General features: G+C 33.1%; 1 protein-coding gene and 4 long non-coding RNA genes across 23 annotated transcripts; 1 reads left to right on the top strand and 4 right to left on the bottom strand.

Moving 5' to 3' along the window:
- Positions 1 to 17,625: 17,625 nt before the first annotated feature.
- On the bottom strand, positions 17,626 to 22,216 carry LOC112737577 (uncharacterized). Of its 4 annotated transcripts, XR_003169021.2 has the most exons (10): positions 21,791 to 22,202; positions 21,127 to 21,295; positions 20,677 to 20,730; positions 20,397 to 20,467; positions 19,897 to 19,946; positions 19,712 to 19,827; positions 19,415 to 19,515; positions 18,971 to 19,032; positions 18,161 to 18,227; positions 17,626 to 17,936 (listed from the first exon to the last, which is right to left on the bottom strand). It is a non-coding gene; the product is annotated as an uncharacterized lncRNA (long non-coding RNA). The 4 variants fall into 4 exon arrangements; XR_003169019.3 differs by lacking the exon at positions 19,712 to 19,827 and having other exon boundaries at positions 21,791 to 22,216; XR_011869424.1 differs by lacking the exon at positions 19,712 to 19,827 and having other exon boundaries at positions 21,795 to 22,208.
- A 1,909-nt stretch (positions 22,217 to 24,125) lies between these two features.
- On the top strand, positions 24,126 to 28,088 carry LOC112737576 (uncharacterized). The gene is made up of 4 exons (XR_003169014.3): positions 24,126 to 24,768; positions 25,108 to 25,199; positions 25,291 to 25,370; positions 27,868 to 28,088. It is a non-coding gene; the product is annotated as an uncharacterized lncRNA (long non-coding RNA).
- A 6,560-nt stretch (positions 28,089 to 34,648) lies between these two features.
- Positions 34,649 to 41,227, bottom strand: LOC112737575 (uncharacterized). Of its 16 annotated transcripts, none has more exons than XM_072211373.1 (13): positions 40,767 to 41,227; positions 40,310 to 40,481; positions 39,014 to 39,157; positions 38,302 to 38,901; positions 38,026 to 38,201; positions 37,773 to 37,921; positions 37,129 to 37,177; positions 36,947 to 37,021; positions 36,367 to 36,459; positions 36,141 to 36,275; positions 35,926 to 36,047; positions 35,181 to 35,250; positions 34,649 to 35,063 (listed from the first exon to the last, which is right to left on the bottom strand). In XM_072211373.1, exons 5-13 carry the CDS (start codon positions 38,047 to 38,049, stop codon positions 34,944 to 34,946), a joined length of 837 nt encoding a protein of 278 aa, XP_072067474.1. In that variant the 5' UTR covers positions 38,050 to 38,201; positions 38,302 to 38,901; positions 39,014 to 39,157; positions 40,310 to 40,481; positions 40,767 to 41,227; the 3' UTR covers positions 34,649 to 34,943. The 16 variants fall into 16 exon arrangements, with proteins under 16 accessions (XP_072067474.1, XP_072067468.1, XP_072067476.1 ...); XM_072211367.1 differs by having other exon boundaries at positions 38,295 to 38,901; positions 40,767 to 41,204; XM_072211375.1 differs by having other exon boundaries at positions 40,772 to 41,204.
- A 7,951-nt stretch (positions 41,228 to 49,178) lies between these two features.
- Positions 49,179 to 49,650, bottom strand: LOC140178113 (uncharacterized). Its single transcript, XR_011870355.1, has 2 exons — positions 49,538 to 49,650; positions 49,179 to 49,472 (listed from the first exon to the last, which is right to left on the bottom strand). It is a non-coding gene; the product is annotated as an uncharacterized lncRNA (long non-coding RNA).
- A 2,098-nt stretch (positions 49,651 to 51,748) lies between these two features.
- Positions 51,749 to 52,353, bottom strand: LOC112735795 (uncharacterized). The gene is made up of 3 exons (XR_003812841.2): positions 52,254 to 52,353; positions 52,096 to 52,160; positions 51,749 to 51,800 (listed from the first exon to the last, which is right to left on the bottom strand). It is a non-coding gene; the product is annotated as an uncharacterized lncRNA (long non-coding RNA).
- Between the last annotated feature and the right edge of the window lie 19,736 nt (positions 52,354 to 72,089).

Below are 72,089 nucleotides of genomic sequence, written 5' to 3'. Positions count from 1 at the left end.
AATACATTAAAAATACAAAATAAATTTATTTTTTTAATAATTTTTAATAAAATATTTTTTTATATTAATCTTAAAATATATCCTTAAGAAATAAGTTAAAAAAACCTTTATTAGAAGGAGGAATATTTAGAAACAAACATTTATTTAAAAATTGAAAAAGTAATAAATTCCCTTAAATGAAGTGGAGCCATGTTTTTGTTATGTTGAGACAGCAAGCAAGGTGAGCTAATTCATATGAAATTGTGCATGAAGGTATATGGTCGGTCGCAATGTTTTGATTTGTGAACTTTGATCGAACGGAGTTCCTAACAATCAGTGACCCCACAAGGACACATTATCCTTCAATGAATTATTAATAAATACTACTACGATGAAATAATAAATGATAGAGCTAAAAGTTTTGGACATTAAATGTTATGGAGAAGGAAAAGCCAACTGTAATTGAATGATAGTAAGGGTGTACTTAAATCTGTTTACAGCAATGTAACTGCTATAACAGAATCAGTTTGCTATTTTCTCTCTATTCTTGCATCTTCCAAGAACCGTAACAATAAATTTGCATGTATTTTCACCAGTTTGGTCATCTATTTGAATCCGTTTGAGATTAATTTTTAGAGTTGAACTCATATACTCTAAGCTGAGCATACATGTTATTAAGTAGATTATTAATCTAAAAAAATTATAATAAATATATAAGATTTAATTTGTTAATACATTTATTATTATACACTTTTAAAATAAAAAAATCTAAATTTATTGATGTATTTACAAAATACATGATAGTAAAGTTTTAATTTTTTTTATCTAACATAAAAAATTATAAGGATTAGGAAGGTTAGAGATATAATCATTCATATACTTTTTCGTATCAGTTTAAGTTTTAGAAAAAATAGTATCATAACATAATATTAGAACTTATATGATCGAAAAATTTAGAATTTGATTCTTGTTGAACTCCCAAAAAAAAAGTTAACATAAGACAAAAAAAAATTTATACAAAAAATTTAAACAAACTCAAAAAGAAACTCTTATTTAAAAAAACATATTAAAAATATAATCATTCTTATACCCCATCTTATTAGCTTAAACATTTAAAAAATTTAACTTAAACTTTTGAAAAAAAAGGTATAAAAATTTTTATTTTCAAATTACTTTTTTTTATCTAGTATTTTCAAATCAATAAAATCAGGTGTCTAAAATTCTAAACCAAGTACTCGACTAAGTCACAATGCACTTCTTCAAACGTATGTATATGTGCGTTGTTATTGCTTCTTCTCCTCCTCCTTTGTCATCATCGTCATCCTCCTTACTTCTTTTTTTATCGATATCGTGTCGTCTGTTTCTTCTCATTCTCTTTTATCATCATCATCGTTGTCATTATTATTGTTTTCTTCTTTTTCTTTTATATATATTCAAAAAATTAGAGCACATAAATTTTGATTTACTTCACAGAAATTTTAATATACGGCATATAAATTTTTAAAAGACGACACATATCCAAAATATTAACATCTGACCAACAAAATACGTACAAGACAAAAATTTTAGTACACAGCACATAAAATTTAGTGCATAACACATAAATTTTGATACGCGGCACAAAAATTCTTGAAAAACTACATATCCAAAACATTAGCACCAATCCAACAATTACATTAAGCACCGAAATTATTGTACATCACCAAAATTTTTAACGCACAACACATAAATCTTTTATGCACAATACAAAATTTTTTAAGAACCACGTATTTAAAAAATTGGCTTATCCAATCAATAAATTACATTTATGTAAAAAATTTGTGCTATTTACAAAAATTTCTGTATTATGAATAAAATTTTTTATATTATATGTAAAAAATTTTATATTATATCATACAATTTTTGCTGTGTAAAATTTTTTATATTATGTATAAAAATTTAAGTATTATATCAATAAATTTTTGTATTATTCAATAAAAAATTTGATTAAAAAAAAACAATAACACATACATACTATTTTTATTATTAAATTTGTGTCATCTTAATTGAAATTAACTACAAAAATACTTTAACGTCGTGTAGCATAGTGATTTTCAAATTACTTGTCATTTTGACCCCAATCACCTAATATATATATATATATATATATATATATATATATATATATATATATATATATATATATATATATATATATATGAGTTATGTTACATGTATATTAAAATTAACTACTAAAATCAGTCAATAATATAAAATATATATTAAAATATAAATATATATTAAAAATAAATTAAATCACACATATATTTATATACAAATACATTAGTAGTTAATTTTAATGATTAATTTTAATATACAAATAATATATATATATATATATATATGACAAGAGTAATTAATTATATAAAATTTGAAAGTCGGTAGTAATAAATGTTGACTGGCTTTGCACTTTTGCTTTGCATTTCTCGGGCTTCCCATAGAAATATGATGTAATCAAAGTATCAAACAACATGCACATCCAGATACACGCACTCTAAATTTCTTCAATTATTAGATAGAATATAGTAAATACTAAATAGAATAACCAAATAAAACATCTATATTATAACTAATCACTGAGATTTCATACATTGGGGGTCAACAACCATGCGCATGCTAGTGGGGATTAGTGTCCCTAGCGTTATCAATTATTCTTTTATCTCCATTCTTTAGATCCTTGAATCATGTGAAGGTCCAAAGATGGTGGTTGTATGTGATGTGAATGTTGATTCCATTATTAGAATAATACTTGTAAACTTAGCTGCTCCACATGTTAGGGGTTGTAAGTTGTAACACAAGCTGGAGACAGGTGCCCTCAAAATTGAAGTTTACTTTTATATATCGAGTGTCCGACTCTGTTATTTTAATTTTCACAATTAAATAGTCTTTGGATTCAATAGATTTGATCTTTCAACTCAGTCATCTGCAGAGCCCAGTCACAAGAATAAAAAACGATGACTAAAAAGAAGTTTTTTTTTTTTTTTTTTGTTTCTTTTATATTTGTTTTAAGACCTTATGTATATTTCTTCTATATATTTTTAATATTAAAAATGATTAATAATAAATGAAGGAAAATAAAAAATTACTTTTTATACTAAAAAATATATATATAATATATAGTGTAAATATTATTTCTCTAAATTAAAATATGAAAATACTAAATAATTAAGCGAGGTATCCAATTCCTTTAACTGATATTCAAAGGGACATATACCACAAGTTATATGTACATCTATATAATCAAACAACCTCTGAGACACTTCAAAAGCAAATTGCATGTGAGATATGGAGTTTGTAAGTGTCAATAAAAAGAAAATTATATATTTTTTAAGTTTGTTAAAAATATTTTTAAATTTTATTTTTTAAATATTTTTTAAAAATTTTTATTTATATCAAATGTATTCCTAATAACAACTAAATTTTTAAAAAATTTAGAACCAATTCAACAATAATACTTAACAATTAAAAGTTAATAAAAGACTTTTATATCTAATTTACTAATGTTAAAGGTTATCCTTATACGTGAAATTATTCTTAAATTAATTCTAAAATTAAATGTTAAAAGTATATTTGATGCATATAAAAAAATTTTAAAATAAAATTAATATTTAAAAATATTTTTAATAAATTTTAAAAAAAAAATATATATTTTATCTTTCTATGATTTTTCAAACAAACTTGTGCATGGACACAAATGACTTGCACTAAAACTGTTTCAAAAGTCAACATAATAACTAAAAAAAATCAAGTAACTAATGCTTTTTTTTTTTTTTTTTATATTTGAACTAATATTAGTCAATTCTCAATTTTCTTTTGCTAACAATATGCACGGACTCCTAACATTCATCAGAACTTAATTAGTAGTGAATGAGTAAGGATTGAGAGAAGAAATTTAAAGAAGAAAAAAAAATAATTGTTAGTTGATTGTTAACTAAAAAAAAAAATCAATATATTTTTGGTATACTTATATCCTATAACGAGTTACGTGTCTCTGTCCGTATCATCGGTAATTCATAGCTGGAGCCTATTGTTGTAGTTGTTTGAGAGCAACCTGAGGACTATGTGGTGTCTTTTGTGTTGCTTGGAATTGATGTCTCTCTTTGGTAGTTGAAGATATCATACTCGCTCTCTGGCTACCAGCTTGCTCGAGGGTATTAAGGAAAGAACATTATTATTAGTGGACTTGGAGCACAAACTAAACCCCATCTACTTATTATTATGACTTAAACCACATTTATATTGTTATAAAATTTATACAACTCATCAGTTTCAGTAAGTGTAGTTCATGGTAAATAATAAGAAAGTGAATAAAAAATTTGTCGTTTTCTTGAAAATTGCTAACAAGTAGTGCTAATTTACTTAAAAGAGTCACTATTTGAGAGTTCAAATAATATAATGGGTAGATAAGTAAAATCTAAGACCTAAGAAAGCAATTATTATAAGATGAGAATGAATGTACAAGTGTTGAAAGGTCAATTTAATGATGAGATTATGATCGAATTATTCTTAACTATAATCAAAGCTTAATTGATGGAGTGCAATGACTCTTTTATTAGATTAATCCAGGTGATAAAGAACTAAAATTTTTATCACAAGCAAATAATTCGTCCGCAAGCTATACTTTAGTTTATAACAACAATTTGTTTAGCTTATGCTAATTTTTGAACTTGCATTCATGAATCAGAAACATAGATCAATTTATAAGTTTATGAATCATAAAAAGAAAGTATTAGAAAACTAAATAATTATATAAATTCATAAAATAAAAAATAATAAAAAAAATAACCGGTTCTAAGAAAAATCTAAAAAACTACAATGTTCCTAATATCCTTTAAAAAAAAGTCTAAACAGCAGAAACAATATCCTCTCTCTCTCTCTCTCTCTCTCTCTCTCTCTCTCTCTCTCTCTCTCTCTCTCTCTCTCTCTCTCTCTCTCTCTCTCTCTCTCTCTCTCTCTCTCTCTCTCTCTCTCTCTCTCTCTCTCTCTCTCTCTCTCTCTCTCTCTCTCTCTCTCTCTCTCTATATATATATATATATATATATATATATATATATATATATATATATATTCCACTAGGTATCAAATAGGGAGTCTAGCTAACTTCTATTAGTTTTCCAAAAGGTTGGACCCAAAACTCATCTTAACGAAAAATTATCTACCCAATTACCTAGCTTTTACCCTAATTAATTCAAAATTCACGGTTACACCTATTGTCTTTTACTACCACCGCTTATCACCGTTCCACTTCCATCCCATCGGCAAGCATTGCTCCCACGGCGGCACATCCCTGCCCTTTCACTCGCGTCGCCTTTCACTGCCATCACCAACCACTATTAGCGTCGTCCAGTGCTCCGAACTCAAAGACACCGCCATCGCACGCGAGGTATCCATCTTTGTCGACCGTGATTGTTGTTGCTTCTGCCTCTGCTTCGAACCCCAATCAAAATCGCTGCCGCAGACTCGTCTTCTCTGTTAGCTCAGTCGAAGCTCCGCCTCCTTCATCATTCAACGCGGCAACGTGAAGGCCAGCATTGCCTCCAAGACGCATGGATTCGTGTCCTCCAATTCCGTCGCACATTGCTGCTCTACAACCACCTCATTTGTCTCCGAAAATTAAGTTGATGGTTAGGGTTTCATTTGACAGTGAATGTTGGTAATCTGTGCTAGGGTTCAAAAACTGTGGTTGTAGTTAATGTAATTTAATTTTGCTGAATTGCTGGATGTAGCTGAATTGCAGGTGATTAGAGATTAGATGTTACTGTTATTATTGATTTATAGTTTTTTTAAAAAGAAATTTTTGTTCTTTCCCATTTAAAAGTGGATTTTATTTGTTTTCTATACTGATATTTGTTTCTTGAATTGCTACGCACTGCACAAGTTTTTTGTTTTCTAAAGGTGGTTTAGGGAGTTCGATGCTAAAATTAGATTAAATTTAGGTTAATTTTGGTTGAATTTAAGTTTGGTCTTAAATATAGTGCAAGAGTCTTTTTATTTTTAGCATTGTTGGATTTTACTAATCAACAAACATGGATGTCAATTCTAACATGTATGCGGATGGTTTTCAAATTTATTATGAATAGTTGCAATTTAGTTTACTCTACTTGTACACGCTCAACTGGTTGTATGTTATATCTATTGTTTAAAATCTAACTACACAATCACAATTGATTCAGTTATTTAAACATGGTGAAATATGGCCCTTTTTTTCCTTCAATTTTTAGATGTTTATGATCACATCACACGGATGTTTGTTTTACTGTGTATGTAGATAGTTCTTTATTGATTTTGTGAATGTTGTAATTTATGGCAAAATGGCTAAAATTTATTTGATTCCGCCTGTACATGTTCATCTAGGGTGTGTTCTATAGGTGATTTAAGTTTGCTAAATTACTACATAATGTTGTTCTCTAAATTAAATTTAGATGTTTAAGTGTATGTTCTGAATATGCTCATTTAAAATTGTAGCATGGATAGAGATTGCATGTAACTAGAGATTGGATGTTGTTGTTATTAGATATTGGATGATTTTCTTTTTAAAAAAAAATTTAACTCTATCCCATTCAAAAAGTGTATGTCACTTGTTTTTAATACTACTGTTTCTTTCCTAAATTAGTGGATTCCCGTAAATTTTTTATGACGACAATGTATAGTTATTATATATATCGCCATGGAATTACATTGTAAGTTTCCCTTGTGTGAAGCCTTACCCAAAAACGAGTCTTTACATATTACAAAAAACTACCTGACTTGTGTTGCTGAAAAGCCAAATGACATGAGAAAAAGGTAATATGCTGTTATTTGTTATCAACTACTACTTCAACATGATCATATTTGCTTCTTACAGCTATTTTTGCTATTGACAAAAATTGTTAGAGACATGATGCTCGCTCAGATACATTCATAATATGATGAGCCATCTTACTAAAATCCAGGCAGATGCAAAGCTTGAGGAAATAAAGGCAATTGGTTTTGGATTCTTGAAGCACATCCCATATTGGGCTGTGAAGCAAGACACTATGGTTTATTTGGCTTGATCCAACTATTTTAGCACAAGAACCTTGATAGTAGATGTTGGCAACATCCGCCTCAATACCAAGTTAATTGGGCGGGTTTTCGGCATTCCTTCGATGTTTATATCCAATGTTTCTAGACTGACACACGTCCATGTTGACAACAAGAATCCGACGTACGTGGCCATCAAAAGGCGATTCCATAGATGAACAACCACTAAACTCTGCGATTTTGTATACAGCTGCACTATGGAAACCGAAGCAGACAAGATGGAGTTTAAACGACATTTCATACTAGTCGTCCTAAAAATGTTCTTGTTCCCAACAACACAACAAGTAATTTTGTTGTGACACATTTACCCTATCCTGAATGTTGCTGATCCAAGTAGATTCAGCTAACCGTTGAATACTTTAAAGTGGTTGGATAAGGAAGTCGACAAATATAAGCTTAAAAGGAACAAAACCTGTGAGGATTGCATGTTTGTCATGTTAGTAGGTTGCATTGTATAAGTATTAGTAAATTGAGCATATCATTTACGTTGCAGAGCATTTGTCTCCATCTTCTGTCTATGTACTATACTTTCAATGACTAAAACATGTTCTGCTAGATAATTGCCATGAATTGGAGCCATGGATCGCTGCATGGACTGCCGAAAAACTAGAAAATAAGGCGACATATATCCTTTCCAAGGTACTCAATTATACGAGTATTTCTTTTATATTGAAATGTGAAACTTTTTGCCTACATCAATAATATGATTCTGGTTATAAACATGTTTTGTCAAATATATCTTATGAATGGATGTTAATATAACTTACATTTGAGAAAGGTTTTTGTGAATAATTTGATTTTTATGTTGGGTTGGTACTGGTTGTTTCTTTCCGAATGCTATTTCTTACTTATAAGTTAGATTTTAGTTACCTGATTCATTGGATGTCTTAAATCAGTGACGCATCATAGCCAGATGGGAAAAAAGTAAGGCTTCAAGAAAACCACTTTCCAAAAAAGCACAGCCGATGCCCACAAGAAAAGCTTTAGTTGCTCCAATGGTAAGCACATATTTAAGTCTGAATATTTTAAGAGTATGATGCCATGTTCTATAGGTAAATTATTTGGTATGTGGCCTGTGGTTCTCTAATTGTACCAGTATTTCTTTATTCGCAGTATGAAATGGATGTTTCATTTGGTTACAATGTTGGTCCTCCTCTGTAAATAATTGCATTATTATTTTTCTAATTCATCTGGTGTTTACAAACAGGGAAGCTCTATCACTATGGAAAGCAAGTAGGAATCCATAAAAAGCCAGCCCCGTAAATGCACAACAAAACCACCTCTAGAACAAGAACGGTCGCTACGCGCAGAGAGATCGAAAGTGTCCCCGAATGTGTATATTTCTGAATGTGTATAGTTTCAGTTCTTTATAAGATAAGTCCTTTTTGAAAGCAACTGGATGTTTCTTTAAATGACATTTTCGATGTTTCCAAAATAGGAAAGCCTAGCCGCTACTAAGAGAAAGAGGAGAGTTACCAAAGACTGAGCACGTAAAGCCAACACAATACCATCCGCAAAGAAAGCTGCCTCACTGTGCCCAGAGGTAGATGAGGACAATGAGCCTCTTGCTAAGAGGATGTGCCGATTGTTTCAACACGCAGGTAAAAAATGGAGTCCACCGAGGGGAACCTCAATCAAGAAAAAATACCTTCAAAAACAACCGACTCCAAAGTTTACGATCCAATCACTCCATCAAAAGCACTAGTGCAACAAACAAAATAGGAATTTGACAAGCAAGTTCCTGATGCAAAACTCTATTTCCTGTGGCTATTTTGCTCATAATAAGAACTTTTTAAATTAAAAAAATACAAACTGTTTCCCGGTCTAACATCGGTTGATTTTGACACAGTAACCCTGACTTCTTGTCGATGCGAGACCCAGAGAGCGAAAAAATATAGCTATACCTTGAACAACTTTAGTACACAAAATCCCTCCAGACCGTGATTCCGAGGAGTCCGTCTTGCCACACACCTAGTCCACCAGGCCCCAGCATCTACCCCGAAATGATTCAGATGGAAAAGACCCATACTCAATCCACTCTTATATCAGTGCATCCGTCGCTAAAGGATCAAAAGATCGACGAGGATAATAAGCAACGAGTCCGACAATGGACTGTCAATGCGTCATTCAGCAAAGAGCATATCGTGGCATCGTACGAAGGTAGACCACATCTAGTACTACTCAGGAAAGACATATGCACGCTGCAAGTCGGTCGCTGGGTCAACAACAACATAAGTAAAACAGACCAACAATGCTCCAGAATGAGTGCATTTTTAATATATTTTATTTTTTAAAAAGGTGACATAATGATAAAATGAAATTGACCATGCAGATCATTCATTGGATGTGTTTCACATTTAACGACTCGGCATCATCACAATTTAGGCGTGACTTCTACTGCGTTTCTCCAGAAATTTTGGTATACACAATATAGTAGACTTTTAGTGTTTAAAATTCGTGTGAGCATACTCAATAGTGTTATTTTAACATAAAACAGTTATACACCAGAGGAATATACATTTCTTCAAGGATGGCCCAACCCCTAGTTATGTGGGTTTAGGTCTGCATTTCGGTGCTGATACTAGATATTTTGATAAGGTAGAAGCTTTCAAGAGATAATGGGTAAGTCAATCTGCTATATGATTAAAAATTGGATGTTTCTTTTCTCTTATTTTAGATTTTGATTACATGAATTGAATTGGTTCTTGCATGTTAGTGGTTCTGTCTATCTAATTCGTTGGATTTCTCACATTCATGTGAGTCGATATCTTTACTTCGTTTTGGGAGTTGTCATATTCTGTATGTTTTGATATGTGTGTACTTTATCATAGTGATTTTTTTCCTTCTATCCTCATAGTCATTAGTGGGTTTATGCATTTGAGGTCGCACGAAAAAGGCTGTTGGTACTAAATAGTCTACATCCTGAAGTGCATGATGCTCAACGGATGAAAATAGATGCATATACGGTAAGAATATATGACCCATATACCATGAAGATATCCTTAATTATTAAACTTGTAACATACAATAGCGATCCAACTGTACCTGCTTTTTAAGAGAGACTTATTGAAGACATCACTAAAGTGTCAATACGAGCCCACAGAGAATGGCCTGCCTCGTGCATATGCCAGCATTCCCAAACAACCAAACCAGTGAGTTGCATCGAAACCTATCAATAAATGTACTTGTAATTCACTTGATATCCATACTTAGTCTCCTGATAAAACCTAATCTTTCCATACATGTAGTTTTGATTGTGGGGTCTATGTCATAAAATTTATGGAGTGTTGGAGTGAAGCCAGTCAGCCAGTGATCTACTATATTGTGACCAAGTCAATTTAACAATCTTATTATAATTAACTTACACTTCTTTCAAACTAATTACTTTGTCACTTTTAAATCTCTCACTAACAACCAATTTTGCCATTCAGGACATCTTAAAGGAGTTTTTAAAGGAAATAATGCTTGAAATAGTTATGGGTCCTAAGAATTCACTCATTGAAAAAGCTCTGATGGCGTTGGACGACCATCCTGTACGCCGCAACCAGCCCAGAAACAAACGTAAAGAGGTTAGAACCCCGCTTCACAACACCGAGCACAAAGACCATGTTGCAGCGGGCGAGGTTACCTACGAAAAAGCCTTGCAAGGGAGGAAGACAACAAATGAAGAAAGATGCCTAGAAAATTTATGATAATGTATACATGTGATGTCGTCACCGTTTGAGACACTTTTGATACTGTTTCAAGAATTTCCTTGTGTTACAGTTGTGGATGTTTATAAGTCTTTAAGACTTTGATGTCTTTTCTATTTTAAGTCCTACACAACATGTTTTTGTGCAGGTACCTGATTATTTTTGTCAAAATCTACATAGATGTGCTTCTGTTAGACATCAGTATTTTTCTTTTTTCATACTAAATAGTTATTTTTTTATATATTTTTCAAGTTTTTCTGTGTTGCAGTTGTGGATGTCTCTATTTTTTAATAATTGCATAGCTTTTCTTTTCTTAAATATACCTCGGCATGTTTTTTGATGTAGGTACATGTGTGTTTTTGCCAATATCTAAGTGAATTTTTCTTCTCTTAAGCAGTAGCATTTTTCGTTTTCATATTAAATGAAAATTTCTTTATATATTTTCTGAATTTTCTTGTGTTGCAGTTGTGGATGTCTCTATTTCTTTAAGAATTGTATGGATTTTCTTTTATTAAATATTCCTTGATAGGCATGTTTCTTAGTGTAGGTACCTGTTTGTTTTTGCCAAGATCTAAGTGAATTTTTCTTCTGTTAAGTAGCAGCATATTTTGTTTTCATACTAAATGAAAATTTCTTTATATATTTTTTGAGTTTTCTTATGTTACAATTGTGGATGTCTTTATTTCTTTAAGAATTGCATGACTTTTTTTCTTAAATATTTCTCGACATGTTTCTTGGTGTAGGTACCTGTTTGTTTTTGCCAATATCTAAGTGGATTTTTCTTCTGTTAAGCAGCATCATGTTTCGTTTTCATAAAAAATGAAAGTTTCTTTATATATTTTTTGAGTTTTCTTGTGTTGCAATTGTGGATGTCTCTATTTCTTTAAGAATTACATGCCTTTTTTTTTTAAATCCTACTCGACAGGTTCCTTGGTGTAGGTACCAGATTGTTTTTGCTAAGATCTACGTGGATGTTGCTTAATTCAATTGATTGAGTCGAACCGAATTTGATAACTATGCTACAAAGCGTTCAATGTGGTGTTAGCAAGTTGCAGTTGATTAAAAAATATAATTAAGCTATTTTTTAGATAAAGTATTATTTGATCTCTAACATTTGTGCTAAACCCTAATTTCATTTCTAATATTTGAAACGTAATATTTTTATCTCAAACATCTTATATGTTTTTTTTTTTTTTTTGTAGTCTCTAGTCAAAATTATTTCTCTATTATTTTCTTTTTATTTTTTTATTTTTTGTTATTTTCTCTCTCAAATCACTAAAATTACTATTATGACTACTATAAATAAGATTTTTATTGCTAACTAAAAAAATCATAACGGGAAAAAAATATTTTTGGAAGAAAAAATGTTAATTTCAACTAGTGGGCCTTTTAGAGATTAAAACAGTAATTTATGTAATACTTGAATTATTATTTAAGATATGGGCCTTTTTTGAATTGGCTTTTGTTTGGAACAATAATTCATTGTACTCACTTCTTTTGTTGCGGGTTTTTATTAGGCTCAAACATGAAGCCCTATTAATTAATATGTCCATTTGGGATCTTAGGTTAAAATTTTGTAAACACACAATATTTGGTATTTCTTTTTCTATTTAAATGATTTGTAATTTACTTGTGTTTGACTTTGAATATTAAATTAAGTAATTTTGTATTGGCTTATTAACTTAATGTGCTACTTAATATTGAATGTGATTATATCTAATATGAAATACTTGTCTAAAAAATATAAATTTGTTTTCTGTTTTTTTAGAATTAAAATTTGATTATATTAAAATAAGTTTAGTATAAAAATGTATTAAAACATTTTATTATTGGTAATAATTAGTGCTTGTAGCATAATAATACACGCTTGATGAAAGAAATAAAATTGTTGCTAACAAATCTAAAATAATATACTTATTGTCATCTATTTTAATCCAAAAGAAAAAGGTAAAATTTATTGATGATGATGTAAGAAAAATAAATAATCAAATGATATTTTGAAAAAAACAACCTTACATAAAATTTTATAAATAAACTCGCTTTTAGGTTGTATTTAGAATAAAGATAAAAATTGATAGAGATTAGAATAAATTTTTGTATTGTATTTAGTATAAAATATATTAGATTGAATTATGTCTCAGTAGTTAGTATTATATTTAATTTAAAATAAATATAAAAAATAAAAAAAAATTTAAAAAATAAAAATAAAAATATTTTTAAAAAATATTATTAAAATTTCAGTCTTTATGTTTAAAAATTTTAGTACTTTCTAAAGATATTGAAAAAACTGAAATTTTGTATTTTAAAATTAAAATTTTAATTCCAATATCCATTATCAAATATACTACTCAATTCTAGTCCTCGAGTCTCAATTTACTCTCATTCAAATTTGTTTTAAATCTTTTATCCCTAATAAAACTGATATTAAAAAAATGAAAAAAAAAAAAACAAGAAAAGGAGCAAACTAACACTAACCTCTATAATATTCCCATCCCATCCAATCCCATAATCTGATATAATTAGAAATGCTGGCAAAGTTATATAAACGCACAAATCACACAGGACGAGTGGCATGGGCAATGAATGAATGAACAATGATCTAAGAAAGTCGGGTACATTTGCAACGAGTTGTTTGGTTTCTTTTGGAATTTGCAGTGGAATCGTGCCACCTGCGACGATGACAAATGCTTCGCCACGTGGCTATGCTTTTTTGCTTAGATTAATTAAGAACGTGATTAATTCATGCTATCAGCTTTATATCTCTTAGTCTTTTCATTATTACAATATTTTCGTCGGTAATCTATGACAGATTAACAGTCATTATTATTAAACAGTTTATATTGAATTTGTATACTTGTAGTATTATTTTATGGTAGTTTCTATGGTGCCTTTCATTATGGTGTCTAAATTATCTAACTTGTTTTTATAAGTAAAAAATAAAATGTGTAAAGTAAAAGTAAAATATTTAAAATTTATTAAATATTACTTCTTTACTTTTTTTAGTAAGTTAGACACCATATTTTTAACACCATAGCATTCACCTTATTTTATAGCACTATTTTACTGCTTAAAAATTAAAATTATACCGATATAATTTTGTTCCAATCTCATACAAACGCACAGTCTTTTTACTTCTTTTCCTTTTCGAAACAAAAAAAGGTACATTGTAACTTTTTGTCCTTATTCGTAATTGACAACTTAATGTTAATTAACAACTAACTAATAATAAAAAAAATACTCAATAGCAGGTTTGTTTCAATTTTTTAGTTTAGTTCATTAGTTACATCGTCCGTTGTCCATTCATTATTTTCATAATTTGTTTCATAGTACTTTGTTTGGATTAAATAATACATGTGATTGAATTGATGAAGGAAATTTAAGTTGTCCTGTTATAGAGATGATTTTTATGACGTCTATGATTAATTGATTATATAGCTAGTGTCTAAGGTCACATTGCTTGTTTATAAAAAAAAATATTATATATACATGAAAATTAATTATTAAATTAGTTATTATATATTTAAATTTAAATATATGTATTATTTTATTTATTTTTAATAAATATTTTATATTTTAATATATATTTTAATATAAATAACTAATTTAGTGACTAATTTTTAATGTACAATAATATGATTAATTTTTCATTATTTAAAATATATATAACACCACATCACCTTTTAATTTAATCACACTTTTCATAATGTTACTTTTTTGAAATTTTAGCGGTAAAAGTTCATAACTACGACAAATATTATAATTATAGACATCATAAAATTTATAATAGATAGAAATCAAAATCATACTTTAAGTAATTAAAATCTCTTATAAAAATTTCTAAAAATTTAAAAATTTTTCTATTAAAATCTACATATATTATTTTATCATAGTGTATTTTAAAACTCCTATAAATTGCATCCGATCTCTCCTGAAATAACTCATTCATAAAATAAGTTGTTGTCCAACTTTACCTATGAAAATTATTTGCGCGATTAGTCATTCATCAATAAAAAATCACCTCTCCACAAACAAAAATAACCACAAAAAATAAATTTATAAAATAACTTTTACAATGTCATTTTTATATAATTTTTTTTGTTTTTGTTTTTTGTAATCGAAGTATAATTTCATCATTTTGTCTACATAACCACTATTTTATTGTTAACTTTCGTCATTTTCACCACTCTCTTTTTTTATTTTTGATTGTTTTTTATAAGTAAAGGAAAATCAAAACAAAGATTATTAATTGACCATCATTATTTGAATAATAAATAATTATATTTTCTATTCATTCATGAACGACTAACAATAGTGAACTGAGTAAAACCGCCAAAACGTCTACCTGCGAAAAATTATCTGTCAAGAGAACAAAAAATAATTCTTGATTCTATATATACAAAAAATTAAAATTAGAAGTTTAGTTATTATTGGTATTATTAATACTAGCAGCTCTGTTCAGCCACTTTTTATTATTTTTAAGAAATTAATTTTATTTTTTTATTAATATATTATTTACCTTTCAAATTTATTAGCTAAGTATTTTTTTATTTTAATATTGATGTGATCTTATTTATATCATATTTTATTGAAATTAAAATTACTATAAAAAAACTTTTAAAATGTTAAATTATAAAAGCACACAATAAATAGGTAATATAAAATTGTCATAGTTTAAAGTTTTAGGTAATATATGAGGTGAGATATTCGATAGAATAGATTTTTATTCTCAACTATGCTGAAATATACAAAGAATATTTTCAAAATGATAATGCTTTTATTGTATTTCTTTAACAATTTTGAATGTCGTCTATTAATTTATAATATTTTTAATTTAATTTTTAAAATTTATTATGACAAATTAACGATATAACGAGGATTTTGTCCATTAAAATTGCAGAAATATTTTTAAAAATTAGTTTATTCATTGTAATTTATTTTGTTTTTTTTTTTTGGTGTTTATGTTATATTTTATACATTATTAAATTTTAATTTGATAAAAAAATTTTATCATCAAAAGTTTATTATCTAGTTACTGTAATTTAATTAAAATTTGTTTCTTATCACTAAATGATGTTATGTATATCACGGTTATTGCAATTGGATAATATTTGTAGTAATATTTTTTTAGTTCGTACTTAAATTAGTTATTCAATAAAAAATTGTCCGGTAACTCATTAAAATAAATACGTTATCTATGTTTTAAATTTGAGAATTTTTAATTTAGTTACCTATTGAATTTGTAATATTTAATATAGTATTTGGATATTTGTTAAGAAATTAGAACACATTTTACCATGACCAAATTTTACCATTTATTAAATTTTTAATTGGATAAAGATTCTACAATAAAAAGGATCCATATAATTTATACAATACATTAATTAATACATGAGATAAAACGCTACAAGAAAAATTATTTTTAGTGGTAATTTATTTTGTTTTTAGTGACAATTAGACATTAGCCGTCTTATACTTCGCCGCTAAAAGGTTTTAGCGGCAATTATAACATTTGCCGGTAAAGACCTTTTTAATAGCCGCAAAAAGTATATAACTATTAGCAGCCATTTTCTTGGCAATTTATATGGCCACCAAAAGTAATTCTAAAATTGCAATGTTATTCATTTTTAGCGGCCATTACTATTGCCGCCAAAACCCATTTTACCGACAATTTATATGGCCACTAAAAATAATTCTAAAATTGTAATGTTATTTACTTTTAGTTGCCATTAGTATTGCCCCTAAAATCTTAAAATTTTTTTTATTTATATTATACTCATTTTTTAGAAACAACGAACTACCTTTTTTTTCTAGAATCTCAATTATTTCTATCACCAATTATTATTATTATTAGGGGTAAGTATGGTTTTGGTCCCTAAAGTTTTGGTCCAGAATCGAAATCGTCCCTCTTGTAATTTTCGAATTAAAATCGTCATTAACTTTTTTTTTGTATTAAAATCGTCCTTTTTAATAAAAAAATAAAATTTAAAAAAATAATAAAAAACACGTTTTGGGGGGGGGGCAAAGGAAACCCGTTGGGGGCGGGGGAAAAAGAACCGCCGCCGCCACCATCACTGGTCCGCCCACGAGCCGCCGCCGGAACCACGACCAGAGGAAGACGTCGCCGTTCATGCATGCTCCTGCCACCGCGTTGGGGGTGGGGGAAAGGAACCACCCAGCCGCCGCCGCCATTCACCTTCTGCATCTGCTTCTTTGTGCTTGAATTTGTTAATTTGGCTTTGTGTTGGATTTGTTGATTTGTTGCTTTCTGTTTCTGCTTATGTTAAATTTGTGTTGGATTTGTTGATTTTCTGCTTTCTGTTTCTGCTTCTTTGGTGGAGGTGGAGGTGGAGGTGGAGGTGAGGGGTTGGGGGAAGGGGAGACGGGGAGGGGGTGGGGACGCGGGGTGGGGGTGCGGGTGCGGGGAAGGGAAAACGGGGAGGGGGAGGGGGAGGGGACGTGGGGTGGGGGTGGGGGTGGGGGTGGGGAGTGGGGGGAAGGGGAGGCAGGGAGGGGGACGGCGGCGGCGTTGGTGGTGGTGTTGGTGGTGCTGGTGGTGTTGGTGGAGGTTGTGGCAGTGGTGTTGGTGGTGGTGGTGGAGGAAGTAATTATGTTGGTAGTGGTGAGGGTATTTTTGTCCAAAAAAAATAAAAAGGACAATTTTAATACGAAAAAAAACGTTAAGGACGATTCTAAATCGAAAATTAGATGAGGGACGGTTTCGATTTTTATGCTCAATCTTAGGGACCAAAACAGTACTTATCCCTTCTTCTTCTTCTTCTTCTTCTTCTTCTTATTATTATTATTATTATTATTATTATTATTATTATTATTATTATTATTATACTGAAATTAATTACTACAAAATGAGATATTTCATTAAACTCAAAATATTGATATACAAATTTCTCTTAAGTATACACTTGTGAGCAAGTTGCAATAAATCATAAATACAACCATGTCCTGGATCACAACATAATCAAACAAAATGAAACCCAACATAAAAATGTATTGACCATAGTAACCTAGACCATGAACAAGCTTATAAATATAATCCATACTTGTGCTTCCTGGATCTTCATAGGATTTTCACTGGCCTTGGCTTCTGACAGTTTTCCCTTCCAAACCTTATTAAGGCCTTTATATTCATATCTTCTATCTCGGAAACTTGAACCATGAACCAGATAGCACAAAACCAAGGCTTAGAAGTTATAACAGAAAGCAACCAACTAATGGAGCAAGAAAAATTGAGGAGATTATGTTTGAAGTTAAAGTTTAATGTGACAATATTAAATTTATGAACTTATATAATAAATATGTTTTGCAGATTAAAAGAGAGCGGCTCAGAAAAATGCACTAATGAAATAAAGATGTAAGACAACAGTCCTTACTTCTTCCTTGGAGAATCCTGTACAATTTGGACTCATACAACTGAGGATGTCTTGTGTTGACATTTTCCTGATTTAGAAGGGCATAGAGCAACAAGTAACAGACAATAAAGACCAAGAAAAACATATCGGCAGCACTCATATATATTCAATATAAACATGACAACAGTGCCAAGCGTGTTCGAGTGAGAGAGGAGTATTACAGATTACAGAACAGAGAAGAAAAGGAGAAAATGCCTTTATAGAGACTACTAAAAGAATCACATCCTGACACCACCTAAGACTCTATAAGAATAGAGATTGAAAGGCAAAGTAAAAAAAAAAACTATGTAGAGCGAGTTTAAAAGATGTTGGGAGACTCAAGTAGTAAACCTTCCAAATTAAATTCTACAAAAATAATCCATGTACATAAATTCTATCCAAATTTATTGTGAAAGGACCTAAACTTTTGACCAGAGTATAGCTATGCTTTTGGTTTGAAACTTTGACTAAGTGTAACAACAAACATTTATTAACACTCCTAACTCCACTAGATTAGTCACAAGTTTCAGGCAATTAAACATTTTCAATCTTAAAACAGTTTTCAAAAAAAATTCTGAATACTACAAACACATTGATGTGCCTATGATAAAATCTAGCATGCATTTTGGTGTTTTGTACATGCTAAATTATAATCAGTATATACATGTTTGGACTGTAACACATCAATGTAGTCCTCTTTACAATTTTAAGACAATAGAACATGAACAATATAGTACAAACACTGATTGCATATACAATTAGAATTAAGTCTCAAGAGAAACAGAAGAGTACCAAATCTTTGGCACGTATGATACGGCATACGACGGTGAAAAAGAAGAAGGCAATGGTGACCTCTGTGAGAAGAACACTAGAAGATATTATAATCAAGCTTGTAGTAATAAATTCAAAAATTCTAATTAAATTTTCAAACACAGTACTTAAATATTTTGTTACTTTGACCCAAAGTAAATTTTCTAGAAGTACCATACTACTGCAGCTAATTATGGCATGGCAAAGATTTGCAACCTACTAAAATACTACTATTACAATAAACAAATCTTGGAGCTTGGCACCACTCTTGGTTTCTTGGATATTCACAACAGTCAATGCCCCTTTTCAAGCAAAAAATTAAAATACTTGATACAAATCTTGGAACATGGCTTCACTCCTTGTCTCATTTTAATAGCCAGATTAGTAGCTAATCATATATATATATATATATATATATATACAAACCTGTTGATATAGGTACACACACTTTGAGTTTAGTGCATTTTTTGAACAAGTTTATGATGTGCTTAACTCCAAAGGTATTTAGGCCCAACGATATATCATACCTGTAATATAATATTAATTTATTAATTTTATATTAAAAGAAAATTAAAAAGATCATCAGAATGAATATATATATATATATATATATATATATATGTACTATGTAGCTTTCATCAACGTTGATAGTTGCAGCTAAATTAATAATAGCATGTGTTTGGTTATAAATTTGTTGCTTGAAAATAGAATGAGAGTCTAAACCCAAATCTTGGCGAGAAATATCCCTTGGACGAGTGTCAATTTTTGTGCTATAAAGGAATTGAAGTTTGGACCTAAGTTTTCCTTTAGCAATCTAAACAAGTCCTTGCCTATGATATCTGCAACAATTAATAGTATTACTTGGAAAAGCAAGCAAGTGTAACAGACTAAGTAAGTATTAATAGTACCTCGTTTTGCAAAATTTGTATCTTTTCCACCGGTATCTTCTCTACCTTAACTATTTTTATGTTACAAAACCAAACACATAAATACATTTAGTAATATGAATGAATTATACATTGAAAGGGAGAATAATATATGTACTTTTGGCAAGGAAGCCAGTGACTCCAGTGATGAGAATGGTCTTATCCTCAACGAAGTGGAGTATGCTTCCCAATTCGATTATTGAAACAGAACAGAGAGAGCGAGAAAAATGTATAACATGTCATGAAATTATGACATTGTTTTTTCTGTTATATGCACTTATGTTTGATTAAATAGGTTTTAGCCTCAAATTTAAATATGAAAATTGAAAATGCAGTTCATAATCTTCTACTAATAAATTGATTAGCTTCAAAAAGAGAACAATTTTTTATGTAAGTGTTCTAAAAAACCCCGAGAATTAATAACAATCCAAGATATGAAATATCAGAAATACAGAGAATTTAGCTGGGTCTTGGTAACTTACCTTTTATCACATTGGATGTGCTGGGAATTGGCCGGGTAAGCGAATGAATTGATTTAGGTTGAATTTCAGTGCTAAGAAAATAAAAATAATAATAAATGAAATGGAAAAATCACATTGACTTTATTAGCTATACTTGTCTTGCAAAAAATATTAAGAATGAAACAAGAACATACAAATTAAGTGCACGTCAGCCTAATGAAGATGATATATCAAATGAATTGAATGGATTTATGATGGTGATTTTGGAATTGACTCGAGTAAGAAGTTGTGTTGTGCTCACCTGTGCACAATATCCTAGTTTCATATCCATTCCCCATCCATGGACAAGATCATTCTGGAGAAAACCCAAACAATAACTATGAGTTGCCAATATTGAAAGCCGAAAACATGAAATATAGTATTAGTAACCAGGAGAAAACATTGAACTACAAAAATTTTTGCATAAAGAAACATGGCTATATGAAGGCAGAAAACCCATACATAGCCTCATCTCTAAACCTATAGCAAACTAGCAATCATTTTTTGGTATCCTGGAGAACTAAAATTTTGAAACGACAAAGATGATTTTCAGATAAAAATTATAATACAAAAAAGACACATTTATTTTGCAGCGATATTGTGAAAAATTTATGAGAATATTTAACAAGTTTAGGATGCTATATCACAATTTAATTTGTGTTATATAAAACACTGAAAACATCCAAAACTTGATGAACTGCTAATTAATTACCTGTTTTTCCAGCTCGTAGAAGCTATTGCAAAGGACCCAATCAGCTTTTTTCAATGTTAGAAAACTGATCCCTTAGCATTTGAAGAAAATCAGGATCTTCCTCATGGTTAAAGAAAAAAGAAGGCATTTCACTATATTGAAGCTGTGGCAACATGGAAAGTAACAAAACCTATAGCAAATTAAAGCAATTCCTAATCAATGAATTATATTGATAAAAAAAAAATAATGGAATATCTATACAAAATGATATCAAATAAATATCATTCTTACTATATCACATTCCAGATTTACAAATATTTATCAACCCATTTTCTCTTTCTCATCAAAATTAGCATAGCAACACCATATCTCCTAATTTACAGAGGAGGTCAAACACAAAATTGTAGAAGAGAAGATGAATTTGAAGGAATGAATATTATTAGTACATGACAACATAATTTACCAGATTTTTGGCAAGAAAGACCGAATATTCAAACCAAATAATTAATTGATTAAAAAGAAAATTCAACAATTGCAAATAGAATTACAGGAATCGACAATGTATAAATTACAAACAAAATGCAGTTAATTGCAATTACAGTAAGCAATAAATTATGAATTAGTTACAATTACCAGTACAAATAAAAAGAAAAAGAAGCCCAGAGGGAGAATTGGCGATCGTTACCTACTTCAAAGTTCAAATGGCGGCGACGGAGAGCAAGCTGAGCAACGAGTTTGGCCACCAAAGAGAAACAGAAGAGCAGCAACAATTGTTCGCAGAGAGGAAGCGAATGCAGCGACAACGTCGTTCTCGGAGGAAATGTGTTGACAGAAAAGGCTTGGAAATTGCTACCTGATTTGGAATGCATTGGCAGAGGAGGTGCCTTCGCTTGATCCCGGAAGCTTTATGGCAACAGCAAAAAGGAGATGACCTAAGGTGGCGACGGCGGTGATAACGGCGACATCGAGCTTAGGGTTTTGGCGAGGAGCTCTCCCTTCCCTCTAAATCTCTATTTCTCGCACTCATTGCCTCTAAGCTTTGGTGACTTTTCGTGTTTTTTTGGTGACATTTCTTCTCTATTTGCCAATTGACCAACTGATGTGAAAAAAAACTATTTTAATAAAAATAATACTGGCTATAATACTATTGCCACTAAAATTTTTTTATTAAAAATATTTTTTTTATATTTTTAGTGGCAATAATAATAATTACCATTATAATATATAATATTGATGGCAAATATATAATAGCCACAAAAACATAAATTAAATTAAAAAAATTGTTGCTATTGTATTATTGCCGCTAAAATTTTGTCGCTAAAACTAAATATTGTCTTCTATTTTAATCCAAAAGAAAAAGGTAAAATTTATTGATGATGATGAAAGAAAAATAAATAATCAAATGATATTTTGAAAATAACAACCTTACATAAAATTTTATAAATAAACTCGCTTTTAGGTTGCATTTAGAATAAAGATAAAAATTGATAGAGACTAGATTAAATTTTTATATTGTATTTGGTATAAAATATATTAGATTGAATTATGTCTTAGTAGTTAGTATTATATTTAATTTAAAATAAATATAAAAAATTTAAGAAAAAAATTTGAAAATTAAAAAATATAAATAAAAATATTTTTAAAAAAATATTATTAAAATTTCAGTCTTCATCTTTATAAATTTTAGCACTTTCTAAAGATATTGAAAGAACTGAAATTTTGTGTTTTAAAATTGAAATTTTAATTCCAATATCTGATTATCAAATATAATACTACTCAATTCTAGTCCTCCAGTCTCAATTTACTCTCATTAAATTTGTTTTAAATCTTTTATCCCTAATAAAACTGATATTAAAAAAATGAAAAAAAAAACAAGAAAAGGAGTAAACTAACACTAACCTCTATAATATTCCCATCCCATCCCATCCCATAATCTAATATAATTAGAAAGGGTCGATCTACTGTAAAGATGCATCTTTATACAGATTTACAGATTTTTATTTTTATTGAATCTGCTGTGAACACGTGTTGTCTCTGTATGGCTGAAAGCAGGTAGCTCTCAGGAAGTTGGGGAGGCTCATTCAAGGGCTGGGTGAGCCGGCTGTATAGCGCCATTTAGAACGGGGTTCTCGCTGTACAGTATCCTGTTAGTGCCGTTGTTGGGCCTTCAGGTTTTTTCCCAAGAAGAGTGGGTGTAACCAAGGGAGTTGTTGCTGTGGGTTAGTCCACTACAACATTTTGGGTCTATGGCCACGGTTTTTTTGGTTACGGTAAAAAACCGTGACCATAGAGGGTCTATGGTCACAGTTTTTGACCGTGACAAAAAAAAAAAGCTATGGTCACGGTTTTTACAGAAAGGGTGACCATAGGGTACCTATGGTCACGGTTTTCTAAAAAAGGGTGGCCTAAAAGGGTCTATGGTCACGGTTTTGAGGGGTGACCTAAAGGGGTCTATGGTCACGGTTTTTTACAGTGACCAAAAATGGTCTATGGTCAGGGTTTTCACAAAAAGGGTGACCATAGGGTACCTATGGTCACGGTTTTGGGGGTGACCTAAAGTAGTCTATGGTCACGGTTTTGTGGGGTGACCTAAAAGGGTCTATGGTCACGGTTTTAGGGGTGACCTAAAAGCGTCTATGGCCACGGTTTTTTACGGTGACCAAAAAGGGTCTATGATCACGGTTTTTCAAAAAAGGGTGATTTAAAGGGGTCTATGGTCACGGTTTTGGGAGGTGGCCTAAAGTGGTCTATGGTCACGGTTTTGTTGGGTGGCCTAAAAGGGTCTATGGTCACGGTTTTAGAAGTGACCTAAAGGGATCTATGGTCACGGTTTTTTACAATGACCAAAAAGGATCTATGGTCACGATTTTTCGAAAGGGTGACCTAAAAGTGTCTATGGTCACGGTTTTAGAAAGTGGCCTAAAGATATCTATGGTCACGGTTTTTGGAGGTGACCATAGATACTCTTCCCTCCATAAACGCCGTCGTTTTAGCCCCCCCCCCCCCCCCCCCCCCCCCCCAAATCCCAAAATTCCCCTCCCTCCCAACCAAATCCCCATTCCCTCCTAATTAGTAACTTAGAAAAAAAAAAAACCCTATCATCACTTCGTGACAGCCCCCCCACCCCACCCTATTCTCACCGTTTTCCTTCAAGCCAGCCCCCACCTTCGCCGAGCTCCTCCCAACCCTCTCCATCGTACGTCGTTACCCTTCCTCCCAGCCCCTACCATTGTCGTTCACCTTCCTCCCAACCCCTACTTCATCACAGCCCCCATGATCGAAGAAGGTAGAAACCCTAGCGTCACTGAGCTCCTCTAGCGCGTCTCACCGCGAGCTTCTTGTCACCACGAGGAAGAAGAGTAGGTGTCGCGCTCCTCCGCTATCCAGCCACCATGGAACTTCGAAGAGAGAGAGAGAAAGTGCACGAAGATGAGAGAGAGAGGGGTCAATAGCTGAGCTCGTGTCCATCCGTCACCGCCTCCAGTGCCGTCACCGCCACCGTTGAAGCTCTGCTACGGCTGCTGCTGCCGTCTGAGCCACCGCCAGGGGAAGCCCCTGCCGCCGTTACGACGGGTGGAGTCCGCCGTTGAGCTGTGCCCCGTTCAGTTTCACCGCGAGCTTCCTGTCACAAGAGCAAGTCTGATTCACAGCAAAATCCTCTAGGTAACATTCAATCTTCTACTTTAGGTTGAAGTATCTTCTAAGTAACGATTGGACAAAATAAAATAGGTTTTTATCTGAAAGGGAATGAAGTGTAAGTTTATAATTTAAAAGGAAAAAAAAGAAGAAGTAGTGTTTCCATTATTCTAATTTTGCAAAACTCTGCCATGTCCCTTTTGCTCAAAGTTCCCTGTAATGTGTATTGCATTATATTCTGTCATACTTTACAGTTATGCCATGCCTACATCTTGAGATAGTATCAAATGTTACTTTACAAAATTTACAGAGAATTTTCACCTTTAAAGATTGCTTTGTTTTCTGATTTATTCTTTCACTTTATAGTAGGGATAACTTAATATTCTTGCAAAACTGGTTTGTAAAGTTCCCACACTACAGAAACAGAAGTTTGTTCATAATAGGAGAAAGCTATGCTGGTAAATTTTCCTCCCATTTGTTCTTTATGTAAATTGGTTCCTGCATAATTGATTATATTTATATTAAAACATGTTTGCAATTTATCTTCAGGACACTATGTTCCTCAACTTGCTGAGCTTATGCTAGAATTCAACAAAAAAGAGAAGTTGTTCAATTTAAAAGGCATTGCTGTGAGTTTCTAAAAGCACAAACTTCCAATTATTCTTCTTTCCTTTGATTCCAGCTTTTTCTGTTTAATTGTTTCCCCCTTCTAATGTTCTTGTACCAAAAAACTTAATTTTAGTTAACTCAAAATTTGGTTTAAACTCCATGTTAGTATTAGTTGATTAGGTTGCTGTTTGATTAGGTTAGCTTAGTTGAATTAGGTGGTTAGGTAGTCAATTGATTTCGTAGTGAATTTAGGTTTGAACTCTTTCTATCTGAAAGGTTTTTGGAGATTGATGGGTATATATAATGGAAAAAAGGGTAGCTGAAAGAGGCAGTAAAAAACAATGAAATTAAAGAAAAGAAAGGTTTTTGGAGCTCAGGTTTCTATGGTTTGGTGTTGGGTGCAATTATGTGTGTTTCCTATACACTCGGTGGAAGATATCATTGGGATATCTCTTTGTTTTTATTGTGAAATGGGCACAAAAATATGCAAACATCAAAACAAAAACTCATAACTTTATTATTATTATTATTATTATTATTATTATTATTATTATAATAATAATAATAATAATAATAAAATGAATTATTATTCTTTTTACTCTCTATTACTGCTTAGTGCTTAACATGAAAACAACATAACATATGCAGTTTTTGTTTCCCTTTTGAATTTTTCTGACAAGGAAGGATGTTTAAATATGATATATGTTAGATTGTGTTTGTTTACTTGTTTGTTTGCCTTGGCTGGTGTTAAAGGAAAGGCTTTGTTTTGTTGCCTTTGATATATGACTACTTTATTTGACTAAGATTCTGGCTTCTCATTCTTCCCATTTTGATTTGGTCTGTGTGAGTAATATTAATTTACAGCATGGACAACATGCATACATTGAGTTTGGACATTCAAAAGTTAAAAAGTATTCACCTTTAGATTCTAACTCACATGCAATACATACATATATTTGTTTTAAATAGCTAATTAATATGACTTTATTAGAATATATTTTAATGGATGAAATTTGTTTATAACTAACTAAAATTCTGTTTCACACCTGTCCTTCTAACCAACATTGATGATGGGCTAGATCCCAGCAATAACCCTTCCAAATATGTAATTATGGATTATCAAAAATACTAACCATTTTGACTATGGTCAGAGTATATTAGAGAGCATAATAGAGTATATTAGAGAGCATAATAGAAACTACTATTGCATCTGGATTATAAAAGTTGACACTATTTGTTTCTGGCCCAGATATTAGTTGGGTAAGATGAGAATTCTCCACACAAAATAAAATATTTTAAATTAACCTGGTCTTTTTTATTTGTTTATTTTGTTGTGTGTGAGATTTGTCGTCTAGTTATTTGAAAGTAATGCGACATTATCCAACAACAAAAAAAACTAATCAATTAAGTATTGTTATCAGCTATTGGCTCAAAGTACTTGGGACTTGGGAACTTGGTTTCATGTAATCTAAGGTTGTATTCCCTTATACAGACACGTGATTCTAAGAGAGAGATATAAAAAAATAAAATTATATTTAACAGATAATATATGAATAAAAATAATATATTTAAAAATATTAAATTAATATATTATATATTTTTTGATAAAAAATAATAAAAAATAAAAAATATATATTTTATTAATTTTTATCAAATTTTTATTATAAAAAATATAATAATAATATGGATTTGATTTGTCAACTTATGGATTTAATAATATATATTTTAAGAGCAGCTAAGTGTTTAGGTCACAGGAACCTAATATAAGGGCATATTTTTTTTTAAGTATGGATTTGATTTGTCAACTTATGGAGGCGCCGAGTGTGTTCTAGAGTAGCTTGCATTAAATTAAAACTTTCTCTTTAGGTGTGGTTTATTGCGCGCATAATAAAAAGATTATACTCCAACTCCAACTAATAACACAAGGGCGTGTATAATATATAAGTGTAAATATCCCTCCACTGCATGTATGTGTGTATGTATAATACAAAATTATGAGTTTTATTTTGCTTGGTCTGTGTGAGCATGTATTGAGATGTACTTCCTTCAATTATTCATTATTACTTTCCTTTACAAATTTACATTTCCTTCTAATTTAGCTTCCTGCTGCTGCTTCATTGATCTGCCCTATGCTAAATTAGTTTCTTTGGTGCTATTGATTAGGTTTAAACTGTTATTGATCCTATGTTGCTGTTTCATTGTTTTACTTTTGTGCTAAACTGGTTTATATGATGCTGCTGCATAGTATTATTGCTACCTTATTTTTGTGTTGGCTGCTGCTGGAATGAACAGATTCTGAATTATTTGTGCAGTAGTGATAACTTTGATGAATTTCTGAGTCTAAGCTATCACTACTGCTGCATTCTTGCAATAGCTGCTATTTGAAGTGAATGATGGTTGTGAATAATTCTTGAGTGTTGCTGTGGATGAATGTTTCCCTTCTTTTGCTGCATATGTATTGCATCATCAAAAGCATTTTTGCAAGATATCTAACATGTTTATTTCTTTTACGTGCAGGAAGACATGATGTGATGAAGAAAATATGTTCCATACAAATATCACATGAGATGGGTCTTACTACCTTAGTTATGTAAATGTAATATTTTGATGTGTTATGTACTTTTTGAGGAATTACATGTAATTGGAAAAATTCCACTCTATTTTGATTTGTGTTGTTTAGACTAAAAATTAAACATATGTATCTTATAATGAAACTTTTGTGATTTAGATTTCTTGAATTTCTTATTTTTAGATTTATTTTGTTATTATTATCATTTTGAGATATGTGATTATAATTTAAAAAAATTGAATCTCATAAACAACAACAGGCTATAGTCACCGTTTTAAAAAATCGTGACCATAGAGGCTATAGCCATTGTGAAAAACTGTGACCATAGATAGGGCTACGGTCACGGTTTTAAGGAGGGTGACCATAGAGTCTATGGCTACGGTGAAAAACCGTGACCATAGATAGGGCTATGGTCACGATTTTAAGGAGGGGTGACCATAGAGGCTTTGGCCACGGTGAAAAACCGTGACCATAGATAGGCTATGGTCATGGTTTTTCATAGGGTGACCATAGAATCTATGGCCACGGTGAAAAACCGTGATCATAGATAGGGCTATGGTCACGGTTTTAGGTGGGGTGACCATAGAGTCTATGGCCACGGTGAAAAACCGTGACCATAGATAGGGCTATGGTCACGGTTTTAGGTGGGGTGACCATAGAGTCTATGGCCACGGTGAAAACCGTGACCATAGATAGGGCTATGGTCACGGTTTTAAGGAAGGGTGACCATAGCCTTATCTATAGTCACGGTTTTAAGGAGGGGTGACCATAGTGGCTATGGCCACGGTGAAAACCGTGACCATAGATAAGGCTATGGTCACGGTTTTTTACCGTGACCACAGATTAACCTATGGTCACGGTAAAAAAACGTGGCCTAAAGTGTCAGATTTTAAAAATTAAAACCGTGACCATAAAAACCGTGACCATAGCCCAAAAAACCGTGACCATAGACCTATGGCCACGAGAGAATAGGTCACGGTAAAAAACCGTGACCATAGGTCCAAAACCGTGACCATAGATCTATGGTCACCCTTTTTACTAGCTATGATCACAGTTTTTTACCGTGGCCATAGGCCTTTTTTTTTGTAGTGGTCTTTCCCTGTCATCCAAAAAAACCCTAGCAGCATTCACCAAGATAGCCGCCGCGGGTCTCGTGACTTTCCCTGTCTCCGGCGCTTGGCTTCTTCGTTTGTTCCGGCTGCTCCCTCCGGGTCAAAGACCTCTCCACGGACGCCATTGTCAAGAGCATGTGTGGTACCCAAGGAGCGGTGGTAGACAAGGAGCGGTGGTGATCACAGACGCCATGCCTCTGAGGTGCGCTTGTCCTGTAGTCAGTGTTGTTGCTCGTCATCCACAGTGCTTCTTAGTCGAAGGTAGGAGCTGGTCTGCCCAGTGAAGGATCAGCTTTGAGTGCATGTCTCGAAACACCATCAGGTTAGGTTAGATCTGAGTATTGCGTCTGAAACTTGTTTTGTGAATTTATATATTCTGGTATTGGCTTGGAGGTGGAAATCTGAAATGTCGCTGATCTTGTGGATAAAGGATTAAGGTAGTTGGTAAAATAGTAAGTTAAATTAGATCATTCTTAGCATTTGAGGAAGTCTTGTATGAACAAATTGGTAGATTCTTTAGAAATAGGTTATAGTGAGAAATTAGTAAGTTCAATATATTGTGGGTTTGGAAAATTGTTAATGCAATGGGTACTGCTAGCAATCTAGGCAACATAATGTATACATGGCTGTTGAGAGGTCAGTTCCTGTTACCGCCCCATAGGTAGTTGTCGTGGTTTAGTAATAAGTTTGATGGCTCGGATTTTTGCTAGGGTGATTTTGTGAAACCGGCATTTGGATGTACCATTATCGTAAAGTAGTTTGTTTTTTCCGAATGGAATGTTGTTTACCTGTTTGCGGCTAAATATGGGTGGTGTTGTGAAATTAAGGAGTTGTATCAATCTACTAAGGAAGGACACCTTTATAGACACTAGAGACATGGACATGGTAATTTCAATGTTTTCTTTCGTAGCGGGAAAGCATGGACTATATCATGAAAAGATGATTGTAACCGATTTCTAATTAGATCTTGATATGTTTTTGATGTTATATGACCGGTTGCTGTTTTTTGGTTTTTTAATTCCCGGCGATAAAATTTGGATAGGGGTTTTGTCCTTTTGGCTACAATTCTGCCAGGAATCTTGCTGAACTTATGGTGCCAGGTAGGTTCTTAATTTTTTGTTTTTAACTTATTTAAGATGCACTAAAGCTGGTGAGGTATGTTTAGACCCATTGGTTTTGTCTTATTTGTGGAGTAAGTTATAGTCCCTTTATGATAGCTATGGTTGATGTTTAGACTGTACCAACGGCGTGGTTGTGAGCATGATTTGTCTATTTTGTATGTGATCAGGCTAGAAGGTTGCCAAGATGTTTCCAATGAATTTCAGTCATTTGTTTAACAGTGAGGGTGAAGACTCGGTTGGGAGTGCCTCCGATGATAGTTGCAGACATTATTGTGCGAGTGGTGATACATACGACGACGACGAAAACCTCGAATGCAGTGCGGGCGGCACTAGCGGGGAAAATAGTGAAGGTGGTGCCGATGATGGTAATGGGTCGGGTGATGCAGATGATGTGGCAGAGGGTTGTCTCCGCCGGCCAGTCGATGCGAAGGACTTCTTGGGAAAAGAGTTTGCAACTGAGGAGGATGCTTACGCTGCCTACAAGGAATTCGCTAAATTAAGGGGTTTCGGAGTTCGGAAGGGAGATGTAGCTCGTGTAAATGGGGTGTTGCTTAGGAGAGACTTTTTCTATCATCGACAAGGTACAAGACATCCTAAGCACTACGACCGTCTTGAGCGAGTAAGGGAGGAGAGGTTGGAGAGTCGGACGGACTGTAAGGCAAAGTTGAAGATTTACTATGATATACAGCATAGCGTGTGGAGGGTCAGAACCATCGTGGACGAACACAACCATGAGCTTGCCCCAGCAGTGTTTGCACGTCTCCTTCCTAGTCATCGGAGGATGAGTGAGGGTGGCAAGGCACATGTGGATAGTTTGAAGTAGTTTGGGATCGCCACGTCGAAAATAATGGCTTACATGGCGGGGCAATCTGGTGGGTATGGCATGCTTCGATTTACAAAATGGGATGTGTATAATTATGTTCACTGGCAAAGGGTCGTGCAAAAACTCAACGACGACGCTGCGGCGACTATCAGTTATTTAGAGGGAAAGGCAAATGCTGACATGAGGACCATGGCCCGATACACACGAACCCCGGACAATTGTTTGGGTAGCCTATTTTGGGCTGACGGTGAGATGATGATGGATTATCAGCTATTTGGTGACGTCTTGGCTTTTGATTCAACGTACCGATCTAACAAGTACAAGAAACCACTGGTGGTTTTCTCTGGGTTAAATCACCACAAACAGACATCTATATTTGGGTTCGCGTTGTTGGAGGATGAGGAGATTCGCACTTATAGGTGGGTGTTGCTAAACCTGCTCGATGTAATGGGGCAGAAGAAGCCGTGTGTAGTGGTGACCGACGGGGACAAGGCGATGCGTACTGCAATTGCGGAGGTGATGCCGACGGTGACACATAGACTATGTGGTTGGCACTTGGAGAAGAATTGCGTCCAACGAGTGAAAGAAGCAGAATTTTGCAAGGTGTTTAGGAAAGCCATTTATGCAAACTTTGAAATCAGTGAGTTTGATGAGTACTGGAAGGCATCCGTGGAGTCGCTTGGCCTAGATGATAACAATTGGGTTAAGTGCACGTATGAATGCAGAGAAAGTTGGGCAATGGCGTACCTTAGGGAAACCTTTTGTGCGGGTTACAGGACGACCTCAAGATGTGAAGGGATCAATGCTTTCATTAAGGGCTTCCTTAAATCGACCGACAGCATTTTGGAACTTATGCATAGTTTAGATTGGGTTGTAAAGGACTATCGTAATAATGAAGTAACAGCCTAATTCTACTCCACGTACTATAGTCCGGTGCTGACCACTGGCCTTGATTCGATCGAGCGGTTTGCATCGAAGTTGTATACAAGAGCAGTGTTTAGAGAAGTGAAGAAACAAATTAAGGGTGTGGCTACGCTATTGTTTCGGGGTAAGGACAGCATCGGCATGACAACTGTGTACACATTCTCGCGAATGGGAAAACCAAACAAAACACACAAGGTATTGATTGACCCGAACGAGGAAAAAATAGAGTGTGAGTGTTCTATGTGGAACAGTGAAGGGATTCCCTGTAGTCATATCTTCTGTGCGATGAAATACGAGGGTTTGGAAGAAATACCGCCCGGTCTTATTTTGAGAAGATGGTGCAAGGAAGCAAAGGATCGTAGATCGACCCCGGTTGATAGTAAAGACGGCCCTGAAGGCCATTTGCTTCGATATGGTGCCTTATGTGGGGCAATGAGCTTAGTTGCACAACTTGGGGCTGAAGATGCTGCAGAGTTTGTTGTGGCTAGGGATCGGATGAGATTGCCAGTCTCACCGAAGCGCTTCAGCGGAGAAGGCTTCACAGGGTTGGGAGCAAACTCAGTCTATCACCGTTGGCCGGGATCAAGGACCCCGTGGTATCAAAGACAAAGGGGGCACCCAGGAAGGGAAAGGAGTCCGAACCGGCTAGTCAGGGTGACAGGGTGCCGAAGAGATGATGTTGTACCAACTGTGAGGTTGCGGGTCACACGAAGAGGACTTGCACGTGGCACCGGGGAGAGGGTGCTGCAGGGTTTGATGGTGCAGGCAGTCCAAGTTACGTGGAGCATGGTTCACATTATTCAGCTGCCCCTTACGCAACGCCACAGACCCGTCATTGTCACACAAACGAGGTAAGTAAGCAGTTTCATGTAGATTCGAAACAAATGGGTTATGTTGTTTGGTTACTTGCCGGAATGTGACGCCACAAAACAAAGGATTGATTGCACCCCTAAAAATAATAGTTGATACGATATGGCTATGTCAGTTGGAGTAGTACAACTCTCCGATACAATTTGGATTGCTTTTTAACTGCCTACAAATATTGTGTGATTTTGGTAGAAGAGAATTCAACGAAGTTGGTAAAGTTTTTGGTATAGTGTTGTTGCTTTTTGTTATAAAAGTCTGGTGTTACCTCTTGCTGACCTTAGCAAGCCTTTTGTAACTCATATAGCAGCTATGTTTGCATTATAATGTTTGAGTCGTGTTGATTGGCAGATCCTTCAATGTTACAGTTAGGTAGATAAAATAGGTGTCATTGTGAAAAAAAAACCTTGTCTGTATCTATATTGATAAGCGTCTTGACATTAAGCTACCTTGAGTGTGCATTTTATAGTAGGCTAGGCCAAAATAACTTGTTACGTATCATATTTCTTAAGAATCTATGAAATTGATGAATTGATGAATTGATGAAAATATCATTTACAAATTTATTGTTAGAACAATCATTTGGCCGTGCATAAGATGACCTAAAATCATTGAGAATTGATCATTTTTGTGAAAATTTTTTGCTTCATCAGGAGGGACTACAACCGGATAACGGGAACCCTGGTGACACTCCCCCGGCGCAACCAGATGGGACGACTCCGTCTATCGCTCACGGGTGTAGCAGTCCATTTTGCCGCAACCCCGTCGGTGTTGGGGGTGCGAGGGCTAACTTCTTCCTCGGTGGGCAACACATCGAGCAATTTTACACGACAAAAAGTTGCTCCGGGCACATTGCTCAGCCATCCACACAGGCTGCCAACCCCAGCTTCGGGAACCTCAATGCGTGGACAAATAAGGATTTGTTTGAGAGGTGGTTGAGGCAGGTACAATTGGGAGAACCCTCTTTCAATACTGCTTATTTTGTGCTTTTATTCTCCTGCCATGTGGTTATAATTGTTTGATAGCGAACTCTTTTTGGCCTTACATAGACTGCCGTAGGTAGAATGGCCGGCACCCGAAAACCTGGAAGTGTCCCCAAGCAATGAGGGTGACGATTGCTGCCAATGAAGCACTAGTTTCAGTGTCGCTATGTGTTAGGATTCAACCCCCCAGGAGCAACTTGTATTCTATTTCTTTCAATAATTTTTTACGGGAGAAATTTCAGTTATGTGCATGTGTGTCGTGCTCATGTCAAGTTTGTATCTTGTCTTATGTATACTGCGGTCGAATATCTTCTTCCTTCATGAGTTCGATGAGTATTTGGAAAAACTAAGGAAATATGATAGCTGTGTATTTGACTGGCAACATGTAAACATGTATCACATACAAAACATGCATTAGTAGTTTGATTGAAAGAATTTTGGCTTGTTTTACTTTTAACTTTCTTGGTGAATTAGTTGTCTCATTTTTTTCTTTCCAGATGCCCATGAACCATAGGACCATGTGTAGCGGGCCAACATTTACTAATACTAGCCCACATTATTAAGAGAAAGTGCATAATGCATGTCGATCATGACCAAACGAGATACAAGAAATTATATAGCTGAACTGCAGGTAAAACGTGGAAGTAGGGATAGTGGTGAATGAAGTGCGGTTTTAATGTGTCATGCGCCGCCTATCCCAACTAATGTGTCATGGAAGGTGGTTGCTGGGGTTTCTTTATTCGTGGTAGGTGTATCCGATCCAAGGCCTCAACATGTTTCCCTAACAAGTGATAAGTCATGATGCTGCTAACATGTATTGCGTTCAGAATTGGTGGAAAAAAAAAATTGGTTGCCTTTTAATGTGCAAGGATGATGAAGATGAAGCTTTTAGGCACGGATCATTTTCATGCAAACTCCTGCTTATCATTTCTAATTAAAACAGCCCTTTCGGTATACAATACATTATTTCATACAAGCCCAAAAAATTTGAAGTCTATGCAACAAGTTTACTATGTACACATATTAACAAGAGGGTGGCAGTGATGTTTCACACTTTAGAAACAAAAAACAAATTCGAGACGTCATCTCAACTTTGTCCCGAAACATTGAGGGCTGGAGCAAAAAATTAAGGACCCTGATTGGCGCCACTGCAAAATTAGTAACCACTGGTCGGATCCAAAGACAGTTTTCAATCAGCTAGGTTGACTTCATCTCCCAGTGTGCAAATGCCTTTGCGACTACCTCCTGTGCGATTTCGTTGTGTGATTTCAGCACTAAATCCGCAGCTAACCGCATTCGCGTCGCACTATTCACATGCTGAAACAAATGGATAAACATGCAGCTCAAAATTGTTACCAACCAAAAATATTTTACTAGTAAAATTCACGCAAGGTACCATAAAAAAGTTTCACTAAATCACACACGTCAGCATACCTGTACTCCATAATCTTTCCATAAGTGTTCTCGAATCATCCATTGGGCCACCCATACGCCACAGTCCATGCTGTTTAGGCACACAGTTAATTATCGGAATTTTGGCATTAATGAAAGTAACTATGCAATAAATGACAGGAAACAATACAATACACATCATTGTACATGCAAGAAAATGAGAGATCACTATCACGTTGATTATCACATTCATTCACAGTAATCTGCATTCTCAAGACCGCTCCTCGTAGACCATTAGATTACAAACAAAAAAATTAAACTTATATCTGCTAAGTAAATTGTTACACAGTGTAGACACACTAGTGCATTACATGCAAATGCATCTGAGTAAATTTTGCAACTGGGTAAACACTCATCCAAGAGAATAAAGACGTTAGGTTGGTGAATCAAGATCTTGAATTTCAAACTTTAGGACTCTGAATGAAAATTTTCCCTCAGTAACTTAATTCCAGATTTCATAACAAGAGAATAGTTGTCAGCGGTATTAAAATTTACACCATTTTCCTGTTTGATTATTATAAGCTAATCTCCGATCAATCAGAAATTGCATAGGTGTTGAAAGATCAGATGCCACTTTTCTCACGTGCGAGTAATCAGCAAGGTTAACCAAAACCATGCAAAGTTTGTCACATTTGGTTGTAGTCTTTAGTATTTTCCATTATAGGATGGTAACATGTACAAGAGATTGGACTAGGAACACATGATATATAAAATGCCATCTACTTACGAGTTCCCCTTTTGTTGAGGGACATCTGGCTCTTCGAAATCAAATGCCGAAAACCTAGGACGCAGCGCCCCCTCGCCCGACAACCATGGCTTTCCTAACGTGAGTCCCTCGAGATACAGCGCCTACAAAAAACAGGTATACTTCATAATCATACTCATGCGCATGAAACATCAGATTGCAAGACGTCACATTTTAACAGCCAAATGGTTGCTTACCACTCGCATCATCCCTGTTTTCCTTGCATCAGCTTGATGCGGGTCTCGAAGTGAGTCAAGATAGATCAACTTCTTCCTTGGAACATCAATAATCATTAGGTACCAGTGCCGGTCACACCACATCGGCTGATAAATCTACAGATACCTCGCAGCCAACATCAGCCACGCAATAAAGTTATCCATCAATGTGATCAACATAAAAGAAAATATAGACCTGTGTACGTACCCTCGTGACACGATCCACCTTGCTCCGCATGTACTTATTATGGAGGGATGTCATGTTCCCGAACGTCATGGAACGATCGTCGATTGCAGCTTGCTAACAATTACAAACACGCACATCGTTAGAGAATTTGGTATTCAAGGGGCGGGTCAAATCCATAAATAATTTATCGACAAGAAACCTCTACTAATCGTTAAATCGACCTAAAAAAGATGAACAACGCACTGAAATCACGAAAGTTAGCCCTCGGAATGCACAAGTGGAATCACTATTCATCGAAACTCCTAACGAAACGTACAGATATCGTATGTCAAATGCATCTCTCGGGACTCGGGAGTCACTTCTTAATACTGATGCTGCATATAGTCAGATTAATGTGCTATAACTCAGACTTGCTGATTTATATGGTAGTGTCTCTAATTTCGAGTTGGAAACATTTTCTGTCAGGGGTTAGCAAAAAACTCTCGGCATTCTATATGTAAATCCTACTTAATTAAACAGCTCCTACTTAGGGTAAGGGGTACAGCTAGTGCTGAACATCACCGCATTCATTTTTGGTACGCAGTGACGTTGCCGGTCTTACCATAATACTTGTGGGTAGGAACCAACGTTGTCTTTCGGAGGTAGTTGTGAGCATGCGAACCACTACATTAAGGACCTGCAGTATTAAAAAAATAGAAAACCTCGTCAGCAGGATTTACAGAGCTAACATAGTCGGCTTGGCAATCGTTGGAATAGTTTGTGTGTTTAGTACTATTTACTCACATCATCGACAACCTCACATTGTGGCACCAGGGTAAGAAGCGCTCCCCTACTAGAGATACAGTCGCCAACGTCGATCAGAATTTCGTTGTCGTGATATTGAGGTATATAAACGTAAGTATGTAACCAAAAACTTTCATAATTTAATTAATACATCAATCAGGAAATAGATTACTAAGTATTTCTTTGTTATCTCAATATGCTGACATGGATACCTTTAATTTTTTACTACTAGTGCCTTCCTAAAAGATTTCGTAACTATCATATTATTTATCATCGACGAATAAAAAACTACATCAGCATATATGTGTGTGTCAGATAAGTTAATTACTCTGAGTAACAGTAAAATTAAATTCATTAAATTAAAAAAAAAAACACAAACACACAAACATACACAGAAATACCTTTTTTACATATGTGTGTGTGTGTGTGTGTGTGTGTGTGTGTGTGTGCATCAATTTCATGAAAACTATAAAATACTTGTAACAACTTCTATATTTGGGATATCAAACTTGGATTTCTCTAATCACCTGATTCGCTAGAGGGGGGACACTTGTTATTGGTTGTTCATCTGTTTGTTTCATTTTTATTATGAGTAAGTTTGACTTCTCGAACTCTAGCACATTAAATTCATATCATGACCTTGCCTATGCACAAGTCGCGTAGGAAATCGTGCACCAGTGGGTAGTGTTATGTACATATGTGGAAGGTCTCTGCTAAAGATGTACGTTGCTACGGCTAACTCCAGCTTGGACAAATTCATCCCATCCTTCGGATGGAAGACCAGGTCCATAATCTGAAAGATATAGTTCACGTTACTGATAACTTACACATCAGAGGACGTTATTCGATAAGAAGATTCGGCATGTTGTATTGAAAAAATCGAATGTAAATCTTAACCTGTGGGATTCGCTCAACCTTCATACTCAGCAGACTGCCTAAGTGGACCACGTCGTCAGGAGCAGGGGGCCGGGCGTTGCACCTATGCCGTCCAACAACTCCATAACCCACACATTCTACGTTAGCCTCCGTGTTCAATGCAGGCGTGTCTCCGTCGGTGTCGGCGGTTAAATCCACTTGAAAAATGCCACCAGATTGTGTCAGGGCGGCAACGTAAGTTTTAATTGAGTAAGAAGTTTTGGCAATTGAACAAAGAACAACTGGAATACTTTATACCACTTCAGGTGAGGGCTTTGCGGGTGATGTCGTAGGACTTGAGAGGAATCGCAACATCGGCTTCTTCTTTCTCCTCGTGCTACACGGAATGTGGTCAACACTGAAGGTGGTGTCGATAACTGGTCAGTTTGTTGCGGCGTGCGGTTTCTGGATTTTGACCGTTCGAGGTCGCTTTGCGGGTTTCTGACTTCTCACTAACGTTACGCCAGTTTCTGACCGGTTTCTCATTTGGCAACACTTGCAACTGTCGCAAGTGCCCTTAGAAGGTGCAGTTACCTACATAAAGGGTTTGTCGGCCGCCAGTTCTCTGATCGCATCTCTGATCTCCAAAACCACCTCATCGTGTCGGGAGAGGGCATCTGACAACCTTTTGATATCGTACTTCATACCGGAGACAGTGGTAACAACGGTCTCCGCAACGGGACTGCAATCCTACACGACACAAACAATAGTAGATTTCACATAATCTCTTGCGATTGTCTTGATAACAGAATCAATTAGAGTAACAAGTTGAGGATTTTTATGTGGTGGTATGCTCCACAGGATGAGCCACAACTTGCGGCTGAGAAGAGAGAACCATCGTCGCCCGCATATGGACCCCTGCAAGAACATTTTTGAAGACTCACAAAGCTGGTCCCAACATGGGTGGAGATGGAACACCCCCACTAAATAGCAAAATGTGACAAAGCCAGGCAGATAGGCACCGGCTTACCTAACAGGGGTTTCTTTCGTGCTTTTTCGGGCACACGACACAGAGCATGTTGAACTGGGATGGACCTGACATGGAATAACAACATTACACGGCTGGAAATGGCTCTCGCCTGGGTGCTGGCCAACGGAAACACCGGGGGAACTACTGAAACAAGCACATCGGAAGACGTCAGCATGCGATTGCAAAATACAAAAACCTAATATAAGGATATCAACAGGAACTCCTGTGGATTATGAGATTACATTCAAGCCGGTCATAACGAATGATAGGAGTCAAGCAGCTATGCAGCCATATACCGATGATGAGATTCAAAAATTAATGAATCGGTAAAATGTCGCAGCAAAGACTCAAGTACATAACAGCAACCAACCGATCGTTTCATTGTTTACAGGGTATGGCTAAACAGGTGGGGATTTCCGCTCCCGAGATGAAATAACAATGAAAAAGCAAAGAAAATTAATATATCGACGCACACGACTAGTTACTTTCTTGAAGTTAAAGGGTATCTCCAACTATCGTACTATAATATATGGACACACACTGGTACAGAGATCCAAACGGTTTGACCGGGGTCGAACCAGAAAAACTGTATTATTTTAAACGAAAAATAAAAAACAAATAAACACATTAAAAGTTAATCATTTACTCCATGAATGCTTCAAAAGTTAATCATGCTTCACCGGTTGTTACAACAAAAAATAAAACCATGAAAACATGTACTATCTTCTACATTCCAATCAAAGACAATAGCTAGTATGTTATTTTTTCAAAGGAAAACAAAGAAAATAAATGAGAGCAAGACCACTACTAAATTCCATGCCGTTGTTTTGCAGTAACTTTGCAACTATTTAATTTGCAAAACAAAGTCATTCCCAACATGAACTAATACCAGAATGAAATTGATAACCTTTGTGGCCCAGTAGATACAAGTGCTTGCATATGTTGAAAACGGTGATCACAAAAATTTTGGTTCAACAGACACAATTTGGTTTTAAAAAGCATGTACATTGTTCCATCCGAGGAATCTCTTTTAGAAGTTAAAAGAACAAACAACTCTACTTACTAGTTACTACCATATGTCACAAAATTTCACACTTGCATATCCACCAATATGGAACAATACAGAATCTACGGGAGGAAAGGCATGTATATCAGTGGGACTTAATCAGGAATATTTACAGAATATATTCACACATAAACAAACAAAATTACTAATATCAACAAATAAAATTGCCACACCCCATTTTCGAAAACAAAGTAAAAGGTTAAAAACCTAAAGTGGGCCACAAGACATACATGCTTAATCATCCCAGGACCAACCACAGCGAGAAGCTCCAATCATCGTGGTTGAATCTCTTTGGAAGCATGGATTCAGCCATAGTAAACCAATAGGAGCAGTTATGACATGGTAGAAGTAGGTTTTCCATCGCAAGTTTTTATCTTCCACTCAATGGGAAATTCATGAAAGCTACGACAGGAAAACACACTCTATCAATCAATAGGTAGAGAACAACAAAGAAAGAATAATTTATCCATTTAACAACTAAACACCATCATTTAGAACTCAAAATGAGAATAACAAGAACAATTAAAATTGTAAACTACAGCAAACCGACAGCAAAATATGAACTAGAAAACATACTAACCAGGCAAACAAAAATAATGAAAAACAATAAGTGAATGAATAATACAAGAAAGATCATGAACAGCGAAAATAAAAAACCCTAGAATGGAGTGGGTTTGAAATTCATACAGTACATAGAGAGGGAGTAGCTTCAGATCGTGACGGATCCCTGGGGACAAGGGTTGGCCAGAAAACAGGGGCAGAAGATAGGAACAACACGAGGCAGATCCCAGCATAATAAGGGCGACGCCGTGCCGCCGGTGTTGCAACGCGGACAGCGGTGGTGGCTTCACGAAGACCACCGGCGACGATAGAGGGCTGCTACGATGCTTCATCCAAGCCGCGTTCGAGTACTCTTCTCCGCGCTGGTCATCAATTTCGTACAGATGCCGGACAGAGGGAAGGGGCGGAGTGAGGAGGAGCTCCATGAGAGTAAGGACGAGCGTGGCTGGGTGCCACTGTGAGAGATGAGAGGTGAACAAGGTGCGGCGCGTTTTGGTTACCGGTTAGGGCTCCTGTTACACACGGCACCCTATGGAGGAAATCTCACAAAATGGGTCCGGTGTTGAAAAAAAATGAGGGATAGGCCTAATCACGTTATGGATAAGGCTCCCTGAATAAAATAATTCGCTGCAAGTCCAGTGTGTAAACCCAATCATTATCGGGCTCGCTTTTAACCAACAGAGACAACTAAAGGCCCATTGCAAACAAAAAAAAAATCCCAACTAATTTATTTACAAACAAAGTATCCGTTGTGCAAGTTATCGCAGTTCAACAATACTTGGATCGGGCGTAACGGGAAAAAAACAACTGGGCCCACACGAAGTAGCAACTGTCCCAGCTAGGCTCTCATAGTCAACTAGGGTCTGGGTCTTAAATTGGGCCTCTAGGCCCAGCATGACAAACCCAAAAAAAACAAGGGCTAACAGGCTGCATTAGCAACAAGAGAGCTCAACACCCCTACAAAGCACGAATGAAACTGTCTAGAATAACCGTCCCTTTTGGCCTTCCTGAAAGCGCCCCTCGATAACCGTGAGGTCAAACTAGTGTTCATGGTGGTATAAGATTTGGACAATCCTAAAGCCAGTACGGTAATTTCTGCAGGCCTGATATGCCACCATGGAGAGAACCATCTCGATATCGCCACCTAAAGAAAGAAAAAAAATACCTACTGGCCGACAAGGGATATGACATATCATCTAGGCCTTACCATGGAATATGGAACGCCACAGACTTTCCCCCTGCGAATGAAGAGACCGATGCAGGAATAAAGCTATAACATGGATGGCTATAACATCTTACAGGCTCCTACTTACATAGGTATCCAACCACGCGTGGCTTTGGTGAGAAGACGTCCCGCCAAAGCATGGAGAACGTGTCCCGCATTAGCAAGCCCTCACCAGAAAGGCATACACCTCCACCCGACGCATTTTGTCATTTCCCTTGGTTAGATTCCCTTGTGATGAATACTTATTCGTTGCATTGCTATAGGATTTCAGAGGTTACCCCAACTTTTCCGCACAGTGGGAGTGTTTGAGAGAATAAAGTCACGTGCTCTTGTTCGGGAAGAGGACCAAGGCACAATGCATCCCTTCTTATCAACCACCTAAGATTCCCGCTTCATCACTATAACACCGTTTACGCCATATGACTGAAATGCCCTTGTTAGATTGAGCAAGGAGCAACACGAAGACGTATCTCACCAATCCCCACGCCACGTGTTGATACAACCCCAGGATTTGGATGTCCAAGATCGTCATTTTCGTGTTGCACGTCTCCCGAAGAACACAATATGGAAAACCTTGCCTTGTCAATCACCTTGTCCCATCAACCATGCTCACGTCATGGACGATTGGGAGTTGGCGGGAAAGTGAAGAGCCACCAAGGAACGTGCAAACGACGTCGCAGTTTACTAATCTATTTTTCAAGCAAACATTGCAAGAATGGGTCAAGGCCAAGTCACCCTTTCTTCTATAAATACCAGGGTTCTCCTTTAAACAAACTGGAAATATGACCAAGGGTTAGACCCGGCTCACCTCACAATAAATACACCAACTCAAGAAGGCAATGCATTAGATAGCAATGAAATTGGCTAGATCCAACCCACCCCAACCCCCGCCATGCACACCAAAATTCCCAAACGTGTATGGTTGTAAGCGAATCCAGTCATGGGATTGGGTGAAATCGGCAAACATTTCGTCAACTTTCTAAGACTCCAACTACGAGCAATCTCTCCCTTGTTGCACTCCATGGCCAATTTCACATTTAAGAGGGCCATGGTGACTTGCAAGATTGCCGCTCTACCAATGTGTTTAGCAACAATCCATGCAAGCTACGCAACCGGTTTTCGATGACCTTCACTGTCCTCGGTCGACTCCGTGCACAAGCAACAAGTCTTCCTTGGTGGTGAATGGCACAGTTAGTCCTTTTCATTTTGTATCATGCTTTGTCTTAGTATACTTTTGCTTCTACTACTATTTCTTGTACAAGGGAAAAAACTGTATCTCAAAGTAATGTAACAAGTTTTTAATTCCCCTGTATATCAACATGGTTTGTGCCTAACATATCTCTTGTAGTTTCACTCCGAGCTCGAATTGCTTTAGAGTTCAATCATATAGTAACTAGGGCTATGCATGCATGGAGGTTTCCGAGCACCATGCCATGAAGTTTACGTGTTTATTAATTTACACGTGTTGCATGCGCATTGACGTGACTCAAGCTTCCCATGCATAACGACCAACTCATTCGCTGGTGCATCTAGATGAGTGCATAACTTAATACCTCAAACATCATTTTCCCATGAATCACGGCAATGACCTTAAGCTTTATTCCCCATGTGAACTATCCATGAATGGTTATGTCAACGTAGGCCACAAAATAATGAAGCCTATTGTACGTAAAATAAATCTATTTGCCACAAACTTATAAAAAAAACAAAAAAGGCATCAAGTTACATTCCGGGGATCAGGAAAAATAAATAGAGCGACATTTATTGACACACAAAGTTATCAGATCCGAACTGGTCATCGAACCAGTAAAACTATTGGGTCATTACATTATTGGTTCAAATCGGTGGGTCATTGGTTAAACAGATTGACCCGATCCTATATAAATAAAAAATAAATAATACAAAAAAGTTTAAAACTAAAATTTAAAATAAATATTTTCACTAATATTTTAAGAATATATAGATACTCTAAAATAATATGGAATAGGAACAATAAGTATTTTGTTAATTTTATTCTATCACGAGTATGTTTATTTTCTTTTTATATTAAAAAACCTATTATTTTTAAATTTTAATAGTTTATCATTCAGTTTATCTCTAACAAACTATTATATACTTCAAGTATTTATTAAAAAATAATATTCATATATTATACAACTATGAAAAGAACAAATAACTGAGTTTATGATTATTGTTAAATAAAAATATAAATAATTTAACAACGAGTGATATTATAATTAAAATTAAAATAAATTAAATAGAAGAAAACAATTTGATGAACGACGAGTATATATATTATAGTTTGCATATACGTTATTGAGAAATAAGACAGCTCAGTGGCAAAGAAAGGTTTTTATGTGACAGAAGACATGGGTACGAACCCCAGTTCACACATTTCGGGTAAGTTTGAGTGTTTGACTTTCAAGCGATTTGGTCAGACCGGGCTTACCTAGTTTGACTGTTTTTGACCGGAGCACTCCGAAATTGACCGGTTAGTTCCGGTTCTGTACCTTATGGGATCCAAAAACAGGACCGAACCAATTTTAGGTTCGGTTCACCTGTTTTTCGGTCAAACCAGTCGGTCCAGTCCGATTTTACTAACTATGGTGACACATCAACAAAGTTATTGCTAAAGGGTCTGGCTGTAAGGAAACCATAGTTATTTGAACCGGACTGGACCAGCCGGTTCAAGCAAAAAACCGATGAACCAGAGCCATTTTGATATGACCCGATATTTAGACCGCATAAGGTTACCAACCGAAACGAAACGGTTAGGCCCAGATTTAACCGGTCAAACTAGCTGAAGACTGCTCTGACCGTACCGCTTGAAATTAAAATTTCACGAAATGTATGATGTGAGGTTCCACCCCCTGTCTTCATGGAAAAAGACCATCTTTCATAACCACTGAGCTAGCATGCACCTTACTAACATATATACAATTTATAATACATATAAGTATGTTTCATCAAATAGTTTACTTCTATTTAACTTATTTTAATCTTAGTCGTAAACTCACTCATTCTTAAATTAATTATAGTTTTATTTAACAATACTTATAAAGTCACTTATTTTTTCTTTTCATAATAATAAATTATTCATTAACATTAATTTTTAAGTAAATACTTATAATATATAATAGTATAATATATATAAACTAATTAACAAATTATTAAAATTTTAAAATAATAGTTATTTTAATGTAAAAACAAATTAAAAAAATTTACGATGGAATAAACTTCACAAAATACTTATTGTTCATGTTCTATATTATTTTAGAATAGCTAGATATTAAAAAAATATTAGTAAAAATAAGTATTTTAAATTTTAATTTTAAATTTTTTAGTATTTTTTATTTTTTATTCATATAGTGTCGGGCCAATCGGTTCAACCAGTAACCCACCGGTTGAACCAATAACCCAGTGACCCGGTGGTTTGACCGATTCGATCACCGGTTCGGTTCTAATAACTATGAAAGAAACAATTACTTACTACTAACACAATAATATTTTGATGTGACGCAACAAGAATGCCACTCCATTATATTAATAAAATTCAATACTAGTTTGAAAACAGATAAGTTTAATCACAATACTAGCATTAAACTAGAAAAACATTAATAAAATTTCGACAAACTTTCTATTTCCATTAGTAAATAACAATGCCATTCCATAATATTAATAAAGTTCAATTCTAGTATCAGAATAGATAACTTTAATCACATTAGTAACATTTGCATAGAAAATGATTAATAAATCCTCAGTGAAGTTTATATTCCTATTAATAACAGTACATAACTAAAAAGATCAGAACTTTGAAAAACAGACAGGTGGGAATGCCGTCCCACGAAACACCATAGAGACCACCGTGGGCAAACCGGTTGTGGCCCGATTTACCGAATTGAACCGGTCTTTGCCGGTTCTACCCGGTTCATGCCCTTTACCATCCTTAAACGGTCCAACGCACAAGCCTATCCGGTTCATAGTCCGCTTTACAGGTTTTCCAGTTCTACCAACCAGTCCGCTCCGGTTATGACAAATATGGGTAATGATTCTCCTTTACCGCACACGATCGTTAATGATAACAACATGACTTATAAATTTATATGCCTGCCCTTCTTCTCCGTATTCATTAAACTAATCTATATGTACTTAAACCTATCGTAACACATGCACTACTCTTTAATTTCATGTTTGTTATCTTCATGTCGGCCGTTACGGGTGTAAGTAAGCAAACCGTCCCGAAATGTACTGCAAAATTATACCGACATTTACCCAGCTACGTGGTAAACAGGAAAAAAAGGGTTTATCTGGTCTTTTTCGGCTTAACCCGATCGGGTCGGTTCGGTTTTCCCATGTCTCCCTCAACACCAAATCGAGCAGAACCGAATCCAACGTGTGTTCCAAATTGTCTTGGTTGTTTTCGTTTGTTAGTCATTTTTTACTATCCTCGTTCGTATGTTTAAGCGTTCGGTCAAGTTGAAGTTGTATTGAATTCGGACGACATTTACTCAACTTAGTTTAAGTCATTTACGATTTTATACTTCCTTTTATGCTGATTTAAATTACGATTATCAGCCTTTAAATAACCGAGAAAACTGACCGAGCCGATCCGCTGTCGGTTCTATTTGGTTCGGTTGTCCATAAAGCAGCAACCGAAATGGTTGCCATTAGCTCAGGACCGTACAGGCCGGTTCAATTTTTCATAGGTTCAAAATCGACGCAAACCGAATCGATAACACCGCTAGAACTAATATCCATCTTCTTCAACGAGCAATCCTCAGACCCCATAGTTATCATAAACGGCCGGGCACTCAACCCGGCCAGGTCATTGCGTCACGGGTTCAACCGGTGGGTCACAGATTCAACCAATAGACCCAGTCATAATTAACTAACTATATAAAATTTAACTTCCTATATCAACTTATTCTCTAATTTATTAATTAATTAGTATCTATGACATTATTCAAGTATATATATGTTAAAAAATATTAATATTAATAGATGTCATACAGTTATCAATAACAAAAATATGTCACCAATTAATAAACATTTTTTGGCTTATCTTGTTTAATTTAAAGATATCTAACAAAGTCTAGTTCTCATTTTAGTAAATACACATAACTCAAAAATAATTCAATTTTAAAAAAAGTAACCATAAACAAAAATTAAATTAAATTAATATAAAAATTATCCATTGGAATACACATAACTCACAGCATTCAGGCACACTTTTAATTTTTCTATTTTATCTCCATTGGATTATATTTTATTCTATTGTATTTTCCGTTTAATTTAGTAACTTTATCATAACCCCATTGAGGTTGCAATTTCACTCTATGGATAGTTACCCTTTTGGCCCGTCTCCCTCCAGCGTTTTTTTCATTCCTTCATTTTTTTTTTACTCCATTTATTTTCACTACAAAAATTCATTTTTCAGTTCACTACTTACAGGGAGCAAACAATGACAAGAAAGTAGGGGTGTCAAAAATCTCCAGGAGGCGGGGATCCCCACGGGGACCGCCCCGAATGGGGCCCCGTTAGTGGAGAATTTTCCTCGTGGGGATGGGGATGGGGAGCAAAATTTCTCCGAGACAAGTGCGGGGACCCGAGCGGGGATCCCCGTCCCATCCCCGATAATTCTCCGAATGTTTGAAATTTCTCAAATAACCTTACTTTATTTCTAACATAGGTGGGTTTTTTAGTAATTTTACCAATTAAAAAAACTCTAACCCTATTATTCCGTCTTCCTACTCACTGTGTTGTATAATTTTGATTTTCTCTCCTTTTATTATCTAAAGCAATTAGACATATAGGTTTATAATTTTGAAATAGTTAGGGTTTGATTTTGAAATAGTTGCTTGATTTTCTCTCCTTCTATGTATCTAAAGCAATTATGATTTCTCTTACTGAGTATGCTAACCATCAAAGAATACTTGATGTTAAAGACTATATCTTATTGCATTTTTTTAGAATGGAAGTTGTATTTTAAGATTTTATTTTATGGATTATAATTTGCTATGTTGTATTTCTGGACTTATAATCTTGGATAAGATATGTTTGTGTGTTTGTAATAGTATGTAGTTTGTTTTTTATTTTTTTGATATTTTTTACTATAATTTTCATATGAATATTAAATATAAGGGGATGGGGAATGGAGCCCGCGGAAAATATGAGGAACGCGGGGAATGGAGATGAGGACAATTATTCTCCCATGGCAGGAATCGGGGCGGGAATGGGGATTAATTCTGGGGGGCGGGGACGGGGAGCAGGGAGGCATCTTCCGCTCCCGCCCCGCCCCATTGACATCCCTACAAGAAAGCGTATGAGTGGGCCCATTTTACGGGGATTACAAGGTCCAGCCCAAAGATCCATTACGTTTGCACGGTCTTTATGGTGGCGCCGTTACAACTGCTGCAAGCCAGCCATCACGCTTAAAGAGCCCCCTATTCGCCAGCCCTGTCAGCCCGCATCCCATGCCTCCACACTATAACCACGTGTCGATCAGGAACTTAAGCAGAAAGAATAAACGAATCTCTGTATGCTTTATGTATGCTTATTGATCTGTATACTATAATTTTCCAATTAGAAATGCTGGCAAAGTTATATAAACGCACAAATCACACAGGACGAGTGGCATGGGCAATGAATGAATGAACAATGATCTAAGAAAGTCGGGTACATTTGCAACGAGTTGTTTGGTTTCTTTTGGAATTTGCAGTGGAATCGTGCCACCTGCGACGATCACTACAAGAAAAACACCCATTCAGGTACACTTGAAAAGTGTAGCCAAAAGTGAAAAAAAATGATGCCTTAGGCTACGGCTACGCTTTTTGGGCTACGGCTACGCTTTTTGGAGTGATTTCTATTCGGCCGTTGCCTATTCTCAAAGGCTACGCTTTTCTGCACCAAGGGCTACGCTTTTGACTTTTGAGAATAGGCTACGCTTTTCAAGTGATGCTGTCCAGGACCAAAGGCTACGCTTTTTAACTTTTATTTTTCTAGAATAGGCTACGCTTTTTAACACTACTGCATCACTTGTAAAGCGTAGTCATATTGTATACCATAGCTACTTTTTATAAGCGTAGCCTTAGGTCCCTCTTTTTTTTTTGTATATTATAGCTACTCTATATAAGTGTAGCCTTAGGTCCCTCATTGTTTTTTTTTATTTTCTATATATATATATATAATTCTAATAATTTTTTGTACAACATAATATTTAATAATATGATTATATATATAATTATGTATTTTTAATTAAATAAATTAAATATTATAAAATAAAAATAAATACACAATTATATTAAACTAAAAAATATTCTAGCAAAAGACAGCAAATACATTCTAAAGATTCACAAGCACTGTAATGTTACAATATATTAGTACATAAAACAATGGATCCAACTATCCAATTGAACAATCACTCAACAATAGAGTAAAAAAAATGAAACATGTCTAAACTACTACTTTCCATGTATCAATGAATATAAAGAGGATTACAAATTATTGTTGTATTTTGATATACTGGATTCGCACAATGCTTGCTCCTCTATTTCAGGATATCTCAAATCTTTCTTGGCGGTACTTTTATTTGATGCTGCTGCAGCCATCTGTCAAAAGAATCACTAGTTGAGTTCTACAACAACAATATCAGAAAAGTTAGTTTAGTTCATACCTCTTCAGATCGCGCTATCATGCTTGGAGGACTAACAGCTAAATAAGCATAAGCCATTAAGTCCAATGGCCAACCAGTAATCTGTATTGGAAAACATTGAGATCTGACCAAAAATAGAACAAAATAAGTTGGTAACAATTAAAGTTAAAAGTATTCATCGGAATGATATCTTAAAGGCATATCAGATAATATAAAGTCATCAAGAGAGAGTAAGAAACGAAAGGTTATGGGCTTATGGCCATTATGAAAACAGAAGCTATATCAGTAAATAAATAAAATTCTAAAAAATAACGAATTTACTTAAAAAAATGGTAGTACATTTAGTTATTTTTCATTAGTGTTCCACAGTTCAAAAATGGAACTTGTTTGGAACTTGTTTGCTTTGTGCTAACTTTATCCTAGATAACAAATTCTAATCTTTCAATCTATGTTTACCTGCTCACCTGGTTGATATGGCCGATCTGTAGTAAAGACAATTCCCTTTGATAAATTATCATAATCCAAAAAGGTATCCACCTAAACCAGTGAAAAGAAACTGGAGTTAGAAAATTTCATGGGCAAAATCATAATAAGGAAATTTCTTTGGAATAGACCGTACATACTCCTAATATTATAAACCATACCCTCAAAACAGTTAAACAGAGCAGGTAGAACAACCCTCAATACTAAACCACCAAGCAACCCCATTTATTAGGATGACCAACCAAAAGACAGATCCAAGCTAACACTTGTGCATTTTAAGTAATTCAGAAAAAATGGAAAAAAGCCACACACACACACATATCCTTCAGAAGACCAGAAAATCAGAACCCAGATTTCATAACCATAATAAAAAAAACTATATGAGAATTATATGGGAGCATAACAGCAATAAAAAATGTCTATGTATAGATTCTGTTTACCCTGGTTGATTGGCTTGTTTCTGAAATGCTACATATATCTCAGTTAATAAAATATATCACGTTCTAAATAATCATCACCCTAATCAAAAGAAAGTACAGACCTCAATGAGAAAATAAAGATAGGTACCTAATGGTAACTTCATCCCAGCCTTAGTGATTTCATAAGGGATAGTAGATGGATTTTTTGTTACAAACAATTGCCGGGGAACTCCAACCTTGCCTAAAATCAAAAGCCACACACACACACACACACACACACACATATCCTTCGGAATCAAAAGTGATCAGAAGCACTAATAAAAATTAAATAAGCAAGAGTAATCAAAAGCACTAATAATATGCCTTATAATAAAAAATAATATGCATAATAAACTAAATTCACTAATGAAACCAGCAAGAGTGATCAGAAGCACTAATGAAGCAGAGCAGTTTTTTTAAGTTAGAATATTGAATTTAAAAATACCATGTTAAAAAGACTACTCTAACCACCACATTTAGAATGAATTAGCTCAAGAAAGTATCCTGAAACGATTAAAACGGATCATCAAGGGACACCACATTTAGTATGTAATTTCTCATTGTGTAACTGAATGCCTTCCTTTATTTAAACCTAGGAATTCTAATGATGCGCCATCTTCCAATCTAATTGGTTATTACAATAGTTGACAAATTGCAATGAGCCACGAAAATACTGCAGCATATATAATCCATATGAAACAAAAATAATTAACATGAAATCAGTAAACTACTCTAGACAAATGAATAATAGTCCCCATTAGTACTTGATTTTTGTTTATTAGAACATTACCATTTACCACTACAAAGTAAACTGTGCTGATTAAGAAAGCAACAATCATTCACATACAGATCCAAGAATCAAGCAGCTGACTGGTCAATAAGCATACTCAATGGAAAGGTTTCTGCCATTTAATCACCAAATACAACTAAAATCAATATCTAACTATTCTAACCCTTACCTCTTTGTTGATCAAATACACAAGACTTGTCCCTGTTTTTCTCTTGAGCCCAAACCTTAACCGTTCCAAGAACCAGAATTTTGGTTACATTTCACAAAGCCATTCGACCAAATTAAACATAAAGGAGAGAAAATCACTCACCTCTCTTTGCTTGTGGTGGTAGTTGTGTTAAAAGAAATTGAATAAACTGAAAAAAAATGGAGCAAGAGAATTATCAGAATTTTGAATTAGAGGAGAAAAGAAAGAAGATGAAGTCGCTGTCCTCACCTAGCAAAGAAACTCGAAGAACAGTTGGGTGAGTGGAACACAGCTCCCTGTTAAGCTTCAGTCATCTCCCTCCTGACTTTGAACGAGGTTTACTTGCACTTGCTAGCGGGTTATCACCTATAATTAGCAATTTAGCACATCAGTGAAGCTCATAAAACCACACAAGCAACATTGTCAAAATACAATTTTGTATAATTGATTTTAGGTATAATTAATTCTAACATAACTGGTTTTTATGTCTGCTACTTCCTCTCAATGTAATTCTAACACAGTAAAAATTTTCACTTCAATCCAAATTGATTCTAGAGACAAGAATTTGATTCTAGTTGAGAAAAATCAAACATAGATTAAAAAGGAGGTTCCAATTTCTAAACATGTAAGTATAGCCAATCAGATAAGAGGAAGTTCTAACTTTTGCAATCCATTATCCATATATGCATCCAAAGATGATATCACCCGAGGAAGTTGCTCTAAAATCTGCAATTTGAAAAGCAAAACAACCAGCATTACACACACTAGAAACTTGTTTTTGCAGTCATCCACTACCCTGCATCAGATAAAAGTGTGCACCTGCTCTGTATTCTTCATAGTAGAAACCTTTGCCATAAGGTTCTTGAGAAGCTTAGTGAGTTTGGCCTACAAGTGATCGAATCACAGTAATAACAAGTTAACTATAATAATTAAAAAAGAAAACTCAAGTAATAACAACATAAATTAGAGATGTAAGATTCTGCTTGAAAGGGTACCAAAAATTTTCAATCAATCCCACTTGAAAGACACAAGATTCTGCAAAACCACTATTTTTCAATATGTATATTTATAAACCAATTTACAGAAACTGGTTTCACATTCTAATGCGAAAGAAACCAAATTTACTCACAGAAATTAATTTTCATGAATTGAAATTTAAAAGACGAAACTGAATCATAGGTAAAATCTGAGAAAGCAAACACAAAGTACTAAAAAAATGACTAAAAGGAATACTCATATTATTACTAATTAAAAAGGCCCCAAAGTTTGATTTAGTGGCTTTATTAGTTCACTGAGGAATTTTCTTCACTCTTGCACACCAAGAGCCTGGCTGTTCTCAATAAACAAGTAGGTAAATGAGCATTGGAATTTGGAATCGGTAGCAGTAAGTCTTATGAATGAATCTGAGATTTGATATTATAATTTTTAATTATAGTTGATAAGAAGAAAGATGGTTAAAAGTGCCAAAAAAAAGCATAAAGTAGAAAGCCAGCAAATCAGAAATCTATGGGAATCCGTAGGCTGTGTTTATAGAAATGGATAGCACTCAAGATATAAGCATAAGCCTTCAAACCTTGTCCCAATTGAAGAATAGGTAAGTTTATATTATTCATCTTGAATTGTGATTTTTCACAGAATCATTCAGCGGCGAAAGAACTAGCTAAATTAAATAAATCATAAACTCACCCAGATTTATGAACTTGAAATAAATAAATCAAATTAGACATAATAAATAAGTTAATAACAGTGACAAGCATACGCAAACCCAGATTTTCTTTGCTTGTGGAAAATTGTTAGTAGCATTGCATATAATATAGGTCACTAGAATTGATATGATCCTTTGAAAAATCACTAAGAAAAATCACTGTAAGGACACTATTCTATTCTTTATCAGAAGGTTAAACAACGCAGCTTCATTAACAAATAATCTAACAATACTCATTAATCTGTTAAACCATACAGCTTCATCAATTCATAAAACCCCCAAATTAAAACCCATATTTCACAGATTAAAACACCCAAATTAGAACCCCTAAAATCGGAACCCTAAACCTCTGAAATTTCAGAACCAAATAGAAATCAATACATACATAATCAACACGGAGATGACGATGATGAGAAGCACGGAGATGACGATGGTGAGGGCGGCGCAATGATGATTTGTGCAGAACGGCGAAGAAGAGCGATGGTCTGTGCAGTGGTGACAATGGCAAAGGTGATGAGCGACGATGGTGAACGGTGAGTGGTGACTGGCGGTGAGTGGTTATTGGGTGGCGACGGTCAACAGCGATGGTAAGAATGGCAAAGGTGAGAGTTGTGCGCGACAGGGTTGGCGAAGGTAAGGGCGGCGCAGCGACGAGATGACGATGGTATGGGCGGCGCAGCGACGAGGAGGAGGGCGAAGAGAAGCGACGGTGAGTGGTGAGTGAGAGGGTTTCTGTAGCGAGAGTGTTTCTTCGATGGTGAGCTTTGGAGGGTTCTGAAAGGGGATCGAGATGAAGGCTAAGTCTGGGTTTTGGATTTGGAGGGACAAAAATTTCATTAAGTGTGTGAGTTTTGCTTTCGAAAACTGAAGAAAAAAATTTACTAAGTGTCAAATTTTTTGCTCTAGATACATTAGGCATCACTTTTGAAGTGTACTCAAAACTTAATAAATAGGCTACTCTTTAAAAGCGTTCCCTTAGATACAAAAGGTGAACCCATAAATATTAACATACGGCTACGCTTTTTAAGTGATTTCTATAATACCTAAGGCTACACTTTTTAAATGATGCCAAAATTGTGTTTCTTTTTCTCTTATAAAAAGGCATCACTGAAAAAAGCGTAGCCTATTCTATGAATAGGCTACGCTTTTTAAATGTAGCTTAAAAAAAGTGTGGCTGAATGGATATTTTTCTTGTAGTGGATGACAAATGCTTCGCCACGTGGCTATGCTTTTTTGCTTAGATTAATTAAGAACGTGATTAATTCATGCTATCAGCTTTATATCTCTTAGTCTTTTCATTATTACAATATTTTCGTCGGTAATCTATGACAGATTAACAGTCATTATTATTAAACAGTTTATATTGAATTTGTATACTTGTAGTATTATTTTATGGTAGTTTTTATGATGCCTTTCATTATGGTGTCTAAATTATCTAACTTGTTTTTATAAGTAAAAAATAAAATGTGTAAAATAAAAGTAAAATATTTAAAATTTATTAAATATTACTTCTTTACTTTTTTTAGTAAGTTAGACACCGTATCTTAAACACCATAGCATTCACCTTATTTTATAGCACTATTTTACTGCTTAAAAATTAAAATTATACCGATATAATTTTGTTCCAATCTCATACAAACGCACAGTCTTTTTACTTCTTTTCCTTTTCGAAACAAAAAAGGTACATTGTAACTTTTTGTCCTTATTCGTAATTGACAACTTAATGTTAATTAACAACTAACTAATAATAAAAAAAATACTCAATAGCAGGTTTGTTTCAAATTTTTAGTTTAGTTCATTCGTTACATCGTCCGTTGTCCATTCATTATTTTCATAATTTGTTTCATAGTACTTTGTTTGGATTAAATAATACATGTGATTGAATTGATGAAGGAAAATTAAGTTGTCCTGTTATAGAGATGATTTTTATGACGTCTATGATTAATTGATTATATAGCTAGTGTCTAAGGTCACATTGCTTGTTTATAAAAAAAAAAATATTATATATACATGAAAATTAGTTATTAAATTAGTTATTATATATTTAAATTTAAATATATGTATTATTTTATTTATTTTTAATAAATATTTTATATTTTAATATATATTTTAATATAAATAACTAATTTAGTGACTAATTTTTAATGTACAATAATATGATTAATTTTTCATTATTTAAAATATATATAACACCACACCACCTTTTAATTTAATCACACTTTTCATAATATTACTTTTTTGAAATTTTAGCTGTAAAAGTTCATAACTACGACAAATATTATAATTATAAACATCATAAAATTTATAATAGATAGAAATCAAAATCATACTTTAAGTAATTAAAATCTCTTATAAAAATTTTTAAAAATTTAAAATTTTTTCTATTAAAATTTACATATATTATTTTATCATAGTGTATTTTAAATACTCCTATAAATTACATCCGATCTCTCTCTGAAATAACTCATCCGTAAAATAAGTTGTTGTCCAACTTTACCTATGAAAGTTATTTGTGCTATTAGTCATTCATCAATAAGAAACCACCTCTCAACAAACAAAAATAACCACAAAAAACAAATTTATAAAATAACTTTTACAATGTCATTTTTATATAATATTTTTTTTTGTTTTTTGTAATCGAAGTATAATTTCATCATTTTGTCTACATAACCACTATTTTATTGTTAACTTTCGTCATTCTCACCACTCTCTTTTTTTTTTTTTTTGATTATTTTTTATAAGTAAAGGAAAAATCAAAACAAAGATTATTAATTGACCATCATTATTTGAATAATAAATAATTATATTTTCTATTCATCCATGAACGACTAACAATAGTAAATTGAGTAAAACCACCAAAACGTCTACCTGCGAAAATTATCTGTCAAGAGAACAAAAAATAATTCTTGATTCTATATATACAAAAAATTAAAATTAGAAGTTTAGTTATTATCGGTATTATTAATACTAGCAGCTCTGTTCAGCTATTTTTTTATTATTTTTAAGAAATTAATTTTATTTTTTATTAATATATTATTCACCTTTTAAATTTATTAGCTAAGTATTTTTTAATTTTAATATTGATGTGATCTTATTTATATTATATTTTGTTGAAATTAAAATTACTATAAAAAAATCTTCAAAATGTTAAATTATAAAAGCACACAATAAAGAGGTAATATAACATTGTCATAGTTTAAAGTTTTAGGTAATATATGAGGTGAGATATTCGATAGAATAGATTTTTATTCTCAACTATGCTGAAATATACAAAGAATATTTTCAAAATGATAATGCTTTTATTGTATTTCTTTAAAAATTTTGAATGTCATCTATTAATTTATAATATTTTTAATTTAATTTTTAAAATTTATTATGACAAATTAACGATATAACGAGAATTTTGTCTATTAAAATTGCAGAAATTTTTTTAAAAATTAGTTTATTCATTGTAATTTATTTTGTTTTTTTTTTTGGTGTTTATGTTATATTTTATACATTATTAAATTTTAATTTATTTGATAAATTTTTTTATCATCAAAAGTTTATTATCTAATTACTGTAATTTAATTAAGATTTGTTTCTCATTACTAAATAATGTTATGTATATTACGGTTATTGCAATTGGATAATATTTGTAGTAATATTTTTTTAGTTAGTACTTAAATTAGTTCTTCAATAAAAATATATACGTTATCTATGTTTTAAATTTGAGAATTTTTAATTTAGTTACCTATTGAATTTTTAATATTTAATATAGTATTTAGATATTTGTTAAGAAATTAGAACACATTTTACCATTTATTAAATTTTTAATTGGATAAAGATTCTACAATAAAAAATATCCATATAATTTATACAATACATTAATTAATACATGAGATAAAATAAGACATATTTTTGTACTATTTTTTTAATCGTTATTTTTGTGTTTAAATTAGATTTTTTTAGTTTTACTATTTAATTTTAAAAGATATATGTTGTTACCAAAATTTTGTTACAAAGTTATTGTTATTATTAGTCTTATGAATGTATTATCTATTTAAAATTTATAGTATTTGTTAATTATTTGTATTATTTTTTTATTATAGAATTCATATTTTTGTTTGTTATTAGGTATTTTATATAGTAGTGTACAATATTAAACTTTTTAATTTATTATATACAAAAAATATTTTAAATAAATATTATGCGATGAAGATAAAATATTAAAAATATAAATAAAGTACTAATTATTCATATTTACATGGCTTCTAGCATTGTTTATAACTGGTTCATTATAAGAGATTGATTGATGTATGAATAAATTACCATTTGTACCCATCAAAGATACAGATGCTGACAAATGTACCCATATAAGAATAAAAAGACAATTATAACCACGGAAAATGGCTTCCGTGTGCCAAGAGTACCCGAATGTTAGTTACATAATTGGTCCGTTAGGGTATTCTTGGCACACGGAATCTATCTTCCGTGGGTACAATTGTCGTTTTATTTTTATATGGATACATTTGTCAGCGTTTGTATCTTTCACAGATACAAATAATAATTTATTCATTGAGGCATTGAATTAGTAACGGTGGTGTCTCAACCTACACTTATAAAAAAAATACAAACTTTATATGTTGTAGATTATCTTAAAAGAATTAAAAATTATTTCTCAGAAATAAAATCAAATCGTGTAATTTAAGTTAATTAATTTTGTTAATCTTCTATATTATAGTTTAATGTACAGGCAAAATAACTTAAATCGACGTTATTACATGTTTTAAATATATAGGGTACTAACCAGTTATGTCATCACCACGTCTGTTACTTGACCTAGCTTCATTATCATGTGTTTTCAAACTTATATTTTTAAAGAGTAATACAGATAATAAACATAATTTGAATTCATAAGAGTAAAATTAGTTATCATAATAAAAGTTAACTTTTATGTTGCGTAAAGGTGATTTTGATTATTTTAAATTTATTTAATTTTAATGTGTTCAAAAGAATTAATCTTTATTTTAAAACGAATAGTATTTTTAAAATAATATGCTTCTATTGTATTTTTTTCTATTGATTTTTTTTAAAGTTTGAATATCGTCCATTAATTTATGCCATTTTTATATTTTTTAATTTATTATGATAAATTAACAATATAATGAGTATTTTGTCAATTAAGATTATAAAAATATTTTTTAAAAAATAGTTTATTTGTTGTACTCTAATTTGTCTTTATTTTTTGTGTTTACGTTAACATTTCTCATAATAAATTTATTACATACTTACTATTATTAAATTAATATATATTTTTTAATAATAAATAATATTACATATCTCATAATTATTATCATTGGCTGATATAGTAGTATTTTTTTATAATTGATATTTAAAGTAGTTATTCAATAAAAATTAGTTCAGTAACTCATATAAATACATAAAGCATTATCTATATTTTTAATTCTAAAATTTGTAAATTATTTATTCATTCATTATTTGTAATATTTAATATAGTATTTAGACTTTTCATAAAATTATGACACATTTTATCTTTATTAAATTTTGACATTTGTTAAATTTTTAATTGGACAATAATTTGACAATAAGAATGATTAATCTTTATTTATGTCATATATTTTTAAATACATGAGATGAAATATTAATATTCTTGTATTCTTCTTCTATCATTGTGTTTGTATTTAATTTAATTAATTTAATTAATTTTGTTATAGAATACCAACCAATTATGTTAGTATGATTTCTGTTACTTGGACCAGCTTTATTATTATGCGCTTTCATTCCTAGATTTTTCAAAGAGTATAATATAGATATTAAACAAAAATTGAATTTATAGCCCAACAAAATTAAATTATCATAATACATGTTAACGGAAATTATTTTTGATATTGGGGTGGAAATAGGATTTTTTAGGATTATGGATGGATAATGGTGTTATTCTTAAATGTGGAACTTTTTTGTTTAAAATGTGGAAATCGGACCCTCCGATTTGTTTGGGAATAAAAATCGGATCATCCGATTTATTAGAAATAAAAATCGGACCCTTCGATTTTTTATTTTTTTATAAAAAAAATAACAACAAACAAATCGGACATTCCGATTTGATATTAACAAAATTTTAAAAACTAACTTACAAAGTAATCGGACAGTCCGATTACTAAATCCCATATCAAAATAAAAACACATGTACCACCAACAAAATTGCATTGCACACATTCATTTTCCATAGTAAAATTTTTTAGCCACATGTTAAGTTTCATGTTACTTGAAACAAAACGATGACGATGATAATGGATGGCTCTGGCCATTTGTCCAATTATAGTTAATCCTATACTTGGCAATGAATTTGAAATAGAAATTGTATCAGTTGAGATGACGTGATTGTTGATTCAACATAAGGTAGCAAGACACAAAAAAAATAAAATTGCACGAGCATGATTGAAAGTGAAACAGGTATTTAACTATTTTGGGGTTAAGTACGATTGAAAGCAAAAAATTTTTTTATTGAAAGTGAATCGGTTTTTAAATAAAGTACGTAGTAGTAATTTTTTATTGAAAGTGAATCAGTTTTAAACTCTATTACGAGGATGAGAGTGAATCAGCTTTAAATCTGTCATAGATATATAAAGCCTTTTTTTTTTATAAAATAAAATAAAATAAAAAGAATTGAGCAGGTAGTAGCAGTTTTTTATTGAAATCAATTTTTAAATTTTGTCGTGAGATAAAGCCAATTTTTAATAAAAAGAAAAGAGGAATAAAATAGAAAAAAGGAATTAGATACCAAATTTTCGTATCTCCATTATATATTAGTATATATTTAAATTAATTTAAAAAATTACATACAAAATTTTAATTAAATTCTTGAAAATGTGGGCTTTGAACAAATTAGCCGCTAAAAAATAAAAATTATCAAATAAATCTTTAAGGTAGCGTTTGTTTTGAGGTACTGAGAGAGACTGAGAGACTGAGATTCAGTATCATGTTTGTTTGTTCAGATGCTGGTACTAACATTTCTGTCTCTGTCCCTAAAATTTCAGTATTTTAGTACCTCCAAAAAATAGAGACACAGGGGACTAAAATTTTTAGAGATGGAGACTGAAACTTTAATAATATTTTATACATAAAATATCCTCATTTCAATTAATTAATTCCAATTTTATCTTTTGTATAAATTAAATTAGAGTTTCATTCTTATTTCAATTTTTGTCTCCTATTTTACACCAAACAGAATACTGAAAATTTATTTCAATCTCTGTCTCTTAGTCTCTGTCTCTCAGTCTCAATCTTTCCGTTTCTATCTCCCTACCAAACGCTACCTAAAAGTTACGAACATCGGACACGATTTGACCCTCCGTTATTTTCTTACATAAAAATTAATGAAATTGCTTATGTATAGTGTTAATTCTGATTGACATGTGTGTCTATATTCCTATTTCAAATGTTAGAAACAATTTAGTCCTCCAATTTAATTGAATTATATCAGCACACAAATCCTAATTGTCTAAATTCCCTAATTGAGCATCTTCAAGGTTAATGCCTTCTAAATTCTATCGCAACACATGATGGAATAGAACAGAAAGCTCATTCATTACGAGACTGTAAAAGGAAAGAAGCGAAAAGAGTGGTTGGAGTGGTAAAGGTGATTCAAGTCATAGGAGAGTATTCAGCGACAAAATTGCTTCTAAGAGTAATTGTGAATTATATGCAACGATATACAAATTTAGAATAATAAAAAATTCAAATAGGTTATTTTTTAGGTGTCCAACTATAGGGTAATTGATTTGTTTGTGATTTATTGCTTGAAAAGAAGAAAAATGTTTGGAATTGAATTTTTTTTATCTTTGTGCAGACCAATTTGTCATATTGCAAATTCTTCAAATGACTGGATAAAATTATTGGTGATGATCAGGGACGGACCTACATACAATGAAGAGGGGCATTTGCCTCCACAAAATTAAAAAAAAAAAATATATATATATATATATATATATATATATATATATATATATATATATATATCCTTGTTATATTATGTTGACCCAAAATGAAATATAAATGATTTTTTTATGTTTTATGTTAAAACTTTTTTTTGTTAAACTTAACATATAATAATAATTATTATTATATTATTAAATTTGAGTTAGTATAATAATAAAAAATAAATAAATAAATTTAAAAAATAGTGATAATTAAATTTATTATATTAATTAATTAGTTGATAATTAAATTGAAATTTAGTTTTTTAATTAAATATAATTTAAATTATTAGTAATTTTTTAAAAAAATTATTTAAGATAAAAAAATTTATTATTTATATATTAATATATTGTATTAATATTCATTATTAAAATAATCTTGATTATAGTAATTACTTTGGTTAAAAAACATAGATTATTTTTATAGAAAATAAAATAATTTTTTAAGAACATATATAAAAAAAATAATATTGTAATGTTAAAAATAAAAAGAAAGTCATTATAAATTATTGTTTTTATTATTTTGAATATTATATTGTGTGTGAAATTATCTTTTTATTATTTTAAATACTATAATAAGTTATTGTGTGCATATTTCTAGTTTTTATCAATATGTATAGATAGTTATAATTTAAAATTTTAAATATATTTAAATAAAGGGTAAAGTATATTTTTTGTCCCCGAAGTTTGACAAAAGTTTCAAAAATACCCCTAAGTTTTATTTTGTTTCAATTTTGTCCTAAAAGTTTTCGATTTGCATCAAATATACCCCTGATGGCTAATTTTTCAAACAATTTGAGACCGATTCAACAACAATTTCATAAGAACAACCCCTAAACACAAGCAAATCAAGCATAATTTTCATGCATTATTGTTAGATTGATCTTAAATTTTTTTAAAATTTAGCCGTTGAGGGTATATTTGATGCAAATTGAAAACTTTTGGGACAAAATTGAAACAAAATAAAACTTAGGGATATTTTTGAAACTTTTATCAAACTTCAAGGACAAAAAATATACTTTACCCTTAAATAAATTTGGGTTGATCGAGTGATCAGCTTAGTCGTCGTCCCCTTAAACAAGTGTTGAGAGTTCGAATTTCATCTCGTATGTATAGTAATTCATTGTTCAATTACAGACTCTTAAATGAAATTCAACTTCATAACGTATTAGTCATTAACTTGTTGGGTATTGTGGAAAGCCAAAAAATATGTATCCATACCTAAATTTTATTATATTTTTGTTCCTACTGCAAAATTTTTCTAGGTCCGTCATTGGTGATGATGATGTTCAAAGTGTTAAGAAAGACTTGAAACTTAGATGGATAGATATGAAAGAGATAATTCTACAACTGGATCGGAAGAGACATGTAAGAAAAATGATTCAATAAATTTGGTTCAATAAATTTGTTGGTAGTAGATGCACGAAGTTTGTGTATTTTATGATTGCAATTACTATCACTGTTTTGTTCAGCAACTTTGGGAGAAGGTGATTTTGTAGCTTTAGCATAGGGATGGCAATTTTCACCGACGAAGCATGTATCCATGAGGATTTATCCATCGAGGAACGAGGATGGGGACATTTGTTCACCCGCGGGAGCAGAGACGGGATGGGGGTGGGGATCTGCGAAATAAACGGGACGGGAACGGGGAGCAAGGTCCCTGACCCATGGAGACCTGTATAATACCCGCATATATAAATTATTAAATTATTATTATTATTTCTAAAACCCTAACTCCTAACCCTCTCCTCTCTAGCGGCAGTCACTCACTCATTCTCCTCTCAAAACTCAGATTCTCCTTCTCCCTCTCCGTCCCTCCTCCATGCTCACTGCTGCTCACCGTCGCTCACCGCCCTTATCGACTCTCACTACCTTCACGCTCACCGCTGCTCACCTCCTTTCCTTTTCTTAGATTCGCTCCGCCACCCTCTTCCACTCAGTCACACTCTCTGCCACCCTCCTCCACTCGGAGACTCTCTTCGTCGTCCAACACCTTCGTTCGCACTCACTCTCACGCCTGACACCCAGCCCTAGGAGAAGCGTTCTTCGCCGTCGCCGTCTTCATTTTCTTCGCAGAGACAAAATCTATTTTTCTTTAGTGATTTTGTAATTTTCATCTACTGAAGCATTTTTTATTTCTTTCATTAATTGTCTTGTGGTTTCTGTAATTTTCTTTGATTTTATTTAAATTTTAATCAATTATCTTGTGGTTTTACTTCATATATATATGTCCTTCTGTTTTTTTGGTAATGCAGTGGCTAACAAAAAATTAGAATTGAATATTTGAAGTTAATTGTTATATTGTGAGGATATATGGTTATGGATAGTTGAATATTTGAAATATTAATTTTTGAATATTTGAAGGATTTGGTTATGTTTTTTTATGAAGGTTGAGGTGAGTTTACAGAAGATCTTTGATGGTTGATGACTGGTTTGTGAATTTTGTGTAAATTTTGTTTTTGGATTAGTGATGGCCGAATGTAAATTGCTGTTTGATGTGGCTGGTTGATTAATTTGGTATATGGTTGTGTTCAAATTGGAAGCATGAATATGAATATTTTTATGATTTGTGTAATTTTTGGTGTTTGATTGATTTGGTTTGAGTATAGATTATGAACTTATGAGTTATGACTAAATATTGTTGGTGATGAAGATTATGATTGTAATGATAATTGAAGATTTTTGTTTATTTCTCTGAATGTTTTACTTTTTAAAGAATCCGCGGAGACTCCGATCTCCGGCGGATACGGGGTCCCCGTTACCTGTCGTGGGGATGGGGCAAGGACGGGGACGGATTATGGGTGGCGGGGGCGGGGGAGGGGGGCATGTCCCCGCCCTATGGGGACCCGTTGCCATCCCTACTTTAGCATGAATGAAGTATTATAGGTAGTGTTTAAACCTGAGACTACATACATATTGGGACCACAAAGATTGGATTTGACAAAAAAAAAAGCTCAAAGTGCCAGCACCAGTTAGGGATGCTCAAAACCGATCTGGACCGACCTAAACTGACTAACCGAACTAAAAAACTGAAAACCGATAACTAAGAAAACCGAAAAAAATAAGTTTTGCTGTTTTTATTGCGGTTCGGTTCGGTTCGATTTTCGGTTCTGACCATGAAGTCCAACCAAACCGAACCGAACCGGTTTATGAAAAAATCCTAAAAAACCAACCCCCACACCCCGAGCCTCCCAGACCCCAAACGCGAACACACCCCCTCCCCCCAAGTCGTGACGTAAGTCACATAACCCCCCACCCCCAATTTCGAAACCTAGCTTCTCTTGCTCTCTTCTCTCAGTCTCGCCCTCGCAGTCGCTCTCTGCTGCTCTTAGTCTCACCCTCGCAGAGTCGCAATTCCACCAGCCACCAGCACCGAAGCCTTCTCCCCAGTAGCGTACCAACGAGCACCGATCCAGTAGCAGCAAGCAGCAGCGTTCTTCCCAGCAGCGCCCAGCGTCGCCAGCGAACACTAACCCAGGAACGTTCTTCCCAGCAGCAGCACCAGCCACCGACCCCAGTTCCCACCGAGCCACCCAGCACAACACCAGCCAGCAGCCTTCTTCCCGCTAATTCAACTGAGATATGGAGGCCGAGCCTCCGAGTCAGGTATGTAATTAAGTAATTTAACTAATTTCTGTTTAATAAATCAATAATCATTGATGGATTGTTGCTGGTTGTTGACTTGTTTATTTCATTATTGCTACCTTGCTGGTTGTTCTGTTGAATTACTGAAACTGCTTCTGTTTTATTTTGTTTTGCTGTTCTGTTAAATTACTAAATTACTTTTGAGTTTTGAAGTGATTTAGTATGATTTATCAGGTGTTGGAGGTTCTGGATCTTGATAGGGTTAGATTGAAATGGTGTGATAAATTTGAATAATGAAAAAATGGAAGCAGATTTGAAGTATTAGAAACAGGATATTGTATTATTGTTGAATTACCTTAGTTGAATTACTTTTGTTGAACTACTTTATTGTTGGTATTGTTGCTGGTTGGTTAATGATTTTGTAAATAGGATCTTGATTTTGTAAATTGGTTGATTTTGTAAACAAGATCTTGATTTTGTAAATTACTTGTAAACTGATTTTGTTGTTTAATGTATTTGTTTATGCAGTTTGATGTCAGTTCAAGTGAGAATATGGGTGACACCAGATTGCCGCCAGTTCCTCTTCCGAATAAATCAACAAGCATCAGATCTCCGACTGCATTGCTTGTTGTGCCAGCTCCTCGTAGATTTCATTGGATCAAGACTTTGTTAGCAATTGTATATTTGTGTTTGTCGATTTTAATGTATAAGACTTTGTGAAATAGTATGGTAGTATTTTTTTTGGATTGATTGAAAAAATTGAACAAACTGAACCAAACCAAACCGATTATAATTGGTTTGGTTTGGTTCGGATGGCTTCGACAAAAAACCGAATCGCAGTTTAATTAGACAATTGGATCAGATGACATTTCTATCAAAAACCGAACTAAACCGTACCGCGAACACTCCTAACCCTAGTAATAGTTATTTATTTCAAAGAAAAAACTTGGACCACCAATGACCTTTTTGTTGCCACACAATTGCTGACGAGTTTAGCTAGGGTTTATTGTAAATAAAAGTAATTTTTTGATGATTTAAGAGAAAACACACAATATAAGAGAGGCTTCACGAATTTTTAATGGCATCGTCCCAATGTTAACTGTTAAGCTGGTTAAAAGGGGACACGTCAGTCTATATAACCGAATTGCTAAATATATTCATTCCATTTCACAAGGTCAATTGACCAAAAGATGTAAAAGGTCTAAGATTTATAATTTGTTGAGGACTTATATAGTAAACTTTTTTTAGTGACTACTTACGTAATAATTTTTAATCCTTAAGAATTAATTTATCTAAAGTCAAAATTCTGATAATTTAATTGTCATTCTATCCAAGTATCTAAGATGCACAAACTAATTGCAAGTATGAAAAATACTTGGCTTTTATATTTAAAAAAATTATTATAAATAATGAGTTATTACATTTTAAATATTATGTATTTTTTATATATTTTTATTTAAAAAATACAACAAATAAGTCTTATGTATTTTTACTATAATTAATTATCGTTAATATTAAACTAATAAAAAAAATAATCTATTTAAAAGAAAGAAATAATGATGTAAAAAATAAAAAAAATATAAAAAGATATATATTTAAAAGAAGTGAATATGAATCACATTAATTTTGTTGAAATGAAATGGTGATGGATTGCAAAATATATATATATATATATATATATATATATATATATATATATATATATATATATATATGTATATTAGTTATTTATCCAACTAACATTGCATTATATGTTTATAAATGAAAATTGCATTACCGAACTACCCTTGCATTATAGTTGCCCAATGAAATAAAATTTGTGTTATTTTATTTTATTAGGATGTTTAATTAAATAATTAATTATCACATAAAAAATTATATAATAATTTTAATATCCAAAAGATATAGTATAAAAGAAAAAATTATTATAAAAGATCGTTGGAAAAATTTAATTGTGAAAAGAAATTTTTAATATTAAAATTATTAGGAAGGATTAATTTATATAATATTCAAAGAAAAATGTTATCAAAATTTTTTTTTATTAATAATAGATGTATGCTTATTTATAATTTTTTTATAGTAAAAATATATAAAGAGTACATAGTATTTAAGGTATACTAATTTAACAAATATTAATATTTATTGAATTATTATATCTTATAAATTATGTACTCTATATGTACTTTTATTGTACAAAAAAATTACAAATCTACAATAAATCATTCTCTAGACAGCATGATGAATTATTGTATCTTATCGTATAAAAATCAATTTTAATGTAGGAAATTGCATGACTTATGATCATTTATGGGGTACTTGTCAAAGTAGACATAATATAAGAACCTCTCAAAAAGAAGATAAAAAAAATATTTATTACGTTATAGTGATAATTTGATTAATGGAGTGAAATCAGATAATAATAATAATAATAATAATAATAATAATAATAATAATAATAATAATAATAATAATAATAATAATAATAATAATAATAGGAAAGAAAAATAACTAAATTTACGATTGAGATTATTCAATCACTTAGATGAAATTCAACAATATATTAATAAGAACGGAGAGGTATTTATTCTAATTTTGAACACATAATTAGTAGAACTCCGTACTGTACATGCGATTCTTTTAGTGGGATAAAAAGTTTGGATTTATCAAAATAGTTATGGAAAAAATTGGAGATAATGTTCAAATATTAATAAAAGTATTAGCCTTTTAAACTTTTTCTTATATTACCATTACCAACCAAAAGATGGAGAATAAGAAAAGAAATATAAAGAGTGAGAAGATATAGAAAAAGAGGAGGAAGACGGAAAAAATTTATTACATAAATTATTTTTTATTAATTTAATATTAATGATAATTAATTATAATAAGAGTACATAAAAAGTACTTAATATTAACCGCAAGAAAACGTTGAAAAAGAAGTTGGAGAGGAAGAAGAAAAAGACGAAAAGTCAGAATAAAAAGATGGAGAGGTAGAAGAGGCAAATGAAGAGGAAGAGAGAAAAAATGACGAAGAGTAAGAGAGAAAAGATAATCGCAGTGACGCCACAATAATAATAGCGACGGAGATAACAACCACAACCATAATCGCACTGGCATTAAATATAATTTTAACAGTTAATTTTTTAAAAAATTTAAAATCAATTCAACAATAATTTTATAAAAATAATTTTTAATATAAATAAATTAAACTACGAGACAGAAAAGGAAGAAGACGAAGACAACGAAGACAGTGATATCAACAAAGATGATAGTAATTAATTATAATATGAGTACACACGGAGTACATAAGATTAATAACAAAATATTTTTTGAGAAAAATATCATTCTTCTCATTTTAAAAATTTCAAATGAATGAAGACAGAAAAAATTAAAAAAATATTTTGTGATTAACCTTATGTCCTCTTTATGTACTCCTATTATAATTAATTAGGCGCTCATCAGGTACTACCATACCCAGTTTTTCTATTATTTTTAAAAGATTAATTTTTATATTTTTATTTTTAAAATTATAAATTTTATAAAATAATAATAAAAAATATTTAAAAATAAATATAAAAATTTTATATGTTATTTAAATTTTAAAATGTATAAAATTAATAAATTTAAATTAAATAAGATATTAAAAAATTTATTATATTATTATTGTGTAAAAAATAAGATAAATATTTATAAAGTAATTATTTATAAACATTATATAATTTTATTCATTTTTTTTAACATTATTTAATTTGAAGTGTAAGACCTCTAAATTTTTTTAAAAGTTATTAATTAATTATTTACGATGCATTATATTTATTTAAGACTGTATTTCAGAAATTTTTATATAAAAGATGAGTAAATTTTTATTTTTATTTAGAGTTCTTATAATTGAAAAATAGTGAATATTTTATATGCCTTAATTTTAAATATTTATATTTTTAACCTTATTTTATAAATGAAGGAGAATTAATTTATTTGTCTCCAATTTTTATTTAATTAGCATTTAATCGATACTAATTTATAAATTTGTAATTGAAAGGTATTTTAAAGATGGATATTTTATATTTAATCTAATATAATATCTCTTAATTTTATTAAAATTAAACAAAATCTCAATTTTCCCCAAATCAAACCCTAATTCCCAAATTAAACCCTAATCCTAATTTACATTACTCTTAACCCTAATTGGAACCTAATTTACCCCTCATCACCACTAACCCACCGCCACACTCACCTCACCCTCACCTAATGCACTCACCCTCAACAATAATGATACACACACAGCAAAGATGAAAGGAAGGAAAGAAAGAAAGAAAAGGGAAGAGGGAAGGGGACCGCGGAGAGGAAGGAGAGGGGGAAGAAGGGGAAGGCGGCGCGGTGGGCGTTATTGCCACCGTCGCCGCCGCTGTTGATGGAGGAGGGAAGAGACCCGAGAAAGAAAAGAGAGCGCTGATGGGAGAGGAAGACCGCGCAGCTCGCCACGGCCGCCGTTTCTGCACCGTCGCGTCGTGAGCAGAGAGAGGGAGAGAGAGAGAGCTCGTGAGGGAGCCACCGCGGAAGGGAGGTTGCCACCGTGTCCTGCCGCTAGCGCCGCTGCCGTTGGAATCGCGAACAGAGAACGTGGGCGAGGGAAACCGTCGCGGAGCTGCCGTCGCCGCCGTTGCTGGCGCCGGAAACCGCCTTTCAAGCCTGTGTTTGTTGGTAAGCCCTAACCCTGCTTCAGTGTCTTTATCCGTTAAGTTTACCTTTACCGTGAGAGTTGTTGCTGAGGTTGTCTGTGCCATGTTATACGGTCACCGTGAGTCTCTCTGCCGCCGTCCAAGCTGCCACCAGAAGGATCCACCACAGCCTCCTCTTGTCTTCGAATCAGTACTGCCCTTTTCCAGTTTCAATCCCAATTCTGCTATTTCTGAATATGTAACTCCTTAGTCCTTATTCTGCTTCCATTTTGTTTCTTAGTCTTTTTCTATTATGAATAAGGAAAACCTATGTTTCTGTTTAACACTGCTGCTTTGCCTTCCCTGTTTGCTGATGGAATTATCATAGGTAATAGTATTAATGGTACTAATGAGCTATTAGAGTTGCTGCCGCTGCTGAAATTAACAAAAAGGGAAGGGAGTTACCGTGTTTAACCTATGTGAATTCAGCTAGTCGAGGTAGGGGTTTTCTTAAAATTTACTTTATCTTACAGAGTTGTTATAAATGGATATTAATGTGAGAAACATATGTCTGTGATTATGATTGTCTTATAAATGTGGTTGTTTGCTGGACTGAATGACTGATTGCTCGATTGTTTGAGTAGTTTGTGATTGCTGAAAAGAAAATTAGTTTGAAAGGTTATTTAGTTGATTATTATGAAAAGTGGTTTTCTTGGTTTTGAAGCTATTTTTGATAATACAAATGAATCGGCTCTAAAAATGATTTGAAATATGAAACTGAATTAATTTTGGAAACGGTTTAATTTTGAGTTAGTCTGATTTTATAAATGATTTAGTATATGAGTTGGTTTGATTTTAAAAAGAGAATTATTATTGACACTGATTCGTTTTGAGAACAGTTTGATATTGGAATTGGTTGAATTTTGGAAATAAATGAGATTGGGAAATGGTTGAGAAAAAGTTTGAGAAATGTTTGGATGGGACCCGAAAAGGGTGGCAGAATCCAAGTTTTAGAGGAAATGCTGCCGAAATTTTATAAAATTAGAAGTTCCATTTGAAGTAGTTATTTTACAAGGTTTAATTTTAAGTGTTATATGATTTAAGATTACTTTATTTATTAAAGGAAAAGTTATGTTTTGGATTGAGGATTGTTAATAGATGGAATGGAAAGAAGGATGATAAGGATTTTCTTTGAAATATGGTTTTGAAATGAACTTGGAAATGAGATTTGGATTGATGAATGATTATGATGCTGAGAATGTTGAGATGTGAACTTTGAATTATTCACATGGCTTATGAATTTGAGATATCTGAGATACGAGGTTCCCTGGATTAAGTGCCGTGGCTTGCCACCACGTGTACCAGGTTGAAAACTCGATACTCTGTTGACCCTACGATGTAAGTGTGTGACCGGGCACTATATAAATTCCCGGAAATGTTACCCCCATTGAGTAATATTGATTATTTGAGAAAAAACTATGCATAGACTCTTGGGGATGCACGTCGGGGGACTATCTAAGTACAATTCAGACTTGTCGGGTTGGCTGGATAACCGACAGATGAGCCTCATCAGCCATAGGACAGGCATGCATCATATGCATTTGTATGCTTTGCTTGAGTTTGAACTTGTTTTGGTTTGCCTAATTGCTAAACTGTTCGTAACTGCTAATTGGACTATTTGCTGTAACTGCTGCCTACTTGTGCTTTCCTTGTCTGCCTTGCCTGTGTTTGTCCTAGCGTGCTACATTTGAGATTGAACTTTGGTGCTATATTAATGATTGTGTTGTTTGATTGTGTGGTTGGTTTCTGATTGAAAGTTTCTTATAAGAAAGGAAATGTTTCGGATTTCTGAAAGATTAAACATTGTTTCTTTGAAAAGATTTTGAACAATTACCTATTGGTTTTTAAAAGATTCATAAGGCAATGATAATCACTGAGTTTGAAAACAGTTTTCTTATAAAATATCTTCTTATGACAACTTTGAAACTCCGTGGTGAGACCGTGTGGTTAGGTTCTCACCCCCCTACAGCTTTACCTTTTCAGGAACCAGATGAAGAGACATTAAGGAGTGTTATACTGCGTTTGGTTTATATATTGTTGTATTAATTAGATTATTTTCTTCCCTCGTCTTTGTTATTATAAATTTGTAAGAGGGATAGGAATTGTATGTTTTATATGTATATTATATTATGAGTTATTATGTAAGGAGTTTTGTATATGAATCTATGCCTGCTTGTATTTTTCTTAAGATAAAATATCTATTTCCGGTTTTTGAAGAAATCAGCGATACAGTGTCGAGTCACAGGCTCCTATTTAGTATTTAGTATGTAAAGTAGTCGTAATACTTTTTGCTATCAGAGTGGCGCAGCCGGAAGCGTGAGTTCTGATAGTGAGGGTGTTACATGAAGCAAAGATAAAACATTATATTCAAAGCATTCTTTATCTTTATGTATAGTTCTAAATTTTATATTCAATTTATTAAATTATCTGTAATTTTAGTATTTTTTAAAAATTATTAATTTATATTTTTAATATATTTTTGTATTGTATCACACACTATTTTGTTCTCTTACTATTATTCTCTATACACGCTTCTGTCATTGTCTCACCGCAATTGTTATATTACCTTGTTCTCATTTTTTATTTTCTTTTTGTCGTCCCATCTTTTCTTTAATTATCACCAAGTACCATTATCGTAATTTTATATCTTTGTCTATCACTTTGATCTATA

This window comes from Arachis hypogaea, chromosome 13, assembly GCF_003086295.3.
Source record: "Arachis hypogaea cultivar Tifrunner chromosome 13, arahy.Tifrunner.gnm2.J5K5, whole genome shotgun sequence".
NCBI lineage: Eukaryota > Viridiplantae > Streptophyta > Magnoliopsida > Fabales > Fabaceae > Arachis > Arachis hypogaea.
Note: the sequence above shows the minus strand (reverse complement) of the source record. Positions and strands in the feature narration are given on the sequence as shown.

Coding starts and splice junctions, on each gene's coding strand:
- LOC112737575 (XM_072211367.1), bottom strand. Junction 37,022..37,128: donor AATGTGAGGTTGTCGATGAT/GTGAGTAAATAG, acceptor TTAATACTGCAG/GTCCTTAATGTAGTGGTTCG. Junction 35,251..35,925: donor CCTCAACAAAAGGGGAACTC/GTAAGTAGATGG, acceptor GTGCCTAAACAG/CATGGACTGTGGCGTATGGG.